General features: G+C 39.8%; 1 protein-coding gene and 1 pseudogene across 1 annotated transcript; one reads left to right on the forward strand and one right to left on the reverse strand.

The window, feature by feature from the left end:
* Positions 1 to 22,724: 22,724 nt before the first annotated feature.
* On the reverse strand, positions 22,725 to 25,210 carry LOC119522231 (annotated as a pseudogene).
* Positions 25,211 to 27,478: 2,268 nt separating this feature from the next.
* Positions 27,479 to 56,268, forward strand: PGK1 (phosphoglycerate kinase 1). Its single transcript, XM_037821566.1, has 11 exons — positions 27,479 to 27,668; positions 37,607 to 37,657; positions 44,333 to 44,488; positions 44,603 to 44,747; positions 49,784 to 49,887; positions 50,519 to 50,638; positions 53,504 to 53,618; positions 53,877 to 54,056; positions 54,851 to 55,028; positions 55,267 to 55,365; positions 55,785 to 56,268. The coding sequence occupies exons 1-11, from the start codon at positions 27,604 to 27,606 to the stop codon at positions 55,823 to 55,825; spliced, it is 1,254 nt and encodes a 417-aa protein (XP_037677494.1). The 5' UTR covers positions 27,479 to 27,603; the 3' UTR covers positions 55,826 to 56,268.
* Positions 56,269 to 72,089: the final 15,821 nt, after the last annotated feature.

The raw sequence follows: 72,089 nt of genomic DNA on the forward strand, positions 1-72,089 counted from the left end.
TACATACCCTGAATAAAGATGACTGTGAGTATGGTTGAAAGAGGAAGGTTAGGACCATGTGGGACACCAGAACAAAAGACAAACGATAAAGACTGGGACTGTATAACTCAGTGAAACCTAGGGTGCTTAATGATTGTAATACAAGGTACAAATAAGTTTTTACATGAGGCAGAACAAATGAATGTCAACATTGCAAGTGTTAAAAATAGGGTGGGATTGGGGGGAAAACACAATCAATGCAAACTAGAGACTATAATTAACAGAAATTTTGTATTATGCTTCCTTTAATATAACAAAGGCAATATACCAAAGCTAAATGCATATGGGGGAGCATAGGGGAAAGGTATGGGACTCCTGGCATTGGTGATGTGTCTGACTCTTTATTCTATTTTAGTTTAATGCTATCTTTCCTTTTGTTGTTTTCTAGCTGTCATGTTTTTTTCTCTCTCTTTCTTTTTTCTTTTTCTTTTGTCTCTCTACGTTTTTTGACTCTTCCTTCTTCTTTGTGGAAAAAATGGAGATGTCCTCATATAGATAGTGGCAATGGTGCTGAATACATAAATACATGACTATACAGGGAACAAATTATTGTTTACTTAGGACAGAATGTATGGTGTGTGAACAAAACCATCTTAAAAGAAATGGGTTGATGAAGAAATGTTGAGGGCATTATATTGAGTGAAATAAGATGGACACATAAGGACAAATATTGCAGGGTCTCACTGATAGTTATAATATGCGAATTCATAGATATGAAATATAAATTACTAGGATATAGAATGAGGCTAAAGAATGCAGAGTGGTTGCTTATTATGAGCAGAATGTTCAATTAGGTTGGACGTAAACATTTGGACATGGACAGAGGTGATGGTAGCACATTGTGAGAATAACTAACATTGCTGAATGGGTTGTGAAGGTGGTGGAAAAGGTAAGCTCAGAGTCACATATGTCACCAGAAGGAAAGTTGGAGGCTAAAAGTTGGGAGTGTATAAAACAGTGAATCTTTTGGTGGACAGTGGCCATGATTAACTGTACAAATATTAGAAATCTCTCTCATGAACTAGAACAAATGTATGACACTGTAACTAGAAGGCAATAATAGAGGGGCATATAGGAAAAATATATACCTATTGCAAGCTGTATACTACAGTTAGTATTTTAACATTATTTCATCAACAGTAACAAATGTACTATATGAAAACTATGAATCAATAATGGAGGGTGGGTGGTTAGGGGTATGGGAAGATTTGAGTTTCCTTTTTTTGTCTTTATTTCTTTTCTGGAGTAATTAAAGTGTTCTAAAAATTGAAAAAAAATTCATTGTGGTGATGGATGCACAGCTGTATGATGGTACCATGTGCAATTGATTGTCCACTTTGGATCTTGGATAATTGCATGGTATGTGAACAATCTCAATAAAAAATTAAAAATAAAATAAAATAAATTAATATCAGTAAACAAGTATGGGGAAAATAGATTGAACAATAATACAATCTTGCAAACAAAAGCAATCTTGCAAATGAATCAGTAGGAGACTACTGGGAAAGATTAGAAAATATCTTCAGTCAACCTTCAAGACTTCAATATAAATGAAGATACAGGAACATTGCTTTCTAGCAATTTTCTTAATGGCCTAAAAGCCAAACTAATTGATCTAGTTAAAAAAACAAACTAGAATTGGAAATTACCACTAACTCAGAACTCCAACTCTACATTTTGAAAGACCATTAGAGCATAAACATGTTCATCATGCTGCAAAGCTGATGACTCTAAAGCATAAGCAATTAGTCATCACATGACAAAACCCATCCTGGACAAAAGAGAACCTTATTAGATAAAAATATCTGCCATATGTTGTAAACAAAATGACACTGGAAAAAAGACTTCCCCTTACTAAAACAGAGGGCACAGACACAGCCCACCTGCTGATGGGACTCCAAAGAGAGAGTTGATAGGTTGCTCCCTTTGCTTCTGTTGACCTTACAGGGAAAACCACCCTGCTAGTTAATGGAAAGCCCTGTTCTTTCCTAATTGACACTGGAGCTACCATGTCAACAATAAGTCCTACCATAACTTCACAACCTCTCCCTCAGTGTAATGAAATGATAGCAGTAGTAAATTTAACCAGTTGTGGTGGTTTGAAGCTGTATGTACCCCCAGGAAATTATGTTCTTAAAGTTAATCCATTACTGTAGGTGTGGACCCATTATAAGTATGACCTTTTGATGAGGCTACTTAAAGTGGACCCACCTCAGTCAGGGTGGGTGTTAATCCTCTAACTGGAGTCCTTTATAAAAGAGTGAAATTCTGAAACAGAGAGAAATCCACAGAAGCAAGAAGCTGAAAGCAACAAATCTCAGAATAGGGGGGAGAGACCAGCAGATGTCACCATGTGCCTTGCCATGTGACAGAGGAGTCCAGGATTGCTAGCCACCAGTTTTCAGGATTTGGAAATTTTCATAGCTTCAAAACTTTAAGCTTGTAAGCTACTAAATTTCCATTGTTAAAGCCCACACATTTCATGGTAACTGCTTTGAGCAGTGTAGCAAACTAAAACACCAATCAAATCCAAAAGGGCCCTATTATTCCAACCTCTAAGCCCCACAATGAGGCCACTAAGAGACTAGCACTCCTTTCTATTTTGTCAGATGTCTCCAGGAAATCTCTTGCGGAGAGATCACCTCATAAAATGGAATTGTAAATTGGATTTTACACTGGAGAGAATAATGCTAGAAATTCCAGATCACATAGTACATACATGCATGGCATAAGCCCAGTTGGAATTCCCTTCTGAAAGACTGTTAGTTAATTCATATTTTTCTGATTGACTACTTTTAGAGTTATCAAATTGTATCTGGGCAGTATATGCTACTGATTTCCTCATTTACTGTCAAAAGTGCTGACCCTTCAAAGATAAAAATTGACCCTTCCAAGCCTTTACCTAATTTGTCTCAATATACTACTCCATTCTCTGGTTGCTGCTGAGAAAGGAAGGTGTACGGAGGAGCTGAGGATTGAAACCAGGACCCTGTACATGTGAAGCATGGACTCTACCACTGAGCTACACCCCTGTTATGCATGTCCCAATACACTATTAAGGAAAAAGCAATAGATGGGTTGACTCCAATTGTTGAGGAATTAATATATGTGCCTCATTATTCTTTGCACTAGCCCCTGCAACACCCCCATACTCCCTGTCAAAAAACCCAATGGATGAGGCTACCATTTTGTGCAAGATCTCAGAGCAATTAATAATATAGTCATTCCCCAACACTGTGTTGTTCCTAACCCTAATATATTGCTAGTCCAGATTACAACAAATACCAGGGATTATACAGTTATTGATCTTTTTTCCACCTTTTTTAGCATGCCTGTTCATTCAGATAACCAATACCTGTTTACGTTCACCTGGCTAGACCAATAGTATACTTGAAAAATCATGCCTCAAGGGTTCACTGAGTCTTTTCCTATTTCTCACAGATACTTCAGCAAGATTTAAGAGAATTAGAATTCCCTATGGTTCTACAATCCTCCAATATGTTTATGACCTACTGCTCTGTTCAGATCAAGAATTGCTTGACAGTGGATTTACTTATATTGACTTACCCAATTTGCATTAAAAGGATGCAAAGCACCTGTGATGTTTAGGTTCATGTGTCAACTTGGCCAGGTACACAGGTGTCTGGTAAAGCAAGCACTGGCCTAACCATTACTGCAAGGACATTTGTGGCTGGTTAGTAAACCAGAAGGCTGGCTTATTAAATCATCAGTCAATTGGCTGCAGCTGTGACTGATTACATCCACAAAGGGCATGTCTTCCACAGTGAGAGAATGCAGTCAGCTGGGTTTAATCCAATCAGTTGAAGACTTTTGGGACAGATAGAGGACCTTCACTTCTTTGGCTCACCAATGAAGTGTTTCCTGAAGTTGCCAGTTCATTCCTGAGGAGTTCATCAAATACATTCATCAAAGTTGCCAGTTCACTTCCTGAGGAGTTCATTGAACATCTTCATTGGAGTTGCCAGTTTCCTGGCTGTCCTATGGAATTTGGACTCATGCATACCAGCAGTTGCATGAGATACTTTTAGAAAATGTTATATTTATAGATATCTCTTGATTCTGTTTCCCTAGAGAACCCTAACTAATACAGCACCCAAAGACAAATTACAATTTATTAAACAAAAGATCCTTTATTTAGGCCATGATTTAACCCTTGAAGGATTATCATTATCCCCTCACTGTTTCAAAACCATCTGGAGTGTTCCCCAACCTGTAACTGAAAGACAACTTAGAGGATTTGGATGCCTTGCCAGCTACTGCTGCTAATGGTCCCAGATTTCTCTCAGTTAGTTGCTCCTCTCTATGAATTAACTAAAACCTCGGCTCCTGAAATATTGCAATTGGAAAAACAACATAAATTGGCTTTTACCCAATTAAAAGAAGTGTAATACACCCTCCAACCTTAGGGTTGCCTAATTACCACCTGCTTTTTTCACTGTTTGTCCATGAAAACCAAAATTTGGAAGTTCTCACTCAATGGCATGGAGGTGAACAGAGACCCATAGGTTATTACAGTCTTCAATTAGATTTGGTAGCAAGGTCATTCCCAGTGTGTCTTGGAGCAGAAGCCAAATTGATTAAGGCATCTGCTGATTTAGTTCAAGGGCACACCTTACAACTAGAAGTGCCACATGCTGTCCATCAGGTTTTAAGTTCAGGGACAACTCAATGTATGGCAGCTATCAGATTGACTTCTTATGAAATATTATTGCTTTCCCCTTCAAATATCCACATGCTCTGCTGTTATGTTTTAAACCCTGCAACACCTTTGCCCTTACCAGAAGAAGGGGAAACTCATGATTGAGAAATGGTAGTTTCTCAATTATTTTCCCCATGACCAGTTTTACAAGAAACACCTTTGACTAACTCAGACAATTTTTTTTGTAGACAGGTCTTATCTCAAGACATAAACAGGAAATATCAGGCATGTTATGCAGTTACTACTACAGAATTAAATGTCAGTCAAGTCTACACTTCAGCTCAGCAATCTGAGTTAAAAACCTTAACTAGTGTATGTCATCTAGCAAAAGGGAAAACTGTTTCAATATCCATACTGATAGTAGATACACATTTGGAGTAGCTCATGATTTTGGTATGTTATGGAACCAGTGGGTTTCCTGATATTATCAGCAACCCCAATATAAAATGGTAAACAAGTAGCTGAACTATTAGATGAGTATTATTATGTAAAAGTAGCCATAATAAAAATAGAGGCTCACACTCATAAAATCAAGCCAAAATACAAGGGAAATGCATTATCTGATCATCATGCTAGCAAGCAGCTCAACAAGTTAAGCCAGCAGCAAAATTTTGTATCATAAATAAAGTTACCCATAAGACTGATCAAAAAGAATTGGCAAAAAACAAAGCCACTGTAAAAGAATTAGCTGGATATCAATTGTCAGCTTCTAAAATTGTAGAAGATGATTGGTGACAGCAGGAATAAAAAATAAACACCAATAATGGATTATGGGAAGTTACAAATGTAACTCTCTTTCACTAACCAGTAACTCTCTTTAAGGTGGAATGTTTCCCCATGCTGCAAATGCCAAAGCAACTAATGGCTTTCTTGGAGTTGTTAGGGTATTGGAGACCTTTGTTCCTCACTTAGCCCAAATGTTAAAACCTTTGTATGTCTTTATTAGGAAAGGCTATCCCTGGGAATGGAACACCTTCCAACAGGCTGCATTTAAAAAGGCAAAAAGGGCAATAGCATGGGCACAAGCACAAACACTGGGTGGGGGGGGGGGGCGGTGGAGTGTAATCCAGACCTGCCCTGTGAATTGGTGTAGCCAGCACTAATATTAGCTTTGGGTGGGGTCTGTGGCAGAGGGAAAATTCTAAACAAATACCCCTTGGCTTTTGGTCACAATTATGGAAAGGGGCAGAACTGAGATACAGCTCCTAAAAAAATCAATTTTGTGCTGCATATAATGCCTTTTGAAAGTGGAGGGACTGATGCAAAGATGCCCAGTTATGTTAAAAATAGCCATCCCTATTCAGGGGTGGATAACTGATGCAGCTACTAAGCCATGCTCTGGCAGTTCCCAACTAAGCACACTAACCAAATGGAAAGCCTACCTGCTACAGTGCAGCATTTTCAATACCAGCCCTCTGATGACACAAATGCATGAGATTCTTGGACCATTGTCCTATATAGAGGATTCAACAGCTAAAGTTGCTGTACCTCAGGTAGCTGTTGAAATGACAAGAATTGTGGAAAGACATCTGGGATGCCTGCCAACAATGAAAGGTAACTGTTGCTAGCAGCTAGTGGACATCACTAAAGAATGTCCTTCATACTGTTGCTGCAAAGGAGAGGCTAGGCCTCCCTATAATTGTGCCTAAGGGCCTCCTCCCAAGTGCCTCTTTGTTGCTCAGATGTGGCCCTCTCTCTCTAGCTAAGCCAACTTGGCAGGTGAAATCACTGCCCTCCCCCCTACGTGGGATCAGACACCCAGGAGAGTGAATCTCCCTGGCAACGTGGAATATGACTCCCGGGGAGGAATGTAGACCCGGCATTTTGGGATGGAGAAAATCTTCTTGACCAAAAGGGGGATGTGAATGGAAATGAGATAAACTTCAGTGGCAGAGAGATTCCAAAAGGAGCTGAGAGGTCACTCTGGTGAGCACTCTTACGCACAATATAGACAACCCTTTTTAGGTTCTAATGAATTGGGGTAGCTGGTGGTAGATACCTGAAACTATCAAACTACAACCCAGAACCCATGAATCTTGAAGACAAGTGTATAAAAATGTAGCTTATGAGGGGTGACAATGGGATTGGAAAAGCCATAAGGACCACACTCCCCTTTGTCTAGTCTATGGATGGATGAGTAGAAAAATAGGGGATGGAAACAAACAAACAGACAAGGGCACCCAGTGTTCTTTTTTACTTTAATTGCTCTTTTTCACTTTAATTATTATTCTTGTTATTTTTGTGTGTGGTAATGAAGGTGTCAGGGATTGATTTTGGTGATGAATGTACAAGTATGTAATGGTACTGTGAACAATTGAATGTATGATTTGTTTTGTATGACTGCGTGGTATGTGAATATATCTCAATAAAATGAATATATAAAAAAAGAATGCCCTTCATGCTCCATGCATTGACAATGTAGGCTACCACACCAGATGGGACATATGGACTGCATTGGTCCCCTTCGGTTCTTGAAGCATGCTTTTACTGCCATGGACATGGCTACAGTACTTTTCTTAGTTTTCCCAGTGGGGAAGGTGAACCATTGGGCCACCATCAGCTGCTTGGAAAAGGTGTGTGCTCTGTATGGCATACCTATACAAATAGACAGTGATTGGGGGACCCCTTTCACTGAACAAATTAAACAAGCATGGGTTATGGACTATAAAATCTCTACAGCAAAAAGTTTTCATTAGGCCCTGTATTAGTTAGGGTTCTCTAGGGAAACAGAATCAATGAGAGGTATCTATGACTATAAAATTTATAAAAGTGACTCATGCAACTGTGGGTATGCATGAGTCCAAATTCTGTAGGGCAATCAGCAAACTGTCAACTCCAAGGAAGATGTCCAGTGAACTCCTTGGGAAATGAACTGGCAACTTCGACGAACTCCTCAGGAAATGAACTGGGAACTTTGATGAACGTGTTTGATGAACCCCTCAGGAAACAAACTGGCAACTTCAATGAACTCCTCAGGAAATGCTTTACTGGGCAGCCAAAGAAGTGAAGGTCCTCTGTCTGTCTCACTTATAAGTCTTCAACTGATTAATTGGATTAAATCCAGCCAATTGCATTCTCTCATTGCGGAAGACACACCCTTCCGTGAGTCATCAGTCACAGCTGCAGCCAATTGACTGATGATTTCATAAACCAGCCTTCTCCTTATTAATCAGCCACAAAAGTCCTTGCAGTAAAAGGCCAGTGCTTGCTTGACCAGACACCTGGCAAAATTGACACATGAACCTAATCCTCACATTCTACCCCTTGCCCTTGTCAACTTGGCAGTTATACACATCACATTAAACCATAATTTATCTCTAAGTAGAGAACAATAACAGATATATATTTTGCCTAACAATACTCCGCTGTGCAGTGTACAACTGGAAATGCACTAAATCTCTCCAGAATAGGGTGCAAGTCCTTGGGTGACATTAGCTCTTAAAATTGATTTCCTTTAGCTTAAATACAGCAAAATGAACAGTACAGCTTATGCCATATGATAAGTGGATAAGACAGAGAAGAAAGCAAAGACATTTGCTTTATAGACAAATACAAACATACTCATAACAAAACAAGGAGGAAATATGCCATCATAGTCCTCATTTCTGTAACTGGTTATGTGGCCATAGTTCATATTTATCATTACCTTCTTCCACTACCCATTCCATGTTCCCTTTACCCTCAGCAAGCATTTCAGCTGGCTGTGGTTCTTTGCCTGGTGGGGTGAACCAAACCTTCATTCCTGAAGTTTCTTAGCCATTGGTAGTCCTGCCTGGATTGGGTTGTTGTAGTTTTCCATTGACTTTAATCACAGGGCATGGTAGTACTAAGAGACGCCCTAGGAGATCTCCTGTATTCCAGGAAAACTCTTCTTTACTTCCACTGTGTAGTTGCAGTGCTATTTCCCCTTGATAGTCAGGATCAATCACCCCAGCCAGTACAGTAATCCCATTCCTTGCCTGTTGATTCAGAGGCATAAGAAGCCCAAAGTGGCCAGGTGGCAGTCTTAACTTCCAGTTCAATGGGATTATTGTTGTGTTTCCTGGTGGAAGCACTCCTCCTTTTGGAACAAAGACTTGTAGACCAGCAGAGCTTAAGCTTGTAGGGACAGGAAGCAAAAATTTACCTAGCGGATCACTAGGAGTGATAGTGAGTGATGCCACTCCTGTTTCCACCCCTTGATTCCTGGACCCATGAATCCTGGCTATGGGAGAAACAGCACCATGGAGTGGACACTGGTTCAGAGCATACACAGACTCCTGGAGAACACTGCCCCCACCCTGCAAGGTATTGCCACCTAGTTGGCACCATAATTGAGTATTCAACAGGCCATTCCACCATTCTATCAACCCAGCTGCCTCTGCATGATGGAGAACATGGTAAGACCACAGAATTCTATGAGCATGTGCCCATTCCCTCACTTCATTTGCTGTGAAGTGGGTTCCTTGGTCTGAAGCAATGCTGTGTGGAATACCATGATGGTGGATAAGGCATTCTGTAAGTCCACGGATGATAGTTTTGGAAGAAGCATTTTGTGCAGGGAAGGCAAAACCATATCTGGAGTATGTGTCTATTCCATTAAGAACAAATCACTGCCCCTTCCACGATGGAAGTGGTCCAATGTAATCAACCAGCCGCCAGGTAGCAGGCTTATCACCTCAGGGAATGGTGCCATATTGGGGACTGAGTGTGTGGGTCTCTGCTGCTGACAGATTGGACACTCAGCAGTGGCTGTGGCCAGGTGAGCCTTGGTGAGTGGAAGTCCATGTTGCTGAGCCCATGCATAACCTGCATCCCTACCACCATGACCACTTTGTTCATGAGCCCATTGGGCAATGACAGGAGTTGCTGGGGAAAGAGGCTGATTGTTATCCACCAAACAGGTCATTTTATCCACTTGGTTATTAAAATCTTCTGCTGAAATCACCTTCTGGTGAGCATTCACATGGGACACAAATATCTCATGTTTTTTGCCCACTCAGAAAGGTCTACCACATACCCCTTCCCCAGACTTCTTTGTCACCAATCTTCCAATCATGTTCCTTCCATGTCCCTGAACATCCAGCCAAACCATTAGCAACAGCCCGTGAATCAGTATACAAACACACCTCTGGCCAGTTCTCCTTCCAAGCAAAGTGAACAACCAGGTGCACTGCTCAAAATTCTGCCCACTGGGAGGATTTCCCCTCACCACTGTCCTTCAGGGACATCCCAGAAAGGGGCTGCAGTGATGCAACTGTCCACTTTTGGGTGGTGACTGCATATTGTGCAGAACCGTCTGTAAACCAGGCCCGAGTTTTCTCTTCCTCAGTCAACTGATTGTAAGGAACTCCCCAAGATGCCATAGCTGTGGGATAGGAAAGAGAAGGTAAGGTGGAAGGAGTGGGGGCCATGTGCATTTGGGCCACTTCCTCATGTAATTTACTTGTACCTTCAGGACCTGCCCAAGCTCTATCTCGTATATACCATTTCCATTTTATGATGGATTGCTGCTGTGCATGACCAACTTTATGGCTTGGTGGGTCAGACAACACCCAGCTCATGATAGGTAACTCAGGTCTCATGGTAACTTGGTGGCACATGGTTAAGCATTCTTTCTCTACTAAGGCCCAGTAGCAGGCCAACAGCTGTTTCTCAAATGGAGAGTAGTTATCTGCAGAGGACGGTAAAGCTTTACTGCAAAATCCTATGGGCCTGCATTGTGATTCTCCTTTGGGAGCCTGCCAAAGGCTCCAAACAGCCTCTATATTTGTCACTGACACTTCCAGCACCATTGGGTCAGCTGGATCATATGGTCCAAGTGGCAGAGCAGCTTGCACGGCAGCCTGGACCACTCAAAACTAGAAGTTTTTCTGGTCATTTGGTAAATGGGCTAGAGTAACACACCTAAATGAGGAATATGTTGTCTCCAGTATCCAAAGAGGCCAACTAAGTGTTGTGCTTCTTTTCTTTTTTGGTCATAGGAGGGGCCAGATGCAACAGCTTATCCTTCACCTTAGAAGGAATATCTCAACAGGCCCCACAGCACTGGATACCTAGAAATTTTACTGAGGTGGAAGTCCCCTGTATTTTTGTTGGATTTGTCTCCCATCCTCTGCCACACAAATACCTTACCAACAAATCTAAAGTAGTTGCTATTTCATGCTCACTAGGTCCAATCAACATGGTATCATCAATATAATGGACCAGTGTGATGTCTTGTGGGAGGGAGAAATGATCAAGATCCCTGTGGGCAATATTATGATATAGAGCTGGAGAGTTGCTATAACTCTGAGGTAGCCCAGTGAATGTAAACTGCTGACCTTGCCGGCTGAATGCAAACTGTTTCTGGTGGTCCTGACTAACAGCAATTGAGAAAAAAGCATTTGCCAGATCAATAGCTGCATACCAGGCACCAGGGGATGTGTTGATTTGCTCAAGCAATGTTACCACATCTGGAACAGCAGCTGCAATTGGAGTCACCACCTGGTTAAGCTTATGATAATCCACAGTCATCCTCCAAGACCCATCTGTTTTCTGCACAGGCCAAATATGAGAGTTGAATGGGGATGTGGTGGGAATCACCACCCCTGCATCCTTCAAGTTCTTAAGAGTGGCATTAATCTTTGCAATCCCTCCAGGAATCCGGTATTGCTTCTAGTTTACTATTTTGCTAGGCAGGGGCAGTTCTAGTGGCTTCCACTTGGCCTTTCCCACCATAATATCTCTCACTCCACAAGTCAGGGAACCAATGTGAGGATTCTGCCAGTTGCTGAGTATGTCTATTCCAATTATGCATTCCGGCACTGGGGAAATAACCACAGAATGGGTCCAGGGACCCACTGGACTCACTGTGAGACAGACCTGAGCTAAAACTCCATCAATCACCTGACCTCCATAAGCCCCAACTCTGACTGGTGGACCAGAGTGACATTTTGGGTCTCCGGGAATTAATGTCACTTCTGAACCGGTGTCTAGTAATCCACGAAATATCTGATCATTTCCTTTTCCCCAATGCACAGTTACCATGGTAAAAGGCCATAGGTCCACTTGAGGAAGGCTGGGAGGAAGATTAACAGTATAAATTTTTGGCACTGTAACAGGGTCCTTCCCCAAGGGTATCTGGCCTTCCCTTCATTCAAGGGGCTCTGGATCTGTAAACTGTCTCAAGTCTGGGAATTGATTAAGGGGCTGTGACTCTCTGTTTTTGTAATTCAAGGGAGACTTCACATGACCTAGAATTCTTCTGCCCATATAGTTCAAACAAGAATTTAGTTGATTGCCAATCTATTTTACTACTTGGTACTCCATGATCCACTAGCCTATGCCATAAGTCTCTGTGAGTCATATTATTTTGATTGCTGCTTTGAGCCTGTTTTCCATTATGGTAGCCATGCCCACCTTGTCTGTGGCGATTAACTGCAGCCACTTGGCTTCTGCAGTCTCAGGACCTGATTATCCCCATTGTGTTTAAGGATTCCAGCTCAGTGACAGCAGTTCCTACAGTAATATCTGACCTACACGGAAGGGCAACTACAGAGCTCCTCAGGGATGATGGAGCTAGTCTCACAAATTTATTCCTCACAGTCCTGGTAAAAGGTGTGTCCTCTGGACATTCCAGGGGTGTGTGAGCATGTCTTCCACTCTAACATTCCAATCTCTCTAAGCCTTTGAATCCCCTCCTCCACATTGTACCAGGGCAGTTCTGGCATTTCAACCTCCAAGTAATGCCAGCCATCTTTTGATCCATGTTTCAGCCAACCACCCAAACAGACTGTTAACGCCCTGTCTAACCGCTTGAGCTACAACACTGAATGCAGAATCTCTTCTTAGTGGGCCTATATCAGTAAATTCAGCCTGATCCAACCTTATATTCCTTCCACCATTATTCCACACCCTTAGTATCCATTCCCACACATATTCCCCTGATTTCTGTCATATAAGTTGGAAAACTCATACAGTTCTTTTGGAGTATAGCATACTTCTTCATGGGTCACTCTTTGTACCTCACCTTTCAGGGCCTTTTGGGACTTTAGTCTAGTTATAGGTCTTGAAGCAAAGACTGGTGGTGGGTGTGGGTCATGAAAAGAGTTAGAATTATCCCTCAAGCCATTTACCTCAGGACATTCTGTTGCATTTTCATCTCTTAAAACAGGATTAGCAGGCCCTGAAAGGTTAATCTCTTTAGGTGGTGGTTGGATAGCAGGCTCCTTAGGGCAGACTGGAGGTGGGGATGCTGTTTCCTCAGGACAGCCCTCTACAGGTAAATCTGACAATGACTCAGAGAATCCAGGGTTCCAATGTCCTCACTGCCATTATTATCAGTCCATATGTCCCCATCCCAAATTTTGTGATCCCATTCTTTTCCAGTCAATGCCTTTACTTTAACAGCAGACACCCTGAGAGGTTGAGATTTTAGTTTATGTTGTAAATCTGCTACTCACACAATGAGAGTCTGTGTCTGGTTTTCAGAAACCTCAAGTCTGTGGGCACAGGAAATAAGATTTTCTTTCAGGGCACACATAGAAACCTTTACATCTGTCATACAGCATTTAAGTTTTGAATTTGAAGCCTTTAGCTCATCCCTTTCTCTTACAACTTTATCCAATGTATCCAAGAGCAGCCAGCCATCACTATACCTCTTAATTTTGCAAAACTCTGTGAAGGTGTCTAAAACACTGTCACCCGGGGCCTTGCTTCGTACAAGAGTATGATTAGGAGAATCAAACGGTACTATTTTGCGTATCTCCTTTGCAACTCATGCCATAGACTGTCAGTGCCTTCTTGATTATTGGAAATAGAGTCATAAGTGCCTTTGAATCTAATCAGAGTAGAAAACAAATTGTAAAAGCCCATTTTAAGATTCTGTTTCTCAAGAACCACTCCTGGTACCAAGTTGTATTAGTAGGGTTCTCTAGGGAAACAGAATCAATGAGAGGTATCTATGACTATAAAATTCATAAAAGCGACTCACACAACTGTGGGTATGCACGACTCCAAATTCTGTAGGGCAGTCAGCAAACTGTCAACTCCAAGGAAGATGTCCAATGAACTTCTCAGGAAATGAACTGGCAACTTTGACAAACTCTTCAGTAAATGAACTGGGATCTTCAATGAACGTGTTCAATGAACTCCTCAGGAAATGAACTGGCAACTTTGACGAACTCCTCAGGAAATGCTTTGCTGGGCGGCTAAGAAGAAGTGAAGGTCCTCTATCTGTCTCACTTATAAGTCTTCAACTGATTAATTGGATCAAATCCAGCCAATTGCATTTTCTCATTGCAGAAGACACGCCCTTCCATGAGTCATCAGTTACAGCTGCAGCCAATTGACTGATAATTTAACAAACCAGCCTGTTGGTTTATTAACCAGCCACAAATGCCCTCACAGCAATTGTTAGGCTAGTGCTTTCTTAACCAAACAGCTGGGTACTATTGCCTGGCCAAGTTGACACATGAACCTAACCATCACAGGCCCTAACCTGCCTGAACTCCACCTGGAGAGTTGCAGCCCCACCTCCTACTGAAATGCTAACAGCTGGATCAAGGCAAGCATTGAGAATTCAAGTTAAAGGGCCAGCCACTTCACAGCCCAAATGGGGGAAAGAGTAATAATTTGTTGCTGCCTGCACCTCAGAACATACAAAATGGGGAAAACAAAGTCAATTGGCCTTGATACTGGCCTATGCAGCTGCATTGGTTAGGAATCCTAAATCCCTAGGGAATAGGAGTTACCCAAAATACTGTAATAAGACCTAAATGCCTGTTAAAATTTTTATCACCAACCCAGGGCCTCCTATTCCAATGGTAACCTTATACATAACTCTGTGGACCCTTCTTACACCCAGATTAACAATTAATGTCATGGTAGAAATCTCTCAAGATTTTCAGAGGGAGAATATCTGATATTTAAAACCTCCCCATAATGTTCCTCTGCCTGTACCTTGTGGTCAACTAATGAAATTCTAACATGTACATTGGTAGATAAGCAGGAATTGCCCTCTATTGTTCCCCATAAACATCTTTCTTTTTGTCTAGCAAACACCTTTGTACAGTGGGCTTCAGTAACTCATGCCCACAATCGAACCCAATGTTAGGTTTGCACGGATTTGCCATCTTCAGGCACTACCAGCCTTCCTTGGACTCTGATCTCTGCAAATTGTTCTGCATGGGATACCCTGCTGGCTTGGCAGAATTCAGCAATTATCAGTAGACCCATTGTCTAAGTGGTTTAATTCCCTTTCTTGGCCATAGTGGCATCTTTTTATGAATTTGTTATCTCTGTGAGGGGGAGACTTCTAGTTTTCTGTTTTCTATGGATGCAATGTCTGTCCTCTGGTCAATGTAGTCTACTACATGGGAGTGGATTGTGGGACCCAGGCTGGGTCCCCTCCCCTCCATAGTGATTTCACGTAACCACCTACTTGACCTGGACAGACCTTAAAAGTCATCAGACCTCCCCAGGGGAGGAAAAATATATTGTAAATGGAGAATTGAAACTCCCCTCCCCTGATCACTGTTGATAACAAATCTCCACACCCTTGTGTCCCAAGACCCTCTGAAACTCTGTTCTCATACACCTCCTTGTCCTAACCCTTATAAACCACACCCTGGCAGCCCCTGCTTTTGCAGAGCACTAACGTTCATCTTTCCCAGCCAGCTGCCATCGTGTAACCATATCTCCTATAAGTAACTCCTATTACACTCATGTCTAACTCCGTGCCTGGCATGTTCTTTGGTCTGGGGACTAAGCTGGGTTGTAACAGGCATGTCATCTGAATGAGATTGTTTTACATCTTCCTTGCCACAGTTTGTTATACTTGAATACTAGACATTGTATAAGAAAAATATACTGATAATTTGAGGCTCACCATAATGTTCTTCCTCTGGAAGGGATGTACATTTGTTTCTGGCCAGTAGGCTACTAGCCTAGGGATATTAGAAATTTCAGATCACTTTACTGCAATCATGTACTGAGATGATAATAAGCTGATGTCAGTCCTTGAGGTGGCTGATCTATTTCCTATTCACTGTTATTACTAAAGTGTTGCCTTTTATAGCTGTAACCCAAAGGTTATGGGGTTTATCAGAGACCCTTCTCCTTGGTGGGCCCTGACCTCCAATTTTTCACTAGCCCTGTTTTGGTTTGCTAAAGCTGCCAGAATGCAATATACTAGAAATGGGTTGGCTTTTACAATGGGGATTTATTAACTTAAAATTTACAGTTCTATAAAAGTAGGGCAAGATGGTGGTGTAGGAAAGTGTGGAATTTAGTTAGTTCTCTATAGCAAATAGTAAATAGCCATGAACAACTAGTAAAAGGTCTGGAACAATGGTTTGAAGGACATCTGTGACTGGACACACATTATACACCAGTCTGGAATGGGTGGAAGGGCCGAGACTGCAGCATAGAGCTGTTAGTAAAGCCCCCAAACTGAGGAGCTGGTGCCCCTCCCCCAATGGCATGGCAGGCTGAGTTGGAACACTCTCCTGTGGGAAAAAGAAGCAGTGTCTACCAGGATAAAGGGAAGGTAACTCAACCAAGCTCCAATTGCAGTTTTTTCCTTTCTTTTTTTTATTGTGATTGTTCACATACCATACAATTATCCAAAGATCCAAAGTGTACAATCAATTGCCCCCGGTACCCTCATACAGCTGTGCACCCATCACCACAATTAATTTTTGTTCAATTTTTAGAACATTTTCATTACTCCAGATAAGAAATAAAGACAAAAGAAGGAAACTCAAATCCTCCCATATCCCTAACCACCCCCCCCATTTTTGACTCATAGTATTGGTACAGTACATTTGTTACTGTTTATGAAAGAACATTGAAGTACTATTAACTGTAGTATATAGCTTGCAATAGGTATATATTTTCCCCTATATGCCCCTCTATTATTAACTTTTAGTTGTATTGTCATACATTTGTTCTGGTTCATGAAAGAGATTTCTAATATTTGTACAGTTAATCACAGACATTGCCCACGACAGGATTTAATTTTATACATTCTCATCTTTTAACCTCCAACTTTCCTTCTGGTGACATACATGGCTCTGAGCTTCCCCTTTCCACCAAATTCATGCACCATTCAGCACTGTTAGTTATTCTCACAACATACTACCATCAGCTCTGTTCATTTCCAAACATTTAAGTTCATCCTAGTTGAAAATTCTGCTCATACTAAGCAACTGCTTCCCATTCTTTAGCCTCATTCTATATCTTGGTAACTTATATTTCATGTCTATGGGTTTACATATTATAATTACTTCCTATCAGTGAGACTCTGCAATATTTGTCCTTATAATTCTGGCTTATTTCACTCAGTATATTGCCCTCAAGGTTTCATCATCAACCCGTTTTTTTAAAAGATGGTTTTGTTCACATGCCATACATTCCATCCTAAGTAAACAATTGATGGTTCCCTGTATAGTCACATATTTATGTGTTCACTACCCTCACCACTATCTATATAAGGATATCTACATTTTTTCCACAAAGCAGGAGGAAGAGTCAAAGAAGGTAGACAGGCAAAAGAAAAAGAAAGAGGAAAAAAAACATGACAGCTAGGAAGCAGCAAAAAGACAGATAACCTTAAATCAAAGTAGAATAAGGAGTCAGACAACACCACTAATGCCAAGTGTCTCACACCCCTCCCCTATGCCCCCCCTTTTATCTGCATTTACCTTGGTATATTGCCTTTGTTACATTAAAGGAAGCATGATACAATGATTCTGTTAATTATAGTCTCTAGTTTACGTTGATTGTATTTTTCCCCCAATGCCTCCCTATTTTTAACACCTTGCAAGGTTGACATTCATTTGCTCTCCCTTGTGAAAAAACATATTTGTACATTTTATCACAATTGTTGAACACTCTAGGTTTCATTGAGTTATACAGTCCCAGTCTTTATCTTTCCTCTTTTATTCTGGTGTCCCACATGCTCCTAACCTTCCTCTTTCAACTGTATTCATACTTATCTTTGTTCAGTGTACTTACATTGCTGTGCTACCATCACCCAAAATTGTTTTCCAAACATCTCACTCCTGTCTTCTCCTATCAGTCTGTAGAGCTCCCTTTAGTATTTCCTGTAGGGCAGGTGTCTTGTTCACAAAGTCTCTCATTGTCTATTTGTCAGAAAATATTTTGAACTCTCCCTAATATTTGAAGGATAGTTTTCCTGGATATAGGATTCTTGGTTGGTGGTTTTTCTTTTTCAGTACCTTAAATATATCACACCACTTCCTTCTTGCCTCCATGGTTGCTGCTGAGAAATCGGCACATAGTCTTATCAAGCTTCCTTTGTATGTGATGGATTGCTTTTCTCTTGCTGCTTTCAGGATTCTCTCTTTGCCTTCGACATTTGATAATCTGATTATTAAGTGTCTTGGTGTAGGTCTATTCAGATCTATTCTGTTTGGAGTACGCTACACTTCTTGGATCTGTAGTTTTATGTCTTTCATAAGAGATGGGAAATTTTCATTATTTCCTCTATTATTGCTTCTGCCCCTTTTCCCTTCTCTTCTCCTTCTGGGACACCAATGATACCTACATTCTTGTATTTTGTTTTGTCCTTGGTTCCCGGAGACGTTGCTCATATTTTTCCATTCTTTTCTCTATCTGTTTTTTGTGTATAGGCTTTCAGGTGTTTTGTTCTCCAGTTCCTAAGTGTCTTCTTCTGCCTCTTGAGATCTGCTGTTGTATGCTTCCATTGTGTCTTTCATCTGTTGTGTTGTGCCTTTCATTTCCATAAATTCTGCTAGTTGTTTTTTTTTTTTTTTTGAACTTTTGGTTTCTGCCTTATGTATGCCCAGTGTTTTATTTATAGCCTTTATCTCTCTTGCCATATCTTCTCTAAAGTTTTTGAATTGATTTAGCATTAGTTGTTTAAATTCCTGTATCTCAGTTGAAGTGTAAGTTTGTTCTTTTGGGCCATAACTTCATTTTTCTTAGTGTAGGTTATAGTTTTCTGTTGTCTAGGCATCTGACCTCCTTGGCCACCCCAATCAGGTCTTCCCAGATGAGAACAAGCTCAGGTCCCAGAAGGAGGAAATATTCAGTATCCTATTTCCCTGATACCAATTGCAGTTTTAATTAACAAATTTGGACAACTGAGTACAAGCTACAAGCACAGATAAACCTGAAGCAAGCAGGAAAGGAAACCTGGGGTTTCTCCTGGCAAAAAGGAAGTGGGGATGATGGAAAATAAGTAAACAAAAACAGAGGATTTTGGAGTTAGCTGAGCTCAGAATACCGGAAAAGGGCTGTGTGCCAAGGAAAGGGGCACATAGAACTGGGTACCAACTCTGGCTCTTGACTGGCAAAACTGGGGGCTGGGGACTGGCTCTGAAAAGTGAACTTTTTTTTTGTTTTTTTCTTTCATTCTAAGTAGCTCATTAGAGAAAGCCTCAGGCACTTTTGATTGTCAGCACTGACTCAGACAAGGGTGGAGTTAAGATAGTCAGAGAGACAAAGGAAGAAGTCAAGTGAAGAAGATAATTCCCTAAAGAGTGTATGTACCCTAAGAAAAGGGGGGTGGGGCCCATCTCAAGTGGCTGAGCTCCCTTAGAGAATTCAGACCCCGGGGCCTTGGGGAAAAAAAAACAGAAACAGCTTAAATTTGGCTTCTGATTCACTCTTGGTCTCTGGCAGGACAGGGCCTGCTGAGAATTAAAGGCCATGCACCTCTTTATGCTGGTAGGAAGTGGTGGGCTGACAAGTGCCACCTGTTGGGCAGGATAGGAAAAGCACAGAGTCTAGAGGACTCACAGTTAAGACTGATAATCTTCTGGGTCTCATCCTCAGGGAAACTTGATATGGACTAAACCCTCCTCCTGAGACTGGGGCCCATCTGGTCTGGGAAAATCTGATTTGGGGTAATCAAGGAAACTGGATGCCTAGACAACAAAAATTATGAGTCACACTAGGCGAAATGAAGATACGGCCCAGTCAAAGGAACAAAGTTAACTTCAAATGAGATACAGGAGTTGAAACAACTAATTAACAACTAATTAAAGATGTTCAAACAAATATGCTAAATACGAGCGTAAGTACGGTTGAAAGAGGAATGACACCAGAATGAAAGATGGAAGATAAAGACTGGGATTGTATAACTTAGTGAAGCCTAGAGTGGTTAATGATGGTAATTTAATTTACAGCATAAGAATTTTTTTACATGAGGGAGAACAAATGAATGTCAATACTCCAAGGTGTTGAAAATTGGATGGTATATGGGAAAATTCAATCAATAGTTTACAGTAACATTGTAATATGCTTCTGTTAATTATAACAAAGGCAATATACCAAAGCTAGATGTCTATAAGAGGGGGATATAAGGGAGTTGCATGGGATTCTTGGTGTTATTGCTGTTGTCTGAACTTTTCGTTTTCTTTTATTTTATTTTTTCTTCCATCTTTCATTTTTTTATTCTTCATTTTTTCCCTCCTCTTCCACTTTACAGAAGAAATGGAAATGTCATCATATAGATTGCAGTGGTGAGTGCATAACTATGTGACTATACCAGGAATCATTGATTGTTTACTTAGGATGTATTGTATGGCATGTGACATGACTCCCAGGGGAGTAAACCTCCTGGCAACATGGGACATGACTCCCAGGGATGAGCCTGGACCTGGCATTGTAGGATTGAGAAAGACTTCTGGACCAAAAGGGGGAGGAAAAATGAAACAAAATAAAGTTTCAGTGGCTGAAAGATTTCAAATGGAGTTGAGGGGTCATTCCGGAGGTTATTCTTTTGCATTATATAGATATCCCTTTTAGTTTTTAGTGTATTAGAATAGCTATATGGAAATACCTGAAACTGTTGAACTGAATTGCAGTGTCTTTGATTCTTGAAGACGATCCTATAACTATGTAGCTTATACAGTGTGACTGTGTGATTGTGAAAACCTTGTGGCTCACACTCCCTTTATCCAGTGTATGGACAGATTAGTAGAAAAATGGGGACAAAAAGTAAATGAATAATGGGGGGGGACGGGTATGGGATGTTTTGAGTGTTCTTTTTTACTTTTATTTTTATTTTTATTTTTTTTGAGTAATTAAAATGTTCAAAATTGACTGTGTTGATGAATGCACAACTATATGATGATACTGTGAACAATGGATTGTACACTTTGATGTTTGTATGGTATGTGTATATATCTCAGTAAAATTGCATTAAAAATGTATAGTTCTAAGGCCATGAAAATGTCCTAATTAAGGTATCAACAGGATGATACCTGGACTCTGAAGACAGGGAGTCCCACTGTCACATTGGAAGGCACATGGCCGGCATCTGCTGGTCCTTTGCACCAAGTCTTGTTGATTTCAGCTTCTGGCTTCAGTGGCTGTCTCAGCTCCTCAGGGGGCTTTTATCTGTAAACTCTCTCCAAACTTCTCTGGGTGTTCCTCTCTCTGAGCTCTCTCCAGGTGTTTCTGTGTGAGCTTTCTTGTTTTTTTTCTATCTTTTATTCTCATAAAGGACTCCAGTAAAGGATTAAGACCCACCTTGAATGAGTGGGTCGCATCTCATTGAAACAACCTAATCAAAAGTTCCCACCCACAATAGTTCTGCACCCACGTGAATGGATTAAAAGAACTTGGCATTTTCTGGGGTACATAACAGCTTCAAACCAGCACAAGCCCCATGATTCTGACCAAAGGTATGCTCAACTTCTCAGCTTGTCAGCTTCCTCTTCTGGATTGGCAGATGCCCTGTGGGAAAAGTAACCCCAAATATCAGCTTACTTTTCTTGGTTTTATTTTCCCCTTGAATGTAGGCTTCATAATTCTTACTGATCTTGGTAGTTCTCTAATACCTCAGTCAGATGCTTTTAAAATTTTGTCCAGATTTTCTACTATTTCTTAATGGGAGAATTAGTCCCAATTACCAAGGTAATAAAATTATTGTATTAGCAGAAGTGCAAGTCCCCCATGAATAAACTGTTAAAAATGTAAAATTGACCATACCACTCCCTTGCTTTAATCCCTTCAGTTGGGTAGCAGGGTGTTTTCGGCTGCAAACAACAGTGTAGTCAATGAAATCTGGCTTAAATTATAGGATTTGTTAATCTCACATGACAAGAAATTGGGTGGTAGGATAGTGCTAAGGTTGGGTAAATCAGTAGATCCCTATGTCATCTAGGACCCAGGCTTGTTCTATAGTTCCACTCTGCCATCCTTAATGTGTTGGTGATTATTTACCTTTATCATGGTAAAATTATTGCTGGAAATTTGAATTAGCTATCTATTGCTGAGTAACAAATACTCCCCAAATTAGCAATTCAATACAACAAACATTATGTCACAGTTGGAAACAGCTAAGCTGGGTGGTTCTAGCTCAGAGTCTCTCTGAGATTGCAGTCAAGATGTTGGCCAGGGTTACAGGCATCTGAAGGCTTGACTAAGGTTGGATCCACTTTCAAGATGGCTAACTCACATTGCTATTGGCAGGAGGCCTCCGTTATTGGCAGGCTGTTGACAGGAGACCTTAGTTCCTCAGTACATGGGACTTTCCATAGAATTGTTTGAGCATTCTCATTATAGGGAAGCTGGCTTCCCACAGAGTGAATGATCCAAGAGAGAGTGCAAGGAGGAACCCATGATCCCTTTTTTTGGCCTAGTTTTGGAAATCTCCCATAGTTAATTTTGCCACATTCTACTCATCAGAAATGAGTCACTAAGTACAACCCATACTTAGGGGAGGAGTACTAGGGTGCACTTTTTCTTTTTAGTAGAATCTTTTTTATTCATAAAAAAAATTAAAAACCCAAACAAAAAAGTATTTCAATCACACATAGGAGGGGCATGGGTAGGAGGAGGTGTCTTTTCAGTCTTTCCACCTGCCCTGGACCCCACTCCCTGTGGTTTTGACAGCAATAACCGATGTGGGGTAATGGCCCCCAAAATAAAAAGAGTATGTGTGTGTATCAGAAAGGGTGGGGTGCAAAAGCACTGGGGAGTGGCGGGGGTGAAGGTAAAGACGTGGTCAGTACTGGGAACACCGCAGGGGGGAGGCCATTTCATAACATTTCTTATTGATCAAACCACCGTGGACACCTTCTTTGCTCATTAGCAGGACTGGCGTATTGGCAGTCATGGCGACAGTGAAGTTGAAGGTATGAAGAAGATCCATGAGAAATTCTCTGCCAATGAGCCTCTATCACAGAACATTTCTGGCCTCTCAAGTGTCAGCCTATTCACGGAAAAACTTGATGGGTCTTTGCCAACCAGGACACTACTCTCAGCTGGCGGGATGTTGACTAAGATTTTCTAGGAGATGGCGGCCCAGACGGAGGGCGAGGCCTTATAGCTCACAAAGGTAGCGTCCTGACAGGTCCCATCCGTGATGAGGTTGATGTAGGCGTTCCACCAGGTCCTGAAGCTGCTACGGGGGCCCCGGGCCGGGAGCAGTTTACCTCCGACCAGTAGGCGGCGTGGTGGCAGGGAGGCGGGGAGGGAAGCTTGAAGAAACCGGAAACCGCAGCCGTCCAACGTCCAACCGTGGCTCTGCTAGTTGGGCGGTAGCCCTCCCACCTCCACTTCCTGCTCCTCTCCCCCGACCTAGATTTTTCTTTGTAAAGGGCTGTAGGGGCGGGGCCTGCTCCCCTGCTCCCCTGCTCCCCATTCCCTCCCTCTCCTTTTCGCCCGCCCAGAGGCGAACTTCGCAAATGCAATTTAAAAAATTCCTCCCCCTATTGTAAAAAAGAGTTCCTTGGAAAGCAAAGTAAAGGGATAGGGGATGGGGGGTGGGGGGGGTGAAAGAGGGGACGAGGCAGAGGTTAGGGTTAGGGCTCCACTAATACATAATTGAATGTAACTAGATTTTGGTATAGGGGTAAGGGAGCAACAAAAGTAAGGAGGAGAGGGGAGGCATGTTAGACACTTGACATTAGTGGTATTGTCTGATTCTTTATTCTACTTTGATTTAAGGTTATTTTTCCTTTTGCTGCTTCCTAGCTGTCATTTTTTTTTTCCTCTTTCTTTTGCCTCTCTACCTTCTTTGACTCTCCCTCCTGCCTTGTGGAAGAAATGTAGATGCCCTTATATAGATAGTGGTGAAGGTGGTGAACACATAAATGTATGACCATGCAGAGAACCATCGATTATTTACTTGGGATGGAATGTATGGTGAGTGAACAAAACCATATTAAAAAAAAAATGGGTTGATGACAAAACCTCGAGGGAAATATACTGAGTGAAATAAGCCAGACACATAAGGACAATTATTGCAGGGTCTCACTGATAGGAATTAATTATAATATGTAAACTCATAGACATGAAATATAAGGTACCAAGATATAGGACGAGGCTTAAGAATGGGGAGTGGTTGCTTAGTATGAGCAGAATGTTCAACTAGGATGAACTTAAATGTTTGGAAATGATGTGAGAATAACTAACAGCGCCGAATGGTGTGTGAATGAGGTGGAAAGGGGAAGCTCAGAGTCATATATGTCACCAGAAGGAAAGTTGGAGGTCAAAAGATGGGAATGTATAAAACTGAATCCTATGGTGGGCAATGTCCATGATCAACTGTACAAATACTAGAAGTCGCTTCCATGAACCAGAACAAATGTATGACAATACAATTAGAAGTTAATAATAGAGGGGCATATAGGGAAGAACTATATACCTATTACAAACTATATACTACAGTTAGTAGTATTTCAACATTTTTTCATAAACAGCAACAAATGTACTATATCAATACTATGAGTCAACAATTGAGGGGGGTTGGTTAGGGATAGGGGAGGATTAGAGTTTCCTTTTCTTTTTTTCCTTTTTTCATCTTTCACTTTATTTCTTGTCTGGAGTAATGAAAAGTTTCTAAAAATTGAACAAAAATTAAGTGTGATGGATGCACAGCTGTATGAGGGTACTCAGGGGCAAGCGATTGTACACTTTGGATCTTTGGATAATTGTATGGTATCTGAACAATCTCAATAAAAGTGAAAAAAAAAAAAGTAAGGAGGAGAAAGGAGAAGAATTAGCAAACTGCAAATTTAGCAAATTAAAGAGGGTTGGGGAACACAGGGTTAAAAGGAAAAAAAGCCAGTAGCTTTTTTGTTGTTGTTCAGAATTCCTTCAACTTTAATTGTGAGGGTTTAGATCGGAAGGGAAAATCAGGCAGCCACTGAGGATAAAAATACAGTTCCTGGGTGCAATCACAGTGCTGTTTTTTTTTTTTTGAAAGTGGACATGATAAGAATTATTTTTTATTAGCACAAGTGGTAAAAGACTCCAAATTGTCTTCATTTCTCGATGGCCTCTTTTTTACCAGTCTCTTGCCCTTCAAACAGGATATCTGGCCTCCACATCGGCCCACATGATGCTGCCACTGGCCAGATCGCGGACTACACTGGGCAGTTCACAGACCTTTGCTCTTATCTGCCGTGTGGAATCTCTGTCCCTCAGAGTTGCAGTGTGAGAGGTCTTGTTCACTGTATCAAAGTCAATGGTGATGCCAAAAGCCATTGGCCCAAACTGGGCCAATACCCATTCCTAGATCAATTCATGACAAAGGGGAATGGGATTACAATGGTTAGGTCACTCATAATTCATTCCTTCTGCCAGAGGGAAGGGGCAGAGGAAGGAACAGCCCTGGTGGTGAGTGTGCCCTCCTAGGTTGCCTATTTTGAAAAGAAGCATATCAAATAATTTGTGGACATATTTTTAAAACCACCACAAACTCCAAACATAATGTTCTTCCAGGACAGCATCCCAAGCAAGAAGGTAGCTGGTAAGGGGCAAAGGAACAAAAAGCCTTGTTCATTTATTTGTTTTCTCTTTTATCTGAGAGTCTTTCCTAGAAAGTGTCAGCAGACATCCCTTTACATCTCATTGGCCCAAACCGATCAATGCCCATTTCTAGACCAATTCATGACAAAGGGAAAATGAGATTACAATGGTTAGTTTAGGTCACTCATGATACATTCCTTGGGGCTGGGAGATGGGTTCTACCTTGCCTGAGCACTTGTCACTGGTCTAATAATCAAATCAGGTTTCTGTAAGCAGGGAAGGTGGGGAATGACTGTTGGTAGGCAACAGTGACTGCAACAAATGGCTTCCCGTGGCTCTTAGGACAAAAAATAAAATCTTTAAAAATGGTTATAAGGCCTAAAGGATCTGGTCTCTGCTTACCTTGCCTCACCAGCAAGATTTCAGATCTCTTTTCCCCTCACTCTATTTTCCAGCAACACTGTTTTTTTGGGAGTTGTCCCAGGCTCCTTTTCAACTTAGGATCTTTGCATCTTTGCTGCTGCTTGACTAACTACCATTTATCCTTTAGGTCTGTAGTGTATAAAGCTTCCTTATCTTTCTGAGCTTCAATGTTCTCATCTGTAAAACAGAGATAATAGTACTTACTTCACAAAGCTATTGTGAGGAGTAAATGAGTCATGTATGTCAGCACAGTGACATACAGTAAGTGCTCAGTAATTGGCAACTATTGTTAAATCCAGACTATCATATTGTATGCTTGCTCTGGTTTCCTTGCTGACACCCTTAGTTACTAATTTTTAAAATAACATTTCCCCTGATTAAAAAATTAATACATTGTTATTCTATCTTATCCAGAAGGTATTACTTTCCACTACCACAGGAACCAAGCAGAATGAAGTAAGGTCTAAATATTTGGACGTGTATGCAGAGCTGACAATGGGGAGGCCAGGAGGCCCATTTGGGCCTCAAATGTAGATTCATTTGTAAGTAACTCTAAAGAATTAGTTCCCAATGAGGTTTCCCATAAGATACAGCAAGAGAATTAAAAGAAACTGATGTTTATCTTATAACTTTAAACTTACATCTCATTATCATACTTGTGTCTCAATAACAGAGCATTATGAATTAATGTTTTCCTACATCTTAAAAGGCAGTTGAGTATAGTAGTTAAGTGTATGGATTGTAGATCACATTACCTCAGTTTGAATCTACCACTTACAAGCACTGAGACCCTGAACAGGTCACTAAACTTCTTTGTGCATCAGTTACCTCCTCTGTAAAAGGAGGATGACAGTACCTATTTCCGGGTTTGGGAAGCATTAAATTAGTTAATAGAGACAGAGGGATCTATATGTGTCTGCCATTAGCATTTGATTTGGTAATAACTAGAAAAGTTTTATTGTATTTTTTATTTTTAAAAAAGATGGGGAGCAGAGGGTATATGGGCCTTTCTCGACTTTTGTGAGGTCTCCATTAAGTAAGATCACGTAGCAATGCAACAGGAGAAAGAATTCCATGTTGGTGAGCTGGGGAACCAGGGAGGGTTTCCAAAAGGAGGGTTTCCAAAAGGAGGTGGCATTTGCACTGCTCTTGGTAGGGCTGCCGGGAATTCCATGGGGTGGGGCATGGCGATTTTCCTTAAGGCGGTGTTCTGCTTCTTTTTCTGCACTGAAAGTCATTTTGCGCGGCCCTGCAGCAGCTCTAGACGAGACTCCAGGAATACCGCGGAGGCTGCTGCCTTCTGGCTCACATACTCTGTCCAAGTCCGTATCACCACACCACCCCGCCCCTTTTCTCCCACCTGCAGTCTCCGCGGCTCCGCCTCTCCGCACCCGCCTCTAGTCACGAGGGTTCCCTGCGGCTTGATGCGTGCGGGACGTGACTATTGGAAAGTGCACGTCTCACCAGTCCCACCAGACAGACATTGCCTCAAAGCAATCGCAAGGCTCCGATCCCTTTGCTTCCTGTCCAATGGTGGCTGCTCTTTTATGGGCCAGGAAAGGGCGGAGCCAAAGGAGGAGCGTCAGGAGGCACTGCAATTTCCTGGTTCGCGTGCTGTGCTCCATACTCTGCTCGCGTGGTGAGTGCATAACGGCCGCTTTCGTTGCCCCCTGAGCCGAGCCACTCGCCCCCGCTGTTTTTTCAAGATGTCTCTTTCCAACAAGCTGACGCTGGACAAACTGGACGTGAAGGGGAAGCGGGTCGTCATGAGGTAATGCTGCATGCCTGCGTGCGCGCCCTTGGGGGTCTGTCGCAGCCTCTCCTGGCTGGGCAGAGTTAGTTGCCTGTGTACCCAAAGTTGCTTTAGTCTACGGCTCAGCCCCAGGGGTCCTAGGCTTGCAGGGTGAGGCTGCCCAACGTTGTGGCTGAGGCTGTGCTAGGGTTTGCCTGCTGCTAGTCGCATTTCCCCTATCCCAGAAAGAGAACCATAGTCGCCCTTTGAGGTTGGGATCCTATTGAAGAAGAACTCAGATTGCCGGGACCCATTTTGCCCTCTTTCCTATTCCCGAAATGCAGTTCTGTCGCTTGCAGCTCCCAGTCGGCAAGCTGGGACCTAATGATTATGGTACAAAATCCTAGGCCCCAAGGAAGGGACCTTGAGAGGTCATTCGGTTGATATTTTGTTTCTCACATTTCAGTGGCCTGCATTTCAACAGTCCCTTCACAAAAGGAAGTCCTTCCTGGAGGATGTTGATATAAATGTTCAGGAGTAGAACCCCCCCCCCCCCCAAAGAGTTGGGGTGGAATGGGTGAGGTGGGGCAGGGCACGCCGGTGGATGCCCTGGCAGACCTTATGTAACAGGCCTCTGCTGCACTACCAACCATATTGTTGGACTCCAGGCCATGGTTGCATCAGGATTGTGACACATGCTGGGTAGTGGTAGAGCAGGGTGTGGCTGCTCAATCTTACTGTCCTCTATTCTCACCCCCCCAACCCCCCTGGGGTCAAAAAAACAGTGTATTAGAAGTGGGGTTGGCTCTCCGTGCACTTTGGGGTGGCCTACTCTGCACATGTGAAGCCCTGGTCAATTACCAAACATGGCTTTGCCCTTTTCTGCCAGAATTACTAGTATGGTGTATATGTAGTTATATGTGGTACATGAGTGCATGCCAGGAACAAAATTCAGGAGGACAGTTAGATATGTAACTGATGGACTTGACTGTTAGTATAGCTTTTCAGGATCCAAGGGCATTGATTTGGGCGCAGTGGGGACATAAGTGCCTGTACAGTGCAGTGCAGTCTTGTCCTTTTGGGGAAGTGATTGATTGATGGGCAAGAATGTGAGTGATGTGATCCAGCCCCTTTCCCAATTTGGGCAGGTTCAAGTGAGGGCATCTTTTGGATATTAACAGTCAGATAAGGCAGTAAGGGATCTCCCTTGACCCTAGCCTTAAACATATTAGGGCACATATGAGTTAGAGAACTGTATGTGCACCTTAAGTGTGCATGTAGCTCTCTGCTTGCCTATAATTTCATTATGGCCAATATTAGGTCACAGTTGGCCTTCTCTGCCTTGCTATGGCCATGGAGAAACACGCAGTGTCTACATTTTCCCAAATGACATGGGCCTTTGAAATCTGGACAAGGTAGGAATCAGAGCCATCCTAGTATTAGATAAAGGCCCCTTCTGGCCTGAAGGAAGGGGGTGGGCCCTATGAAAAACAAAGGACCAAGTGGACAATGGCATGCAACCAGCTCTCAGGCTTTAATTATTTACTCCCATCACCACTATGCTCAAAAGTCACTTCTGACCTTTCTAGTTTTATGCACCAGCTGAAAGACAGATGGGGCATCACATCATGCTGGTCACTTTATAATCACAGTCTTGGCCTTTTTCTCTTCCTCTTTAGGGAAACTGGCTTGAGGAATTAACTAGGCTGGGGACGGGTCCTCTGGACCTAATACCATGAACTATCTTTCTGTCAATGTTTCTTTAATAAAGATTAATGCTGAGCCTTGATGATTGGCTAATCCTCTTTTGCTGATGGAAAATGACCGGTCCAAGGTCACTGAACTGGCAAGTTGGTGGCAGAGCCAAGACTAGGACTTGAGTCTCCTGGCAACCAACCAGATCCTCTAAATATATGGACATAGTGACCAAGGACAGGTTGAAAATAGACACTTTGCCGAAGGTTGCAATCAGTAATTGTAATCTGTGGATAAATTCTATTTACTTGGGCTGAGGACAGGATATTACTTTGTTTCTTTATTATTAATATATGTCTTTTGGACAGAGTCACATTATAGGACTACCTTTTGGAAGAGCCTAGGTAGCCATGTGTTGTTTGCTTAATTCCTTTTTGTTTCAGTGCCCTTATGTGGTGGTGGTTTGCAGTGCTTTCAGAATTTGGGCTTCCTGAGTAGTGGCTGCTTCGCTTGCCTCCTCTGTCCTGTAAAAGAGAACTCTGATGTTAGCTGAGTTTTCTGGTCCCCTGGTTTTCATTGCCAAGGAAAAGTGACTGATTTGTTGAGGGAACTTTAGATAGCCAGAAACCTCTGAATGGTTAATTGCTAGGTTCCACCTCTGTTTTTTTAGGACTCCAGTTGATTTTACAGCCCTTTAAGTAAACTTCCTTCTTATTTTTGCCATGTCATTTCCTTTCATCCTCTCACAGGTTGCCAAGTCATACCACTTTACTGACTTGTAAAGCACTTCCCTTTTGCTTATTCCTTCCCACCTCCAACACCCCCCCCCCCCTTTTTTTTTTAACTTCACTCTAACTTGTTGTAACCTGTTAAGTCTTGATGTACTGGAAAGAAACAAAGAGGAAAAACCAAGAGTAGAGAAAAAAAATCTGTCAGACAAGCATAATACCCCTATTTCCCACTCAGGGACAGTGAAGCGCAGTGGTGGCCGGGGCTCCTGAGGGAGCTTTTAATGGAACTGGGCCAGGACTCCTGAGATTTCAGGTGCTAGAGACTCACTATTCTTATTCCAATGAAATCAATGTTTTTTTAAAAACTCTTTATTTTGAAATAATTATGGATTCACAGGAGGTTGCAAAGATAGTGCAGAAAGATCCTGTGTACCATTTACCCAATTTTCCCCAATAGATACATCTTACATAACTGTAGCACAATACAAAACCAGGAAATTGATATTGGCACAGTGTGTATGTACAGTTGTGTGCCATTTTATCACACGTGTAGATTTGTGTAACTACCACTACAATCAACATAGAGAACTGTTCTATCACCACAAAGATCTCCCTCATGCAACCCTTTTATAGCTGTACTCCCTTTCCTTAGTCCTCCCTCCTCTTGGTCCCTAATCCTTGGCAGCTACTAATCTGTCCTCTGTTTCTAAAATTTTGTCATTTAAAAAATGTTATATAAATGGAATCATATATTATGCATGTAACCTTTTGGGATTGGCATAATTCCCTTGAGATTCATTCCAGTTGTTACATGTATCAGTAATTCATTCTTTTTTTAATTGCTGAGTTGTATTCTGTGACATGAATCTACCACAGTTTGTTTAACCATTCACCCATGGAAGGACATTTCATTTGGGTTTTCAGGTTTTGGCTATTACAAGTAAAGCTGCTGTGAACATTCGTGTACTACTTTTGGTGTGGGCATATGCTTTCATTTCTTTTGGGTAAACACCTAGGAGTGGATTTGCAGGACTGTATGGTAAGTCTGTGTTTAACCCTTTAAGGAATTGCCAGGCTGTTTTCCAAAGTGGCTGTACCATTTTACATTCCCACCAGCAATGTATGAGTGATCAGTTTCTCTGCATCCTTGCCAGCATTTAGTGTTGTCATTATTCTTTATTTTAGCCATTTTGATAGGTGTATAGTGATATCTGATATTGTGCCTGAGACAGAGCTCAGGAGTATTTCAGGGTAGTGGAAAAGGAAGGTATATGGATTTGAGATAAAAGTGGAAAAGGTGGAATGTGTGGGCAAGAGAAGTTCTTGTGGTGTAGATCTCACAGAGAAGCTAAAAGCAGAGCTATTGAGAGTCTAGGAGGTGATGAGGGAAAGTAATCCAGAGGTAATCAGAGAAGAGTACAATCCCGTTTTCTTGGTAAACTGAAGCTATGGCAGCTTGGATATATGAGGCGGTTCTTGAATATTTCTGTCCAAAGAAATTCCATTCTGTAAGAGAGATTGGGGGTAGGGAGCAGCTCTGCATAAGGTGGCTTGTGTTCACCCTCTTGCCATTAGCCTTTTTGATCATGGGCCTTCTGGGAAGCTGCATGTGGGAAAATGACACATGGTAATGGGATATTCTGTCTTCTTTGGAATGCAGTTTAAGACTGGCAAAGGCCTTGTTCAGTATATTTAAAGATGCTTAGAACCAGAAGTAAGTGGCCTGAAACTTCCTGTTGTAGAGCACGTCTTCCGAGGTGTACTGCGTTTATTTTTGAAGACCTTCTTTAATTAAAATGTTTAGATACAGATTTTTTTTCCTTCAATCCACCTTGAAATGACTGCTCTTCAGCCAAGTAGATTGGAAGCTGGCCTAGGAAGATAGGATGTTTGGTGATATTTTCTTTATAGGTTTGTAGGTTTTTGTGTCTGCCAGGCCTCACCTTTAATGAGAGGAAGGACTAGTGAAGATGACAGGAAAGATGGAACTTTATGATCAAGGACAGTAGCAGTCTGGCTTTTTTTCTTCTTAAAACTTATTATTTTGAAATAATTTCAAACTTACCGAACAGTTGCAATGATAACAAAAACAAAAAACAACAAAACAAAAAAAACAAAGGTATACCAAGAACTCTGAGAACTCTAACATATACCAACCACCCAGATCCACCAAATTTAACATTTTGCTACAGAGCAGCAGTATTCTTCATGAGGTCATATCTTCCCATATGCCCTTTGTGATTGGTGCTAGATATTTTTAATACTTGTAGATCTACCTTTGAATCACAAAATTTTATTTTGGAGAGGCAACGTATTTAGTAAAAGCTAACACTTATATGGAACTTACTGTGTGCCAGGTAGTCTTCCAAGGACTTTATAAATTAATCTCATTCTCACAATAACTATGAGGTAGATACTATTATTTCCATTCTACAGATGAGAAAATATCAGTTAGAGATGATTATCTTGGCATGCAAAACTTAGGCCTTAAAAATAGCTACCTTTAATCAGATTGAAGTATGCTGAGGTTCCAAGGGTTTCAGAGAAATAGGGAAGGAATTACTGGTTCTTAAAAATGGTAAAGCTGTAATCTGTTGGGTAAGAAATGAAAGACTTTAGTAAGTTACTTGCTTGTGTCAACTTGATTACTTCCCTTTGAATTGGTTGTAATTTGGACAGGGTCATATGCCCCAATCTTTCCTGTCAGGCTAACTTATTTTTATTGTCTATATTTTGCTTGAAGGGTATTGTGTGAATTTGTTACTGGACACTGGGTTTCTTTCTAATCTCAAGGCCCCAGGCTTTCTCCAAAAAGAATGATATTCCTTTGTGTGTTTTATTTTTTCCAGTTCAATTTTTTCCTTTCTTTTTTTAATCAAATTCTTTTTATTAGTGAAATTTTAGGTTTTCAGAAGAATCATGCAGAAAATAGAGTTCCCATCTACCCACCCTTTTAACATCTTGCATTAATGTGGTACCATTGTTAAAATTGATGAGACAATATTACTATGATTGTACTATTAACTATAGTCCTAATTTACATTAGGTCTCACTGTTTGTATTGTATAGTTCTCTGGTTTTTAAAAAATTTTTATTCTCTTAACATATATACAACTTAAAATTTCCCTTTTCAACCCACATTCAAATTTACAATTCAGTGCTGTTAATTACACTCCCAATGTTGTGCTACCATCACCACCATTACCAAAGCTTTTCCTTCATCACAAACAGAAATTCTATAACAATTAAGCATTAACTCCCCTTTCCCTATCCATACCCTAGGCCCTGGTAACCTGTATTCTAATTTCTGACTCTGAATATCCTTATTCTAATTATTTCATCAGTGAGATCAAACAATATCATTTTGTATCAGGCTTACTTCACTCTACATGATGTCTTCAAGGTTCATTCATGTTGTCACATGTATCAGAATTTTGTTCCTTTTCACACTGCATAATATTCCATTGTATGTATATATTTCATTTTGCTTATCCATTCATTTGTTAATGGATGCTTGGGTTGTTTCCATCTTTTTGCAATTGTGAATATTGCCACTAAGAACATTGGTGTGCAAATATCTGTTCAAGTACTGGCTTTCAATTCTTTTGACTATATACCTGAAGTGGGATTGCTGGGTCATATGGTAATTCTATACTTAACTTTCTGAAGAACTGCCGAATGTTTTCCACAGGGGCTGCACCATTTTACATTCCCACCAACAATGAATGAGTGTTCCTATTTCTCTACATCCTCTCCAAAACATGTTATTTGTCATTTTTTAAATAGCCATTCTAGTGGGTGTGAAATGTGGTTTTGATTTGATTTGCATTGTGGTTTTGCTTTGCATTTCCCTAATGGCTACTGATGTTGCGCATCCTTTCATGTGCTTACTGGCCATTTGTATATCTTTGGAGAAATGTCTGTTCAAGTCTTTTGCGCATTTCTTTATTTGTCTTTTTGTTGTTCAGTTGTAGGATTTCTTTATATATTCTGGGTATTAAAGACTTATTAGATATGTGGTTTCCAAATATTTTCTCCTGTTCTGTAGGTTGTCTTGTTACTTTCATGATGAAGTCCTTTGATGCACACAAGTTTCTAATTTTGATCAGGTCTCATTTATGTTTTTTCTTTTGTTGCCCATGCATTTGTACTTTTGGTGTAAAGTCTAAGAAATCCCTGCCTAACACAGGTCCTGAAGCTACTCCCCAATGTTTTCATATAGGGATTTTATAGTTTGAGTTCTTATATTTAGGTCTTTGATCCATTTTGAGTTGATTTTCTGTATATGTGAAGTGGCGGGGGGTGGGGGGGTGTCTGCCTTCATTCTTTTGCATAGGGATATCCAGTTTTCCCAGCACCATTTTTTTTTTTTATTTCTTATGAGCTTTTTTTTAATTAGGTTTATTTTTTCAAATTAATTTTGTACATTCTTTTTTTATTGAGATATAGTCACACACCATGCAGTCATACAAAGTGTACAGTCAGTTGTTCACAGTACCATTATATAGTTGTGCGTTCATCACCAGAATTAATTTTTGAACATTTTCATTACCACACACGCAAAAATAATAATAATAAAAATTAAAGTGAAAAAGAACAATTAAAGTAAGAAAGAACACTGGGTGCCTTTTTTTTTTGCCCCCGTTTTTCTACTCATTCATCCATACACTGGACAAAGGGGAGTGTGGTCCATATGGCTTTCCCAATCACATTGTCACCCCTCATAAGCTACATTTTTATACAATCGTCTTCGGGATTCATGAGTTCTGGGTTGTAGTTTGACAGTTTCAGGTATTTACTACTAGCTATTCCAATTCATTAGAACCTAAAAAGAGTTGTCTATATTGTGTGTAAGAGTGCCACCCGAGTGATCTCTCGGCTACTTTTGGAATCTCTCACCACTGAAACTTATTTCATTTCCTTTCACATCGCCCTTTTCGTCAAGAAGATGTTCTCCATCCCATGATGCCAGGTCTAGATTCCTCCCTGGGAGTCATATTCCACATTGCCAGGGTGATTCACTCCCCTGGATGTCAGATCCCATGTAGGGGGGGAGGGCAGTGATTTCACCTGCCAAGTTGGCTTAGCTACAGAGAGAGGGCCACATCTGAGCAACAAAGAGGAACCCGGGAGGAGGCTCTTAGGCACAATTATAGGCAGGCCTAGCCTCCTTTGCAGCAACAGTCTTGCCAAGGGCAAGTCCCGTGGTAGAGGGCTCAGCCCATCAAACCACCAGTCCCCTATGTCTGTGAGCATATCAGCAACCATTGAGGTGGGGAAGCCCAACACCCCTGCATTCTCCACCAGCTCTTCAAGGGGGCTCTGCATATTTTTTTCATTGTTTTTTTTTAATTAACTCTTTTTTAAAAAAAATTAACTCTATCAAAAAAAAATGAAAAGAACATAAAGTAAAAAAACATTTCAAACAAACAAAAACTAACAAGGGAGTAAGAAAAAGACAACTAACCTAAAATACCTACTTTACTTCCTACATGTTCCTCCTCTACCCCAAGAAAATAACCTAATATAGCAACATTTCTGTGAACTTGTTCCTACCATACCCATCAGAAATTAACAAACCATAGTCATTTTTGGGCATTCCCAGAACGTTAAATTTGCCCACAGTAGATTATCTGTTCTGATTGGGTTATCATTCCCCCTCCATTAATTGCTCTCTATCTCTAGTTCCCCTACATTCTACATTATAAACCATTTATGTTACATTTTTCAATGTTCACATTAGTCGTAGCATATAATATTTCTCTTTTTGTGCCTGGCTTATTTCACTCAGCATTATGTCTTCAAGGTTCATGCCTGTTGTCATGTTTCACGACATCATTCCTTCTTACTGCTGCGTAGTATTCCATCATGTGTATGCACCACATTTTATTTATCCACTCATCTGTTGAAGGACATTTGGGTTGTTTCCATCTCTTGGCAATTGTGAATAATGCTGCTATGAACCTTGGCGCCAGCACCATTTTTTGAAGAGACTGTTCTCTCCCAATTGAGTGGACTCCGTACCCTTGTTGAAAATCAGTTGGCCGCAGATCTGAAAGGGTCTATTTCTGAACTCTGAATCTGATTCCATGTCTGTCCTTGTGTCAGTACCATACTGTTTCGATTACCGTGGCTTTGTAAAAAGTTTTAAAATCGGGACATGTACATCCTCCAGCTTCGTTCTTTTTCAAGATGTCTTGGGCTATTCAGGGCCCCTTTCCCTTCCATATAAATTTGATGACTGTGTTTAAACTTAGTCTTCCAATGCACGAATGTGGAATGTCCTTTCATTTATTTAGGTCTTTGATTTTATTTAGCAATGTTTTGTAGCTTGCCGTGTACACGTACTTTATATTCATGATTAGTTTTATTTCTAGGTATTTGATTTCTTTTAGTTGCTATTATAAATGGATTTTTTTTCTTGATTTCCTCTTCAGATTGTTCATTACTAGTGTTTAGAACATAACCAATACCTGTCACTTTGCTGAATTCCTTTATTAGCTCTAGTAGCTTTGTTGTGTATATTTCAGGATTCTCTGTATATAGGATCATGTCATCTGCAAAAAGGGAATTTTTACTTCTTCCTTTCCAATTTGGATGCCTTTTATTTCTTTATCTTGTCTAATTACTCTGGCTAGAACTTCCAGCAGTGTTGAATAACAGTGGTGACAGTGGGCATCCTTGTCTTGTTCCTGTTCTTAGGAGGAAAGTTTTCAGTGTTTTAACGTCGAGTATGATGTTAGTGGTTGGTTTCTCATATGTGCACGTTATCATGTTGAGAAAGTTTCCTTCTATTTCCAGTTTCTAAGTGCTTTTATTAAGAAGGGGTGCTGGATTTTTCCGTGCCTTTTCTGTGTTAATTGAGATGATCATGTGGTTTTTATTTTTCTTTTGAGTGATCTTAGCTTTATAAGGGCCCAGAAATAGTATCAAAGGAATAAGAATGGAGATGTATTCCTTATTACTCTGTGTCGCCCAGCTATTATTCTTAGATACTATCATGCCAGGACTAGATAGAAATCTTTTATGGAACTGACTTTAACTTCCAAGGCCTTCAGGGCTAGTTCCTGTGATTCAAATCATAAGCTCAGTGTGTTCTTACAAAAGGAGCACATTTGTGTAATCATCCAGGTGAAGAACCAAAGAACACCAGAAACCTAGACACTTCTGACCTTATCCAAGGCATCATTCCTACCCTCCTCCCCGTGGCTAACCACTATCTTGAGTTATAACACCACCGACTATTTTTCAGGTGAATTTTTTTGTTTATTTATTGAGGTAAAATTCACATAACAAATAATTAACCATTTTAAAGTGAACAATTCAGTGGCATTTAGTATATTTACAATATTCTACAGTCAGTACCTCTGTCTCGTTCTAAAATATTTTCATCACCAGATAAGGAAACCCCATGCCCTTTAAGCAGTTACTCCCTTAAGGTGAGTTTTGAACTTCCCATTTATTTAACTGTTTCATTAAAACCTCTCCTGCTCTTTGAGGGAACAGCAAGTTGTTCGTGCCCTTTAATCTGAAACTTTGTTTCTTTTTTAGAGTGGACTTCAATGTTCCTATGAAGAACAACCAGATAACAAACAACCAAAGGTAAAGCCCCTGCTGACTCCTGGACTGGGTTTAAGATGCATGTGGGTGTGGCTGTATAGGATTAAATGGTTTTCCATGTACGGTAACTTAAGCCATATGATCTTGGGTTTCCACCAACCCACCGTCTGGTCTGCTTTTTTATGAGAACATAGAAATTGAAAAAAAAAATCATAAGAGTGATTTTTTCTTTCCCGTTTTTTTGAAAATTTGAAGAATTTGGAGTTATGCATTTTTTAGAATATCAAAGCTTAAGGTTACTTAGCTTCCCTTGCAAAATGAAAAACTATGCAAAGAAGGACTGTTTAATACCAATAATAATTAAACTTACATGTAGTTTTTTTAATACACTTTTGTTGAGATATATTCACATACCCTACAATCATCCACAGTGTACAATCAACCATTCACAGTAACATCATATAGTTGTGCGTTCATCACCAGAATCAACTTTTGAACATTTTTCTTACTCCAAAAAAATAAAAATAAAATAAAAATAAAAGTAAAAAAAGAACACCCAAAACATTCCATCACTGCCCATATCCCAACCTGTTTTTCATTTAGTTTTTGTCCCCATTTTTCTACTTGTCTGTCCATATGCTGGACAAAGGGAATGTGAACCACGAACTTTTCATAATCACAAAGTTGCACCATGTAATCTACATAGTTATGCAGTCATCTTCAAGAATCAAGGCTACTGGGTTGCAGTTTGACAGTTTCAGGTATTTCCTTCTAGCTATTCCAATACACTAAAAACTAAAAAGGGACATCTATATAGTGCATAAGTATGCCCTCCAGAGTGACCTCTCAACTCCATTTGAAATCTCTCAGCCACTGAAACTGTGCTCTGTTTAATTTCATGCCCCCCTTTTGATCAAGAAGATTTTCTCAATCCCATGATGCTGGCCAGGTCCAGACTCATCTTCGGGAGTCATGTCCCATGTTGCCAGGGAGATTTAAACCCCTGAGAGTCAAGTCCCACATAGGGGTGAGGGCAGTGAGTTCACCTGTCTTGTGGGCTTAGAGAGAGAGAGAGAGAGGCCACATCTGAGCAACAAAGAAGTTCTCTGTGGGTGACTCTTGGGCACAATTATAAGTAGGCTCAGCCTCTCCTTTGCAGCAACAAGCTTCACTAGGGCATGCCCCAAGATGGAGGGCTCATCCTACCAAACTGTCAGTCCTCAGCATTTGTGAGAACACCAGTAACAACACAAGTTGGGAAGTCCAAAATTTCTGCATTCTTCCCCAGTTCCCCAGGGTCCCTGCAAATATATCCTCATTCTCTGCCCAGATTACTTTGGGATGTATCTGAATTTCACACTAACCCGAACAAACCTACCAGATCACACTTCCTATTCAAATTCCATGTAATTACGGTGTTTGAATAAACTGACTGTACAAGTTAAAAATTATTTAGTGTGCTACAGAAAATATAGATCCTTCGCCAAATAAACATCTCTTCCCTTGGTCTCACACAAAAATTGAAGTTTTAAAACACAGTCAATATCGTCTTTTACCCTTTGGCCTGATTTGCCTTAGTCCTAACCAGATCTGCTTCATTCATATCTCTAATTGAAGTCTTTGGTCTGATTTGCCTTAGTCCTAAGCAGATCCTATTCATTCATATCTCTAATTGAGGTCTGAACTCTTATTCAGCTTTTTTAACAGTTGCTCTATGAGGTAATACTGACATTTATAGCTGCTAAGTTCTAGCTCTGTGTTTTAGGTGTCACACAGATACCCAAAGTTCCAGAGACAGACCAAGTTATACACAAGAGCTCAGCATCTCAGAATTTAGAGATAACCATTACAACTCAGGAATAGATGTGACTGCTGTAAGAGCTTACAATCTAGGTACCATTATGATAAGTGTTCCCGTGATAAGCTGTGCTCTCAGATTCATTTCTCAGAGTTTACACATTGTTATTAGTCCATATTAGTGAGGTATTATAATGTTTGTCTTTTCGTTTCTGGTGTACTCCACTCAAAATGCTGTCCTCAAGATCCATTCACCTAGTTGCATGTCTCACAGCTTCATTCCTTCTTGCAGCTGCTGAATATTGTATGCCTACACCACAGTTCACCATTCAGTTCATCAGTGTACCCCTAGTACACCTTCATCCATTGCAAATCGTGGATACTCCCACTATAAACACCATTGTGCAAATGTCCATTTGTTTCCCTGCTCCCAGATCTTTCAAGTATATATCCCATAATGAGGTTGCAGGACTTTATGGCACCCACATGCTTAGCTTCTTGTGGAACCACCACACTGTCCTCCAGATAGGCTACTCCATTCTGCTTCCCCACCAACAGTAAGTAGGTGTATCCCTCTCTCTGTGTTGTCTCCAGCACTTGTAGCCCACTGTTTATATTTTTCCCTGCAATTTTATGGAGATATATTCACATGCCATGCAGTCATTGACAGTGTACAATCAGTTATTCACAGTACCATCATATAGTTGTGCCTTCATCACCACAATCAGCACTTGAACATATTCATTACTTCAAAAAAATTTTTTAAAAAGAATAATACAAAAGGTAAAAAAGTTGAAATACCATACAATACAATATAATAATAATGTCACACAACACCACCGCTACCAAGAATCCCATATCCCTCCCTTATATCCCCCTCTCATAGACATTTAGCTTTGGTATATTGCCTTTGTTACATTTAGTAGAAGCATATTACAATATTACTGTTAACTATAGACTCCAGTTTGCTTTGATTATATTTTTCCCTGGTACGATCCCTTTTTCAACACCTTTCAAGGTTGACATTCATTTCTTCTCCCACATGTAACAACATTTTTATATTTGTACATTTAGTCATCATCATTGACCACTCTAGGTTTCACTAAGTTATAAAGTCCCTGTCTTTATCGCCTGTCTTTCCTTCTGGTGTCATACTTGCCCCTAGCACTCCTCTTTCAGCTTTACTCACAGACATCTTTGTTCAGTGTACTTACAATTTTGTGCTACCATCACACAGTATTATGCTATCCATTTCTGGATCTACACAATCAATCCTGTTGAACATTATATACTCCTTCAGCATCAAATCCTGATCTCTATCCTCTTTCTGTCTGCTGATAACCTGTGCTCAGCTTTTGACTCTCAAAGTTTGCTCATTAATGTTAGTTCATATTAGTGAGACCACACAGTATTTGTCCTTTTGTTTCTGGCTAACTTTGCTCAAAATAATGTCCTCAAGGTTCATCCATGTTATTCTATGTTCCGTGACTTTGTTCTGTCTTACAGTTGCATAATATTCCATTGTGTGCATATACCACAGTTTGTTTATCCACTCATCTGTTGATGGACATTTGGGCTGTTTCCATCTCCTGGCAATCGTGAATAATGTTGCTATAAACATCAGTTTACAAATGTCCATTCGTATCTTAGCTTTCAGTTCCTCTGAGTATATGCTTAGTAATGGAATTGCTGGATCATATGGCAATTTTATACTTAACCTTTCTGTGGAACTGCCACGCTACCTTCCAGAGTGGCTACACCATTCTACATTCTCACCAACAATTAATAAGTGTGCCCCTTTCTCTACATCCTCTCCAGCACTTACAGTTTTCTGTGTTTTTGGATAATGGCTATTCTGATAGGTGTGAGATGATATCTCATTGTGGTTTTGATTTGCATTTCCCTAATAGCCAGTGAAATTGAGTATCTTTTCATATGTTTTTGAGCCATTTGTATTTCCTCTGAAGAAAAGTGTCTATCCATGTCTTTTGCCCATTTTTTAATTGGGTTGTTTGTCTTTCTGTGGTTGAGTTGTAAGATCTCTTCATATATTCTAGACATTAAACCCTTATCTGATATGTGGTTTCCAAATACAGTCTCCCATTGCGTAGGCTGCCTTTTTACTTTTCTGACAAAGTCCTTTGATGTACAAAAGTGTTTAATTTTGAGGAGATCCCGTTTATCTATTTTTTCTTTTATTGCTCGCGCTTTGGGTGTAAAGTCTAGGAAACCACCTCCTATCACAAGAATTTTAAGATATTGCCCTACATTTTCTTCTAAGAGCCTTATCGTCTCAGTGCTTATGTTTAGGTCTTTGATCAATTTTGAGTTAATTTTTGTATAAGGTGTGAGAAAGGAGTCATCTTTCATTATTTTGGATATGGATTTCTAGTTCTCCAAACACCATTTATTGAAGAGGTTGCTCTGTTCCAGTTCCTTTGGCTCAACTGCCTTATCAAAGATCAATTGTCTGTAGGTGAGAGGTATGTTTCTGAACACTCAATTCGATTCCATTGGTCAGTATATCTATTTTTATTCCAGTATCATGCTGTTTTGACCACTGTAGCTTTGTAGTATGTTTCAAAGGCAGGCACTGTGAGACTTCTCACTTTGTCCTTTTTCTCAAGATGTTTTTGGCTATTCCAGATACCCTGCCCTTCCAAATAAATTTGGTTATTTGTTTTTCTATTTCTGCAAATAAGTTGTTGGGATTTTAATTGGTATTGCGTTGAATCTATAAATCAGTTTAGGTAAAATTGCCATCTTAACTATATTTAGTCTTCCAGTTCATGAACACAGTATGTTCTTCCATTTATTTTGGTTTTGGTTGATATCTTTTAGCAATTTTTTGTAGTTTTTGGTGTATAGGTCTTTTATGTGAATCTGTGACTATAATAAAACCATTGACTTGTACACTTTAAAAACATTAATTACAATGGAACGTATAGTAGTCTGCCATGTATTCTTTTTTAATACATTTTTTTATTGTGAAACTTAATATATATACAGAAAAGAGATAACTTTCAAAGTACAATTTAACAAGGAGTTATAGAGCAAATTTCAAAGAATGTTTTGGGATACAATTCCACAGTTTCAGTTATTTTCTTATTGTGAAATATGATATATACAAAAGGGTGATAACTTTCAAAGTACAATTTAATGATTAACTATAGAGCAAATTTAAAAGAATGTTATGGGTTACAGTTCCACCATTTCTGTTTTTCCTTCTAGCGATCTAGTTTTCTGAGGAACTGCCAGACTGTCCTCCAGATTGGCTGTACCAATATAGAGTCCCACCAACAATGAATAAGAGTTCTAATTTCTCCACATCCTCTCCAGCATTTGTAGTTTCCTGTTTGTTTAATGGCAGCCATTCTAACTGGTGTGAGATGATACTTCACTGTGGTCTTAATTTGCATCTCCCTAATAGCTAGTGAAGATGAACATTTTTTTCATGTGTTTTTAGCCAAGATAAATGAGTTTTTATATTTGCTAAATAGTATAAGATATTTTAGAAATGTATGGCTTGGTTTTTTATCATTCTATTCTGTGCTCAAATGTCACTTTAGAGAGATTTTCCTGGCCACCCTATCTATCTAAAATATACTACCCCACCACTGTGCCCTGATCATTCTCTTTCCCCTACCTTGCTTTATTTTCTCTGCAGCTCTTATCGTGATATATATTTGTTTATTGTCTTTCCTTCCATCAGAATTTCACCTTCATGAAAGCAGAGACTATTTGCTGTTGTATTCTCACAACCTGGAATGGTGCTTGGCACAAAAGTAGCATTCAGTAAATATTTGTTGAATAAGTAAATGATTTCTCTGTTATCAATTTTAATTCCTTATAAACTGGCAAGAAAATGAAGGTTAGCAACAAAAATTTTACATGTTTAAAGGAAGCTTATTTTTTGACTAAACTATAATGTAATAAACATACATTATGTAAACCATGTTCTGTATAATGCATTTATTTTTTTCTAAATAAGAAAGTGACTTAGGGTCTATAATGGATACAGAAAAGTTACTATACATTCAATTTTTTTTCCGAGATTTCCTTTGATAGTTTCAAAATTTTGGAATTTTATATATTTTCCAGTCATATTAGAGGGTTATTTTGGGGTTCCCCAAGACCACTAACATGTTCGGTGATTCTCTCTAGGAAGATTCTCAGGATTCAGCATAGCTGTACTTGTGGCTAAAGTTTATTATAGTGAAAGTAGATACGACAGGATCAGCAAGGGGAAAAGACACCATCGAAGTCAGGAGAAATCCATGTAAGGGCTTTTGATGTTCTCTTCCTCCTGTGAGGGTACATACCGAGTGTGCTCCTTTCTTCAGCAGTGAAAATTACAGCAGCATGTGTGCAGTGTTTTTGCCCAGAGAAACCCATGAGACTCAGCTCCCCAAATTTTATTGTGGGCTCATCACATAGGCATCCTCTGCCTAGCAAGTACCAAAATTCCAGACGTCTCGACACCTAGAAGGAAGCAGGTGTTCAATATAAATCACATTGTGTGTACAGAACAGTCTAGGAACAGTAATGGCCCTTATCAGTTAGAGAACTGAGGAACCACTTGGAAAGCAAAGTTCCCAGACACCAGCCAAGGGCTAACCTTACATGCAGATCCTTCTAAAGATAACAGCCTCAAGCCTGCTATTCTAACTCTTTAACGCATAAAGGAAAAATACATGATGTACCATTTTAGGTGCAAGATTGGCCATCATATTTAAGTTCTTCCCCTGAAGATGAATCTGAGACTGAGACTCACCATTGAGTTGCTGACAATAGATTTCAAGGAATTTTGAGAAAAGGGGGGCTTTATGTTTAAAGTAGTTCTCCCTGAATAAAATAGATTCCCACTACAGTAATTCCTAGGAATAGCCTTGCTCTGTCTGCTGTGTCCTTTGGTTGCAGGATCAAAGCTGCTGTCCCAAGCATCAAATTCTGCTTGGACAGTGGAGCCAAGTCAGTTGTTCTTATGAGCCACCTGGGCCGGCCTGATGGTGTCCCCATGCCTGAGAAATACTCCTTGGAGCCAGTTGCCGTAGAACTCAGATCTCTGCTGGGCAAGTAAGTGCCAAGCTCTGATGCTGGTGGATGCTGATAAGAGATGTTGTCAAACATGCTGTTACTGGTTGTTAACTTTCAGACTTCTCAAGGCTTTCTATCTCTTGCTCTCCCCAGGGATGTTCTGTTTTTGAAAGACTGCATGGGCCCAGAAGTGGAGAAAGTCTGTGCTGACCCAGCTGCTGGTTCTGTGATCCTGCTGGAGAACCTCCGCTTTCATGTGGAGGAAGAAGGAAAGGGAAAAGATGCTTCTGGCAACAAGGTAGGACCTATGATTTTGATATTATTATTGGGAGTGAAGGGGTGAGACTGTAAGAGACTGTGATTGAAGAATAGAAACAGCTCATTTTTCTACCTTAAAAGACCTTTTTAGTTGAAGTGTAACATATATATATATAAATGTACAAATTATAAGTATACAGCTCAATAAATTATACAAAGTAAACACATCTGTGTAACCACCACTGAGGTCAAGGAATAGAATATTACCAGCACCCCAGAAGCTCTCCTCATGCTCAACTACCTTTGGAAAATATGTGAATACCATTTGGGTGTAAGACTATTCAGTGAGTAGGCTGCTTTTTGATTATCCCTTTGTTATATACCTGGCCTAAGATACATGAGGATTTTTTTCTGACAGTATGATATAATCACATCAGAAGGGTAAGCTGTGATTCCCAAGTGCTGAGTGCAGACATTCAGTGTGGTTGTGGGGGTAAGTGTCCATGTTACATAACGCGTTCATCCAGCAGATCCCAAATAGTTTCATATTCTTTTATTTGTTTGTAACTCAGGGTTGGAAGAATTTTTCTAAGTAATAGGCCATGGTTTGTTATGGAAGGACAGTCTGTATTCTTATTTGGAAGAGGAATTGGCTTGTAGCTTGAGCTTTGTACTTTTAAAACAATACACTAAATTTGGTATGATTGGGAGTTTTTTTTTTTTTTTTTTTTTTTTTTTTTGGGAGTTTCTTGTAAAAGAATTATCTCAGCAGAAAATATTGTACTTTCCTAAGTCAGGTGGAAAGGGACTACATGGAACATTGATTGTACTTAGGAAAACAATAGTCTTGATGATATTGCCTTAGATTTAAGGCATTTTTCTTAAGACATGTAAACCATTTTCCTTTGAATCTTCTTTAAGATGAGGTTCAGGTATCATTCTCATTTTATAGATAATCAAACTTAAGTCTCAGAAAGGCAGTTAACTTGACTAAATTTAGAGGGAGTGGTGCTGGTGCTGGGCTTTATAAGAAGGCTCAGTCCATTAATTCAGCAGTTTTTTTCTGTAAAGGGCCACATGGTAAATACTTTAGGCTTTGAGGGCCATAGAGTCTTGGTGCAATAGTGTATAGTCTCTGTTGGGACTACTCAACTCTGCCCTTTTAGTGCAAAAGCAGCCATAGACAACCCACAATACATTACTATGACCTGGCAACCAGAATTCAAATATTAAATGATAAAGCTGGTTCTTTGAGCATGATTCTGAGTTTGATTTTGAGTTTGCCAAATGGCTAGAAGGGAAGCTGAAGACACTTTTTAGTACTTTCAACTCTTAAGGGCTTTACTATCTTGGGGAACAGGATGCTGTGAGGCTATTATCTCAATCTCCTGCTGTACTTCTGACATTTCTTAAGGTCATTGGGAGTGCCTGCTTTCAAGCGATTTCTTTTCTTAGCACCACAGGCCCTGGTCTTGCTATGGTAGTAGGAGTAAAATGCTGACCTAAAGTTTGGTGCCCTTTTAAGCTGAAATTCAAGATGCACAAACTTTAGAGCTTAGAAATAGCAAGAGGCAAATGACAAACTGAGGCAGAAATGATGAACTGACCATGCTAGTCTGTCTTCTTAGTTAATTAACATTACATTTAGTGCCCAAATGGCTTTCAATAACTGAAATTACAGGAGCCAGTCATAAGTTCAAACTAAGGACATAAATTTTTCCTTTATCCAGAGTCTCGCATTGGTCTTCTGGTAGCATTCTCTTCCTTCTAGTTATTGGCAGATTATAAATAAGAAACAAGTTCTGATTATTGTTATTTTTATAGTATCCTTTTCATAAAAAGTTTTCAATTTACCCCATGTTTCTCTCAAAGAATTCTTAAATAGCAGGGTTATCATGTCTTTTTGGTAGATGGGAAAATTTCAGGGACAGAGAGACTTGCCAAACTATCAGAGCTGGGCCTAGAATCTGGGTCTCTGACATTTGTGCAATGTTGTCATTACTACAGGTGTCATCTTCCAGTGACCAGTGGCAGATGATATTCCATTCTAGAGAAATTATAGGGGCTCTATAGTTCTGTAGGTCATGTTTGATTTCTTTTAGCAGTTTCTTGTAGTTTTCTCTGTATAGGTCTTTTGTGGCCTTGGTTAAGTTTGTTCTTAAATACTTGATTCTTTTGGTTGCTATTGTAAATGGAATTTTTTTTATTTCCTCCTGTTGCTCATTACTTGTGCACAGAAACACTACTAATTTTTGGTTGTTGATCTTGTAGCCTGCCACTTTGCTGTATTCATTGATTAGCTCTAGTAGCTTTGCTGTAGATTTTTTTGGATTTTCCACATATAGAACCATGTCATCTGCATGTCATCTGCAAACAGTGAAAATTTTACTTCTTCCTTTCCAATTTGGATACCTTTTATTTCTTTTTCTTTAGCTAGCACTTCCAGCACAATGTGGAATAACAATGGTGATAGTGGGCATCCCTGTCTTGTTCCTGATCTTAGAGGGAAAGCTTTCAATATCTCCCCATTGAGTACAATGTTAGCTCTGTGTTTTTCATATATTGCCTTTATCATATTGAGAAAATTCCCTTCTATTCCTGTCTTTGAATTGTTTTCATCAAGAAAGGATGTTGAGTTTTGTCAAATGCCTTTTCTGCATTGATTGACATGATCATGTGGTTCTTCTGCTTTGATTTATTGCTGTGCTATATTACATTAATTGGTTTTCTTGTGTTGAACCAGCCTTGCATACCTGGAATAAACCCCACCTGACTGTGGTGTATAATTCTTTTAATGTGCTGCTGGTTTCGATATTCAAGTATTTTTTTTTTTCAGGATTTTGCATCTATATTCATTAAATAGATTGATCTATAATTTTCTTTTTTTGTAGTATCTTTGTCTGATTTTGGTATTAGGGTGATGTTGGCTTAATAGAATGAGTTGGATAGCTTTCCCTCCTCTTCATTTTTTTGAAGAGTTTGAGCCGAATTGGTTATAATTAATTCTTGAATGCTTGGTAGAATTCACATATGAAGCCACCTGGCCCTGGGCTTTTCTTTTTTTGGAGCTTTTTGATGACTGACTCAATCTCTTTACATTTGTTTGTTTTGTTGAGGTCGTCTATTTCTTCGTGGGTAAATGTTGGTTGTTTATGCTTTCCTTCAAAATTGTCCATTTCTTCTTAGTTTTCTGCTTTATTAGCATATAGTTGCTCATGGTATCTTCTCATATCTCCTATATTTCTGCAGGGTCTGCAGTTATGTTTCCTTTCCTGATCCTTATTTATTTACGTCTGCTCTCTCTTTTTTTATTTATTAGCTAGCTCGGGGTCCATTAATTTTGATGATTTTCTCAAAGAATCAACCTCTGGTTTTTTTATTCTCTCTATTGTTTTCCTGTTCTCAATTTCATTTATTTCTGCTCTAACCTTTATTTATTTCCTTCTGTTTGCTTTGGGGTTAGTTTACTGTTCTTTCTCTAGTTCCTCCAGGTGAGCAGTTTATGCCTCAATTTTTTCTCTTCTCTTTTAATATAGGCATTTAGGGCAATAAATTTCCGTCGCAGCACCACTTTTGCTGCATCCCATACTTTTTGATATGTTGTATTTTCATTTGCCTCGAGGTATTTTCTAATTTCTCTTGTAATTTCTTCCTTTACTCACTGGTTGTCTAAGAGGGTGTTATTTAATCTCCATATATCTGTGAATTTTCCGACTTTCTGCCTGTCACTGATTTCCAACTTCATTCCATTGTGATCTGAGAAGGTGTTTTGTATAACATCAGTTTTTTTAAATTTGTTGAGACTTGCTTTGTGACCCAACTTCTGGTTTATCTTAGAGAATGATCCATGAGCACTTGAGGACAATGTGTATCCTGCTGTTGTGGGGTGTAGTGTTCTGTAAATGTCAAGTATAGATCATTTATCATACAATTCAACATCTCTGTTTCCTTATTGATGCTCTGTCTAGATGTTCTGTCCATTGATGAGAATGGTGTATTGAAGTCTCCAACTATTATTGTAGAGGTATCCACTTCTCCATTCAGTGTTGTCAGTGTTTGCCTCATGTATTTCGGGGCACTCTAATTTGTGAATAGATATTTATGATTGTTATATTTAATTGATTGCAGTCTTTAATTTTAGCATTACTGTCTGTGCATTCTTTGGGTCATTAATTAGAGGAAAGCCTAATTCACCTCCTTGGTACATAGGAGGATGGCAGTGTGTAGTGACTAAAATGAGCATCTGTTCTGTGCTGTGTACTTTTCTGTTCCATGTCTCCCTTCATTTGGCTTGCTTCCTGCGCATCTTTTCTTAGTCTCCTGCCAGAGATTCTGCTTTGTTCACCCTTGCCAACCTCCTTTATGTTCTCTTTGGGGGATCCCTAGATGGTGAGCTGACATTTCAAAGCCTTATTTTCACTTCTACTTTTTTCTTCCTCTCTTTTTGACTATATTTTCTTGTTTTCTCAGTTTTTCCCTTCCAGGGAAGGCTATAAAATACTCCCTTTTAACCAATATAAAATCTTTCTGAAGTCCTTAAATTGAGTAGGAGCCTTTTCTGTTCTCATGTTTCCATTTGCCTCCTCTGTGCTAGCCTCCCTTGTTGCTTTTATGAGGAATGTGTTTGAGGACCTCTTTTCCCCTTGAAGAAAGGCCTTGGTAGCCTCCAGCTTGTGAGTCAAGAAATACTAACTTTTACAAGGAGCATATGTTAAATTGAGGAAATGAGTCAAGATAAGGAAAGGTAGGTGTAATCAGAATCTTGTCCTAGGAGATGGTTGAGGCCAGTGGGATGTGGTTAGAGGTTAAGCCATGGCTCAGGAGTCTTAGGTTTCCAATTTGAGGAAAGATGTAGGAGAGTAGAAACATGCAGAAACAATTAAAAAAAAAACCTAAAGCATTTTGAAGCAAGAACAGATCCTGTTAGTTGTAAAAATTGCTGTCCTATGAACTTTGGATCTTTAGAGATATTCAAAAGGACTCCTGGTGATACGAAAAGATTTTACAATTGTTTTTAGAACCATCAACATTTCCTGTGTTTTTTTTTTCTTTTTCATTTTTTGTTTTTCTCTGCAGGTTAAAGCAGAGCCAGCCAAAATAGAAGCTTTCCGGGCTTCTCTTTCCAAGTTAGGGGATGTCTATGTCAATGATGCATTTGGCACTGCTCACCGAGCCCACAGGTACCGAGAGTGCTGTCCACCGTTTGGCGGAGAGCAGTATATTCGTCTGTTGACTTGAACAGCCCAAACTCTGGTTTGCTTTTGGAGATCTGTAATGTATTGAGATCCTTTGAGCTTCTATCTCTAATTGGGGCTACTACTGTGGCTCTTGTTGAGTATCCCTAATCTGAAGAGGAAATAAAAGTAAAAAATTTTAGGAATTGTGGAGCTGTTCAGTAGGGCATGCTAGTCTTCAAGAAAAGGTTGTGCTTTCTCACTTTGGATATTTTGTGTAGAGTTATCCCTTTACAAATGTTATAAGATCAGAATCTTACACTAACAGTAGGAAGCACATACAGGAATGGAATTCTCTCCTTTTGTTATCAACTGGCTGTTTACTTACTGTAATTAAACACAGCCTGCTGAAACTATTAATTAGGCTTCTTAAAGTCTACCTGAGGTCATTGCTTTTTAGTTGTTCCCTTGACCCTGCACTATTAGTCAACAACTTGATCTTGTACCTAAGTGTTTTCCTGGAGTCTCAGTGGTTTCCTGGAGTCTCAGAAGTCTTTCAGGGATAAGGAGTTGGCCTCTAGGACTCAGAGAGATGATAAGGATTGATTGGAATCTGAATGTCTTTGGTCTTTTCTAGCTCCATGGTGGGAGTGAATCTGCCTCAGAAAGCGGGTGGTTTCTTGATGAAGAAGGAGCTGAATTACTTTGCCAAGGCCTTGGAGAATCCCGAGCGACCCTTCTTGGCCATCCTGGGCGGGTATGAAAAACTTTTAAAATAATGCTTTTAAGTAGCATGTTTGCCTGATAGTAGGCCATAACTTGGGTTGTTTATCACCAGCAAAATCAAACTGGGTAATGGAGGAAAATTTAATAAAGTGATTATTTACAAAGGTGTTGGTAGGATTTAGGGAAACAAAAAGGGACAGGACAATAATCTGGGGCTAGCATTAGCCATCACCACCCCTAGGCCTGAAGGGTAAGAGGAAGGGAATAGTTACCAGAATCCAGAGAGGGTAGTTGTGTGGAGAGGGTCCTCTGGCAGGAACTAGCCTTTGGTCAAGGGACCTAGCCAAGGCATGGTTTTCTAGTAGGGAGGGAGCCAGGGAAGTAAATACTCTGAACTCCCTCTGATCTCTTACTGATGTACCCCTCTATCTCCAATTGGCTGAAACCCAACCTGAAGCCAGAAGGCAAAGGGATCCTGTTAATGTAGTCCATGCAGGTCAGCCTCCTGGGATGAGAACAGGGTGGATGAAGGGTAGAAAATGGTTCTTGAGGGAAGAATGGAAAAGATCCACCACAGGTGGTCATTTAACAGTTTTGAAGAGCTGGATCCTTTCACATACATACAGTGTGACAAAGTATAACTATAAAAAACCTCCTCAGCTTAAAATATCATTTAAACCTCATTTTTCTAGATCATACATCCATTTTATTTATTTTTTCTTTTCTCCCATGGGGAAAGGTACCATGTGTGTGATGGTATTGTAAGAGCTTGGTTAAAACTAGAAATTTCAGATTTGTGAGTTGAGAGGCTAGCAGATAAATCTTAGAGACAGGGAGCTGGAAATGCTTAGAAGAGTGAGCTACTTCCTGTAACCTGGCATGGCTATATAGGTGGCAGCATCTATGGCTGGAGGTCCCTGACTCTTCTATGAGAAGGTTTCTGTTCCATGGAACTGAACACACTCAGCATTTCCCTATGAAAATTGATTCTGAAGTTGGGTGTCAATCTCGGGTAACATAGTTGCCCTCCAGGCTTTGTGAGCCCAGTTTCAGGGCCCTAAAAAAAATTCTGGTGGGTACAGGTTGTTATTTGTGTCTCATTCTTGTAAAATGGTATGTTCCCAGAAGCATTTCTCTCCCCAGTGCACTGTGTTATAAAAGATCAGACTGATCTTTGCTTCCCTTGAGACTAGGATTTGAGCTATCTGGCTTTGTTCTCCAACCTTCTGTAGGCCTGGAATATGGGAGTGAGTGCCACTTAGTGGTTATGGTTTAGTTTTAGACACATCCTGAAATAGTTGTTTGGGGGATGTTGGTGTGGAGATTTTTTGCCACCTTCCTGCAGTGTAGTCTCCCTAGCCCAATAACAAATTTTTGAAAATTTTACATTAAAAATACTTTATTGTGGAAATATTCAACCATGAACAGAAGTCAAGAGAATAGTATAGTAAATTCCCAGGTACCCATTACCTTGTTTCAACGATTATTGATGCTTTTGCCAATCTTGTTTCATCTGTACCCCTAACCTTTTATTGTCAGTAATATTTTAAAGCAAGCCTTGGACATCATATAATTTCACTCCTATTACTAGTGTGTGCATCTCTTTACTGATAAAGGAGATTTCTTTGAAATAACCACCATGTTACACCTAACCTAATTCAACAGTTTTGTTAATATCATCTAATACCCATATTCAGTCATTCTCGATTGTCATAAAAATATCTTTATTTAGTGGGTTGGTTTGAATCAGGATCCAGACAAAGTACACGCATTGCATTTAGTTGTTACATATCTTTTATTCTATAATAGTCCCATCTTCCTTATTATTTTCATTCCATTTTTTTGTTGAAGGAATTGGGGCATTTGAGCTGTAGAATATCCCACATTCTTTAGGAGAGGCTTCCCTTTCTTCCTTTTAATATATCTCTATATCTTTTTTTTAAACGGATTATCCATTCTTATCCTTAGTGTGGTTATCAGTCTTTACAAGTGAAATAAACGGACTCTTGCCATCCATTCTCCCAAATCACTGTTACTTCATACCTCCATTTCACATATTAGCATAGGACCTCTCACAGGATGGGCACGATATTGTTTATTGAATAAAATGGTAAATTGACAGTCCCAAGGTGATTTGTCCATTTAAGTAGGATTTCAATATATGGGAAAGTTTATGGAAGACAAGCTATTACTTATGTGAGGGGCTTAAAGGTTGGGCTTCAAGTAAATTAGTTTAGTTTGGATATTTTTCTCTCACAGCAAGGTGAAAGGTATATCTATATTTATAGTTTTATTCCCCTCTACTGGAATATAAAATCCAAAAGGATAGGATCTTTGTTTTGCCCAACCTGAACAGTGCTTTGTACAGAGTAGGTACTCAATAAATGTGTCAAATTAAATGGTCCAACAGAATAATAAAATAAATGTCCCCATAAAGCAAATGTCCCAGCAATGTGAGCTTAGTCCTAAGGGTCTGAATGTAAACTGGGAATATCTGTCTATTCTAGCTCAGTGTATACCCATTTGGTATATAGTCTGAACCCTGTTCTAGGGTTAGGACAATTATAAGTGGGCTCAGGGATCCTGGGCACAGTTGGCAATCTTGGCCCTCTGAATTTTGGGGAGACAAAACAGATCTTTTTGGAATCCATAGTTTTTTTACACAAGAGTAGATCTTAAAAGCCCTTCTTGGTCTGGAGCTACACCTTAAAAGGATTTCTTAGAATTGCTTGACCTTTTAGGTTGGAGGAACAGAGCAAAGCTAGCCAGTACTTTTGCCACTTTGTGAGACATTTCTCTGTACCTGTGCCTTGATAGAAAGACTCAGGCTCTATGTAATATCACTTTTGTAGTCTATTGTTTGTCCTTTTGATGATGATTCTGCTTTCCCTTCTAGAGCTAAAGTTGCAGACAAGATTCAGCTGATCAGTAATATGCTGGACAAAGTCAATGAAATGATTATTGGTGGTGGAATGGCTTTTACCTTCCTCAAGGTGCTCAACAACATGGAGGTAGGAAACCAATGACAAGTGAGTGTGAAATAGCTCTTCATGATAAATAGCAGGTTGTGTAATTTTAAAAAGAAAACCGTCTTCCGACATGAGCCCTAAAAACTCCCCATACTTTAATTTTGGTGAGTTTTCTTTTGTTTTTGTTTTGTTATTTTTCTTTTGTCTTTGCATTGTCCTTTTCCATTCTGTTCCGTTCCTTTCTGCTTTCCTGTTCTTAGTATAGAGGCTTACCTTCTTTATCTTGGCTCCTCTGTGTAGATTGGCACTTCTCTGTTTGATGAAGAGGGAGCCAAGATTGTCAAAGACCTAATGTCCAAAGCTGAGAAGAATGGTGTGAAGATTACCTTGCCTGTTGACTTTGTCACTGCTGACAAGTTTGATGAGAATGCCAAAACTGGCCAGGCGACTGTGACCTCTGGCATACCTGCTGGCTGGATGGTGAGTTAGTTGGGTGGTTTGTATTGTGAGGAAACAGAAATTTACATTCATTCATTCAACCAGTAAGCATTTTTAAAAAATACTCTCTAATTTTTGGAGAGGGCTCCAAATATTAAAGTGAGGGTCCTCCTTGTGGGAGAATCCACAGGAGAAAAGCAGTAGTATCAGATGGCTGCTGTCTTCACCAGTAATGAGGGTCAAAACCATTTTTTTTTTTGTTTCTTCATCCATAATGTTTATTAACTACTTACTATATGCTGGGTTATAAGTACTTTCATGGCTTGAGCTGCGCTGGATTATGTTGCTACCTAGAAATATATATAAGAAATCCTTCTTATATGAAAACATTAAAATAGTAGAAGTATACTGATTGTGACCAGGGGAAAATGTATATGTATATATTAAACAGTAAATAGTTGATTTTAGTGTTCAACAAAAGCTACATATTATCATTTAATAGCTGTATAAATTGTATCCTGCTGATACACTTGTTTGCTTACTCATTTTCCTTTAGTTAGGCATTTGGATTTTATTTAATTCAGTGTTTTTCAAAGTATTATCCCAAGATCTGCAGCATCAGCATCATTTTGAAATTTGTTAAAATGCAAGTTCTTGGACCTACTGAATCAGAAACTTTGGGCGTGACTTGTGTTAAAGACTAAAGGGTATCTTTTGGTTCTAATAGAAACTCTAATATTTACCCTTGAGTTCTATTCTTGGTGGAGGTGGTGGTATGTGCTCCTCCCAAGTAGTTTTTCAAGGTAGCTCATCTTTCTTTTAACTTTACCCCTTAGGGCTTGGACTGTGGTCCTGAGAGCAGCAAGAAGTATGCCGAGGCTGTCACAAGGGCTAAGCAGATTGTGTGGAATGGACCTGTGGGGGTATTTGAATGGGAAGCTTTTGCCCGAGGAACCAAAGCCCTCATGGATGAGGTGGTAAAAGCCACTTCCAGGGGCTGCATCACCATCATAGGTAAGGGACATGTATGAAGAGCTGGCAGAATTCTGATAAGAGGAAAGTAGAAAGGAAATGGTTAACTTCTCCCGAGGTAAATCTTGAGAGATAAACAGGCGTGTAATTCATGGAGGAGCCTCTTGGGATGGAGTTGAGGGTTCATCAGCTACTTTTTGGACTTGAGAACACACTACCTCATAATCTTTTATGTCTTTCTCACTTTCCTTTCCTTTTTTACCTGGCCTTCATCCACCAGGTGGTGGAGACACTGCCACTTGCTGTGCCAAATGGAACACAGAGGATAAAGTCAGCCATGTCAGCACTGGGGGTGGTGCCAGTCTAGAGCTCCTGGAAGGTGAGGTTCTACCCTTTCTTTTGTCCTGCTTGTTTGGGGGTGGGAGAGGAGTGTGCAGTGAGAGTGATAGATGGGTAGAAAGGAGTGGAAAAAGTTATGTAGATTTTTCAAAGAAGTTTGGTAGTTTTTTCAGTAGTAGTCATTATTAGCGGGATAGTGCAAATGGAGAGACTTGAAATAAAGTTCTTGGCATCCATTGAAGGTGGGGAGGGGCAGATAGGAAAATTATTCTCAAGGCACTCTAATTATTCACACTTTAGTAGACCTGGGATCCAAAATGCAAAATGCAAAAGTTACCCAACTCCTGGCCATGCATCCTAAAGAAGAGCTGTCATGTTATTGGGAAGATAGAAGGGGGCAAATTTGGCTTGGTGGGCCCTGTAGTAATTCTGTCTCCATGTGTGTTCTCTCAAAAACAGGTAAAGTCCTTCCTGGAGTGGATGCTCTCAGCAGTGTTTAGTGCTTTCCTGCCTTTTGGTTCCTGTGTATAGCCCCGAAGTCAACTTAGTGCTTTCTGCATTGCCACTTGGCATTAGCTAACATCTTCCCTTACATCAAGATTCAGCTAGTGGCCAAAAGACACAGCACCAGGAACCCTTAAACAGCTGCACAGCATCTCAGATCGTCTTTACTGCACCCTGGATTTGCCTGCATTCTTTACAATCCCATTTGAATTTCTTAGTGACTAAACCATTGTGGCTTTCTAGAGTGTGTATATTTATATTTTGCCTGCTAAAAGAAAGTTATGTTAGCCTGGTTCTCTTTTTGAAGTAGTTTAGTTTGATTAGCTTTGTCACCATTTCTGTAACTGTGCATGGAAACAAGATGAAATTCCAGTTGCAGGTAGGGAGGGGACAAAGTTGATGATCTATAAATAAATAAAAGTAACCATTTAAACTGGGATTTTTCCTGTCATGTTTTGTTAGGAAGGGTGAGAACAGAATCTTGAAGGGATCTAATCATCTACATTTCTGAATGCAAGAAATGGGACAGCAGTTAGTGGGGGTGGGGTGGAGAGATTAGATAAATGATATTCTTTATTGAGGGCCTACTTTATGTCAGACATTATGCTAGGTACTTTATTTTTTTGAAATTCAATTTTATTGAGATATATTCACATACCATACAGTCATCCACAGTACAATCAACTGTTCACAGTCCCATCATATAGTTTTTTGCATTCATCACCAAAATCAATTTTTGAACATTTTCCTTACTCCAAAAAAAGAATAAAAATCAAAGTAAAAAAGAACACCCAAAACATTCCATCCCCCTCATCCCACCCTATTTTTCATTTAGTTTTTGTCCCCATTTTTCTACTCGTCTGTCCATACAGTATATAAAATGAGTGGGAGCCACAAAGTTTTCACTAGCACATAGTCACACCCTGTAAGCTACATAGTTATACAATCGTCTTCAAGAATCAAGGCTACTGGGTTGCAGTTCAACATTTTCAGGTATTTCCTTCTAGCTATTCCAGTACACTAAAAACTAAAAAGGGATATCTATATAGCACATAAGAATGCCCTCCAGAGTGACTTCTTGACTCCATTTGAAATCTCTCAGCCACTGAAACTTGATTTTGTTTCACTTCTTTTGTCCCTTTTGGTCAAGAAGATTTTCTCAATCCCACGATACTGGGTCTAGGCTCATCCCGGGGAGTCATGTCCCATGTTGTCAGGGAGATTTATACCCCTGGGAGTTAGGTCCCACATAGGGGGGAGGGCAGTGAGATCACCTTCTGAGTGGACTTAGAGAGGCCACATCTGAGCAACAAAGAGGTTCTCTGGGGGTGACTCTTAGGCACAATTATAAGTAGGCCTAGTCTCTCTTTTGCAGTAACAAGCTTCACAAGGACACACCCCAAGATTGAGGGCTCAGCCCACTAAATTGGTAGTTTTCAGTTTGTGAGAATACCAGTAATAACCCAGAAACATGGAGGTAAATACCAGAATACAGGCTTATAACAACCCATTCCTCAGTCATAAATTCCCACTCCCCAGAAGTGACCACTTTCAACTCTTTATTCTGGTGTTTACCTTCATGTTTCTAAGTAATATGCTTATTCTGTTAACTTTTTTTTTCTTTTAAGGTATCTACTACTTTCCTACCACGGAAGATTTAGCTTTCTTACAATCTCCATTGCACATATACTTCCCCTTCCTCATTCTCTCATTATAGTTGTGTCATTATTAAATTATAGACTAGATTAACAGTCTGTTATGATTATAAATATTATTCACAGCTTTGTTATATAGTATACTATGATTATATTTGTAAATTTTTAATTTTCTTTGGAGTTAAGTTTTTTTTAAATAATTTTCTTATTTTCTGTGTACCTGTTACTGATTTATTCCTATACCTGCCAGAAGTCTAAATGTCTTAATATATTCAAACGTCAGGCAATCTCTTTTTATTGAAGACTTCCCTCTGAGTCCTCTGCACTCCTCCAATTTGTACTGGCTGCCCTCTAGGTTTGCTGTACAGCTGTTGCTCTGGGATTTTCTGTATCCCATATGGGGTTCCTTTCATGTGTGTCAGACCCACATTTTCCTGGATCCCTTTTTTCCCTCTTGGTTTATTCTCATTTTTGTGGAACACAAACCTCTGCTAGCTTCCTAAGAAAGGGAGGTGAATTTTTCAAAACCTTTTGTGTTCAAAAATGTCTGTATTAAACTCTTATCCTTGATAGCTATTTTGACTAGAATTTTAGCCTGGATATCACTTTCTCAGACTTGAAGATATTACATCGTTGTCACAATTGAGAATCTAATGCCATTCTGATTCTTTTATTGTCCTTTCCATTTTTCCCTTTCAATCTCTTTCCTGTCATTTTAATGGGGTTTGGGAGATAGCAGAGGTAAGCATGGGATTTTGAAACACTGTGTTTAACTAGAAATTCTGTGCTGGGCATTTATTTTATATGCAAAATATGTATTTCACTTTTATGGATGAAGAAATAGTTGGACCAGATCACTGCTCTAGTAAGTAACAGTTGAGATTCAAGTCCAGGTTTGTCTAACTCCAAAGGTTGGTGCTTGTTGTTCCTCACGTCTTAAAATCATGGTTCTAGATTATTTACTTAACTCTAGCGAGAACAGCAAAAGAATATTTTAATGGCTGCTTTAAACAAAAGAAAAGTTTGAAGGCTCATATTCTTCTTTAAAAATTCATTTGTATTTATACTTAACATTGTACCCATATTTGTAGTTAATTTTAAAATGTTTCTATTTGGTTGAATAACTAAATTGAATAACTAGGCAGATGTACCACTAAGGATACTCTATCCTGGATTAAGAAGCAGGAATTCTAGTCCAGTCTTTATAGATGAGGCCCAGAGATGTTACCTGTAGATCCCAGCAAATTAATGTCGTCACTAGCCTAGAACTTGGGCAAACTAATGACCTTTTTTCCCCATACTAATTAACCTTTTCCTCATTTTATTATGAAAATTCCAAATGTCTTTATAGAGGAATTCAAAGAACTGTAAGCACCCATAAACCCAGTACCTAGACTACAGTTGTCAAACGTCATCCATCCGTTAATTCCTGATTACCTTTTTTTTATTATTCATGTTATTGAGATATGTTCACAGTACCATTACGTAGTTGTACATTCATTACCAAAATCAATCCCCGACACCCTCGTTACCACACACACAAAAATAACCAGAATAATAAAGTGAAAAGGAGCAACTAAAGTAAAAAAGAACACTGGGCGCCCTTGTCTGTTTGTTTGTTTGTTTGTTTCCTTCCCCCACCTTTCCACTCATCCATCCACAAACTAGACAAATGGGAGTGTGATCCCTATGGCCCCCCCCAATCCCACTGTCCCCCCTCATAAGCCGCATTTTTATACAATTGTCTTCAAGATTCATGGGTTCTGGGTTGTAGTTTGATAGTTTCAGGTATCCACCACCAGCTACCCCAATTCATTAGAACCTAAAAAGGGTTGTCTATATTGTGCTTAAGAGTGCCCACCAGAGTGACCTCTCGGCTCCTTTTGGAATCTCTGCCACTGAAGCTTATTTCATTTCCTTTCACATCCCCCTTTTGGTCAAGAAGATGTTTTCCATCCCACGATGCCAAGTCTACATTCCTCCCCGGGAGTCATATTCCATGTTGCCAGGGAGATTCACTCCCCTAGGTGTCTGATCCCACGTAGGGGGGAGGGCAGTGATTTCACCTTTCAAGTTGGCTTAGCTAGAGAGGGCCACGTCTGAGCAGCAAAGAGGCATTCGGGAGGAGGCTCTTAGGCACAATTATAGGGAGGCCTAGCCTCTCCTTTGCAGCAACAGTCTTCCCAAGGGCAAATTCCGTGGTAGAGGGCTCAATCCATCAAACCACCAATCCCCTATGTCCGTGGGCATGGTAGCAACCATCGAGGTAGGGCAGGCCAATACCCCTGCATTCTCCACCAGCTCCTCAAGGGGCTCTGCATATTTTTTACCTTGTTTTTTTTTTTTTTTTAAACTTTTTTTTTTCTAAATCAACTGTATGAAAAATATTAAAAAATTAAAAAATTAAAAAAAAACATACAATAAAACAACATTTCAAAGAGACCATAACAAGGGAGTAAGAAAAAGACAACTAACCTAAAATAACTACTTTACTTCCAACGTTTTCTTACTCTACCCCAAGAAAGTAACCTAATATAGCAACATTTCTGTGAACTTGGTCCTACTATACCCATCAGAAATTAACAGACCATAGTCATTCCTGGGCATCCCCAGAACGTTAAATAGCTTATCTGTTCTTCTTGGATTATTGTTCCCCCTTCCTTAATTGCTCTCTATTGCTAGTTCCCCTACATTCTACATTATAAACCATTTGTTTTACATTTTTCAAAGTTCACATTAGTGGTAGCATATAATATTTCTCTTTTTGTGCCTGGCTTATTTCGCTCAGCATTATGTCTTCAAGGTTCATCCATGTTGTCATATGTTTCACGAGATCGTTCCTTCTTACTGCCGCGTAGTATTCCATCGTGTGTATATACCACATTTTATTTATCCACTCATCTGTTGAAGGACATTTGGGTTGTTTCCATCTCTTGGCAATTGTGAATAATGCTGCTATGAACATTGGCGTGCAGACATCTGTTCGTGTCACTGCTTTCCGACCTTCCGGGTATATACCGAGAAGTGCAATCGCTGGTTCGAATGGTAACTCTATATCTAGTTTTCTAAGGAACTGCCAGACTGCCTTCCAGAGTGGCTGAACCATTATACAGTTCCACCAACAATGAATAAGAGTTCCAATTTCTCCACATCCCCTCCAGCATTTGTAGTTTCCTGTTTGTTTAATGGCAACCATTCTAATTGTTGTGAGATGGTATCTCATTGTGATCTTAATTTGCATCTCTCTAATAGCTAGTGAAGCTGAACATTTTTTCATGTGTTTCTTGGCCATTTGTATTTCCTCTTCAGAGAACTGTCTTTTCATATCTTTTGCCCATTTTATAATTGGCCTGTCTGTACTATCATCATTGAGTTGTAGGATTTCTTTATATATGCAAGACATCAGTCTTTTGTCAGATACATGGTTTCCAAAAATTTTTTCCCATTGAGTTGGCTGCCTCTTTACCTTTTTGAGAAATTCCTTTGAGGTGCAGAAACTTCTAAGCTTGAGGAGTTCCCATTTATCTATTTTTTCTTTTGTTGCTTGTGCTTTGGGTGTAAAGTCTAGGAAGTGGCCACCTAATACAAGGTCTTGAAGATGTTTTCCTACATTATCTTTTAGGAATTTTATGGTGCTTTCTTTATATTGAGATTCTTGGTCCATTTTGAGTTAATTTTTGTGTAGGGTGTGAGGTAGGGGTCCTCTTTCATTCTTTTGGGTATGGATATCCAACTCTCCCAGCCCCATTTGTTGAAAAGACCTTTATGACCCAGTTCGGTGACTTTGGGGGCCTTATCAAAGATCAGTCAGCCATAGATCTGGGGGTCTATCTCTGAATTCTCAATTCGATTCCATTGATCTATATGTCTATCTTTGTGCCAGTACCATGCTGTTTTGACAACTGTGGCTTTATAATAAGCTTCAAATCAGGGAGTGTAAGTCCTCCCACTTCGTTCTTCTTTTTTAGAGTGTCTTTAGCAATTTGAGGCATCTTCCCTTTCCAAATAAATTGGATAACTAGCTTTTCCAAGTCTGCAAAGTAGGTTGATGGAATTTTGATTGGGATTGCATTGAATCTGTAGATGAGTTTGGGTAGAATTGACATCTTAATGACATTTAGCCTTCCTATCCATGAACATGGAATATTTTTCCATCCTTTAAGGTCCCCTTCTATTTCTTTTAATAGAGTTATGTAGTTTTCTTTGTATAGGTCTTTTACATCTTTGGTTAAGTTTATTCCTAGGTACTTGATTTTTTTAGTTGCTATTGAAAATGGTATCTTTTTCTTGAGTGTCTCTTCAGTTTGTTCATTTCTAGCATATAGAAACATTACTGACTTGTGTGCATTAATCTTGTATCCTGCTACTTTGCTAAATTTGTTTATTAGCTCTAGTAGCTGTATCATCGATTTCTCAGGGTTTTCCAGATATAAGATCATATCATCTGCAAACAATGACAGTTTTACTTCTTCCTTTCCAATTTGGATGCCTTTTATTTCTTTGTCTTGCCGGATTGCCCTGGCTAGCACTTCTAGCACAATGTTGAATAACAGTGGTGATAGCGGGCATCCTTGTCTTGTTCCTGATCTTAGGGGGAAGGCTTTCAGTCTCTCACCATTGAGTACTATGCTGGCTGTGGGTTTTTCATATATGCTCTTTATCATATTGAGGAAGTTTCCTTCAATTCCTACCTTTTGAAGTGTTTTTATCAAAAAGGGATGTTGGATTTTGTCAAATACTTTTTCAGCATCTATAGAGAGAATCATTTGATTTTTCCCTTTTGATTTGTTAATGTGTTGTAATACATTGATTTTCTTATGTTGAACCGTCCTTGCATGCCTGGAATGAACCCCACTTGGTCATGGTGTATGATTTTTTTAATGTGTCTTTGGATTCGATTTGCAAGTATTTTGTTGAGGATTTTTGCATCTATATTCATTAGGGAGATTGGCCAGTAGTTTTCCTTTTTTGTAGCATCTTTGCCTGGTTTTGGTATCAGATTGATGTTAGCTTCATAAAATGAGTTAGGTAGTGTTCCATTTTCTTCAATGTTTTGAAAGAGTTTAAGTAAGATTGGTGTTAGTTCTTTCTGGAAAGTTTGGTAGAATTCTCCTGTGAAGCCATCTGGCCCTGGGCATTTATTTGTGGGAAGCTTTTTGATGACTGATTGGATCTCTTTGATTGTGATTGGTTGGTTGAGGTCTTCTATTTCTTCTCTGGTGAGTCTAGGTTGTTCATATGTTTCCAGGAAATTGTCCATTTCCTCTATATTATCCAGTTTGTTGCCATACAGTTGTTCATAGTACCCTCTTATAATTTTTTTAATTTCCTCAGGATCTGCAGTAATGTCACCTTTCTCATTCATTATTTTGTTTATATGGGTCTTCTCTCTTTTTGATTTTGTCAGTCTAGCTAGGGGCTTGTCAATCTTGTTGATCTTCTCAAAGAACCAACTTTTGGTGTTATTTATCCTCTCTATTGTTTTTTTGTTCTCTATGTCATTTATTTCTGCTTTAATCCTTGTTATTTCTTTTCTTCTACTTGGTTTAGGATTGGTTTGCTGTTCATTTTCTAGCTTTTTCAGTTGATCCATTAGTTCTTTGATTTTGGCTCTTTCTTCCTTTGTAATATATGCGTTTAGTGCTATAAATTTCCCCCTCAGTACCGCTTTTGCTGCATCCCATAGGTTTTGGTATGTTGTGTTCTCATTTTCATTCGTCTCTATATATTTAGCAATTTCTCTTGCTATTTCTTCTTTAACCCACTGATTGTTTAGGAGTGTGTTGTTTAACCTCCAGGTATTTGTGAATTTTCTAAGTCTCTTAGGGTTATTGACTTCTAATTGTATCCCATTGTGTTCAGAGAATGTGCTTTGAATAATTTCTATCTTTTTAAATTTATTGAGGCTTGTTTAATGTCCCAGCATATGATCTATTCTGGAGAAAGTCCCATGAGCACTAGAGAAGTATGTGTATCCTGGTGATTTGGAATGTAATGTTCTATATATGTCTGTTAAATCCAATTCATTTATCAGATTGTTTAGGTTTTCAATTTCCTTATTGGTCCTCTGTCTGGTTGATCTATCTATAGGAGAGAGTGATGTGTTGACGTCTCCCACAATTATTGTGGAAACATCAATTGCTTCCTTTAGTTTTGCCAGTGTTTCTCTCATGTATTTTGTGGCACCTTGATTGGGTGCATAGACATTTACAATTGTTATTTCTTCTTGTTGAATTGCCCCTTTTATTAGTATGTAGTGGCCTTCTTTGTCTCTCAAAACATCCCTGCATTTGAAGTCTATTTTATCTGAGATTAATATTGCTACACCTGCTTTCTTTTGGCTGTAGGTGGCATGAAATATTTTTTTCCATCCTTTCACTTTCAATTTCTTTGTGTCCCTGTGTCTAAGATGAGTCTCTTGTATGCAGCATATTGATGGTTCATTTTTTTGATCCATTCTGCAAATCTATGCCTTTTAATTGGTGAGTTTAATCCATTTACATTCAACGTTATAACCGTACAAGTATTTCTTGAATCAGTCATCTTATCCTTTGGTTTATGTTTGTCGTATATATTTTTCCCTCTCTCTATTAATATCCTTTAATGTACCCATACCGAATCTCTTTAGTACTGAACCTTTCTCTATGTCTCTCTGTCCTTTCTTTGTTTCTCTGTCTGTAGGGCTCCCTTTAGTATCTCCAGTAGGGCAGGCCTCTTGTTAGCAAACTCTCTCAGCATTTGTTTGTCTGTGAAAAATTTAAGCTCTCCCTCAAATTTGAAGGAGAGCTTTGCTGGATGAAGTATTCTTGGTTGGAAATTTTTCTCACTCTGAATTTTAAATATATCGTGCCACTGCCTTCTCGCCTCCATGGTGGCTGCTGAGTAGTCACTACATAGTCTTATGCTGTTTCCTGTGTATGTGGTGAATTGCTTTTCTCTTGCTGCTTTCAGAACTTGCTCCTTCTCTTCCATATTTGACAGTGTCTCACAGTGGGTTTATTTGGATTTATTCTATTTGGAGTTCGCTGGGCATTTATGATTTGTATATTTATGGTGTTTAGAAGATTTGGGAAGTTTTCCCCAACAATTTCTTTGAATACTCTTCCTAGACCTTTACCCTTTTCTTCTCCTTCTGGAACACCAATAAGTCTTATATTTGGACGTTTTATATTATCTATCAAATCCCTGAGGTCCATTTCGATTTTTTCGATTTTTTTCCCCATTCTTTCTTTTGTGCTTTCATTTTCCGTTCTGTCATCTTCCAGGTCACTGATTCGTTGTTCAACTTCCTCTAGTCTTGTACTATGAGTATCCAGAATCTTTTTAATTTGGTCAACAGTTTCTTTAATTTCCATAAGATCATCTATGTTTTTATTTAGTCTTGCAATGTCTTCTTTATGCTTTTCTAGGGTCTTCTTGATGTCCTTTATATCCTGTTCCATGCTCTTTTTGATGTCCTTTATATCCCGTGCCATGGTCTCATCGTTCATCTTTAGTTCTTTAATTAGTTGCTCTAAGTACTGTATTTCTTCTGATCTTTTGATTTGGGTGCTTGGGCTTGGGTTATCCATATCTTCTGGTTTTTTCATATGCTTTAAATTTTTCTGTTGTTTTTGGCCTCTTGGCATTTGCTTAACTTGGTAGGGTTCTTTTATGATTTGTAGACCAATTGAAATCCTTATCTCTAATTTGTCAGGTCTACAGCTTTGTGGAGTACACTTTCTGTGACTAACCAGCAGGTGGCGTCCGCAAGCCACCTGTTCCCCTCAAGGCAGTTCTCCCCCACCTTGCCTCTGTGGTGAGTGGGGGAGTAAGTCTTGTGGGGTCCAGTTGGTGTACCAAGCTTGCGTGTGTAGTTGGTGTTGCCTGCCCTGTATAAGGGGCGTGTGTCTGGGCTGTCAGTGAGGGGGGCGGGTCTAACAACCAAATCTCCCTGGTGTTCCTGGAATTTTAAAGCTGCTGCAATAGTCTAATCCTTCAGTTCAGTCCTGCCACAGTTTGTCTCTGCCACTGCCCCACAAGTCCTTAATATTGGCATGTGGCCCCTGAGACTTGTGAATGGGTCCCTCTTCCAGGCCTTGCACCCCCTGGTCCTCTGTTGAGGGATGACTGTGCTATGTCACAGGTGAGTGCCATCCCCCCAGGGTAGTTCTGGGCTGCTGGTCTGTGTAGGGAGGCTCCCAGTCTGCTGAAATGATGTCTGAATGGGGCTTGTTAATTCCCGCTGCTCCACCTTCCCAAGTCTGGGACAACCAGCCGAGGGTGCAGGGAAGGCTAATTTCCATGCCCAATTTTGTGGTGTATGCATGTTATTTGCAACACTTCCATCACACTGGGTTGTCTGGGGCAGCTCTGGGCTATGGGGCCAGTGACGGGCAGGGGTGTTTCCTGTCCACCAGGATGATGGCTGTGAGAGGATGCCCCCCTTTTCTTGGGAAGTTGTGGTGTTTAGTGAATTTTCTCAGCCCCTGGATTATTGCCTTTTGTCTCAGAGCTCTCAGTTCTGCTCTTGTCTTGACCTGCCCAAATTGCAAGTCTTTGAGGCTTTCTGTATTGGGCTTCTTAGAGTAATTGTTTTAGAAAATGAAAAAAAGAGAAAAAAAAGAGAGAGAGAGAAAAAAAGGGCCCTCTGGGCAGATCTAATGTGTTATTGAAATGCTAAGAGACAAAGCTATTAGGGCTATTAAGGAAAGATCCAGGGGGCAGAGAGATCAGTATTTCTTTGGGTTTTGCAAATGAGCCTGCAGGGCCTGAGCTCTGCCCTTCCGCTTTCTATGTTCACCAGAACTTCAAAAAGCATCCGCTTTTATTTTTTAGTTTGTCTTGCTGTTTTTTTGCTATGCCTGTCTCCTCTCTGCTGGGCTGGCTGCTCTCAGATTCTCTGGTGTCTGGTCTCAGTCTATCTATGGTTGGAGTTTGGATCAGTAGAATGAGTTTCTGATAAGAGCCGCCACTGCAGTTCTCCCTTCTCCTTCCCGGGGCTGACAGCCCCTCCTCCCACGGGACTGAGCCTGGCAGGGAGGGGCGCGGGTCCCCTGGCCGCAAAAACTTACAGATTTCGCTGATCTCAGCAGTTCCACGTTTTCATGAGTGTTGTATGAAGTATGCCCAAAGTCAGATTGCTCTGCAGTGTCCAGTCCACGCAGTTCCTGGCTTTCCACCTACTTCCCTGGAGGAGTAACTAAAACATACACCTCACCAATCCACCATCTTGCCCTGCCTCACCTGATTACCTTTTAAGTACTTTCTACTGATCTCCATTTATTTGGGTTGTTAGTTCAGAGAATGAATGGGGAAACTCCTCTTATTTTAAATTTTTATTTTTTCATTATTACAGCTGAATTTTAATTATGTAATTAAGTCATTTTTTTGATAGTTTTTTTTTTGCAGTTTTATTGAGGTACATTCACATGCCATACACACCATCGGAAGTATACAATCACTGGCTCACAGTATCATCACATAGTCGTGCATACAATCCTATGATCAATTTTAGAACGTTTTCATTACCACAGAAAGAAATACAAATAAAAAAGAAAACCCCAATTCTCCCATACCCCTTATTACCCCCATTATTGACCCATACTACTGGTGTAGTACATTTGTTACTGTTGATGAAAGAGTATTAAAATATTACTGTTAACTATAATGCATAGTTTGCAATATGTACATTTTTTCCCATAATCCCCTCTATTATTAACTCCTATTAGTGTCATACATTTGTTCTAGTTCATGACTTTTTTTTATTTGTACAGTTAATCACAGTCATTGTCCACCACAAGATTCACTGTATTATACATTCCCATGTTTTAGCCTACAACTTTTCTTCTGGTGACACATGCTTCTAAATTTCCGCTTCCCATGACATTCACATACCATTCATCACTGTTAATTATTCCCACAATAACATGTTACTGTCACCTCTGTCCATTTCCAAACCTTTAAGTTCAACCTAGTTAAACACTGTGCATGTTAAGCAACTGCTCCCCATTCTTTAGCCTCATTCCATATCCTTGTAACCTGTATTCTTTATTTTATGTCTATGAGTTTATATAGTATAATTAGTTCTAATCAGTGAGATCATACTATATTTGTCCTTTTGTGTCTGATTTCACTTAACATAATGTCCTCAAAGTTCATCCATGTTGCCTGCTTCAAGATTTCATTCCTTCTTACTGCTGAACAATATTCCATCATGTGTACATATCACATTTTGTTTATCCATTCATCCATTGATAGACACTTGGGTTGTTTCCATTATTTGGCAATTGTGAATAATACTGCTATAAACTTCAGCGTGCAGATGTTTGTTTATGTCCCTGCTTTCAGATCTTCTGGGTATATCCCGAGTAGTAGGATTGCCAGGTCATAAGCAACTCTATACTTAGCTTCCTGTGAAACCACCAAACCGTCCTCCACAGCAGCTGTATTCCCACCAGCAGTGAATAAGTGTTCCAATTTCTCCCCATCCTCTCCAACACTTGTAGTTTCCTGTTTGTTTAATAGCAGCCACTGTAATAGGTATCAGATGATGTCTCGTGGTTTTGCTTTGCATTTCCCTAATAGCTAGTGAAGCTGAGCATCTTTTCATGTGCTTTTTAGCCATCTGTATTTCCTCTTCAGAAAAATGTTTTTTCATGTCTTTTGCCCATTTTTAAATTGGATTTTCTTTTTATTGTTGAGCTGTAGGATTTCTTTATATATTCTGGGTATCAAACACTTATCAAATACGTGGTTTCCAAATATTTTCTTCCATTGAGTCAGTTGCCTTTTCACCCTTTGGACAGAAACTCCAGTTTTTGAGCCAGCTCGACAATTAGCAAAATATGTGAGTAACTACTGTGTGCTTGGGACATGAGGGGGGACATATATAAGATTGTATTCATGTCCTGAAGGAATTTACAACTTAGTTGAGGAAGAGTACAAGGGTGTCCATCCTAATTTAATAGACAATTATTGAATTGTTTATAAAATAGTTCAGATTAAGTGGTAGATTCACCTTTTAATGCAATTTTATTGAAATGTATTCACATACCATAAAATCATCCAAAGTGTACAATTGTTCACAGTATCATCATATAGTTTTGCATTCATTACCAAATCAATTTTTGAGCATTTTCATTACTACAAAATTAAAATCAGAATAAAAATAAAAGTATAAAAGAACACCCAAAACATCTCATACCCCTCCTGCCCTGCTATTATTCATTTACTTTTTTTCCCATTTTTCTACTCATCTGTACATACACTGGATGAAGCGAGTGTGAGCCACAAGATTTTCACAATTGAACAGTCACACTGTGTAAGCTACATAATTATACAATCATCTTCAAGAATCAAGGCTACTGGGTTGCAGTTCAACAGTTTCAGGTATTTCCTTCTAGCTTTTCCAGTACACTAAAAACTAAAAAGGGATATCTATATAATGCATAAGAATAACCTCCAAAATGACCTCTTGGCTCTATTTGAGATTTCTCAGCCACTGAAACTTTATTTTGTTTCATTTCTCTTCCCACTTTTGGTCCAAGAAGGCTTTCTCAATCCTATGATGACAGTGCCAAGCTCATCCCTGGGAGTCATGTCCCACATTGGCAGGGAGATTTATACCCCTGGGAGTTATGTCCCACATAGCGGGGAGGGCAGTGAGTTTATCTACAGAGTTTGGTTAGAGAAGCCACATCTGAGCAACAAAAGTAGTTCTCTGTGGGTGATTCTTAGGCAAAATTTTAAGTAGGCTTAGCCTCTCCTTTGCAATAACAAAATTCATAAGGACTAGTCCCAAGATCAAGGGCTCGGCCTACTAAATTGGTAGCTCCCAATGCTTGTGAGAATATCATTAATTCCCCAGGTGGGGAAATTTCATATTTACACATTTCCCCCCAGTCCCTAAAGGGGGCTTTGCAATACATCTTTATTCTCTACCCAAATTATTCTGGGATGTATTGGGTCTTCACACTAACCTTTGCAAACCAGCCAGATTTCACTGCCTATTCAATGTTCCATGTAGTTATGGTGTTTTGATAAACTAACCATACAAGTTAAATTGTGTAGTGTGTTACAAAAAATAAAGATATTGCACCTAATAAACATCTCTTCCTTTGGTCTCACACAGAAGTTGAAGTTTTAAAAAGACCATCAATATCGTTCTTTACTCTTTAGTCTGACTTACCTTAGTCCTAACCAACTCCATTTCCTTCATATCTTTAATTGAAGTCTGATCTTTTTCAGACTCCTTAACTTGCTGTATGGGGTAATGCTGACATTCATAGCTGTCAGATTGTGGCTTAATCTCAGGTGTCACACAGATACTCAAAATTCCAGGGACTGACCAGGTTATACACAAGCAGCACCTCAATTTAGAAACAACCATTACAATTCAGGAATAGATGTAACTGCTATAAAAGCTTACGATCTAGGAAACTTTAGAATAAGGCTTCCCTTGATAACCTATGTTCTAAGACTCAATTCTCAGAGTTTACACATTATAGTTAGTCCATATTAGGGAGGCATTATGATGTTTTTCATTTCTGGTTTATTTCACTCAACATATTGTCCTCAATGTCCATTCACCTCACAATTTCACTCCTTGTAGCAGCTCAATATTCCATTGTATGTATATGTCACAGTTTGCCTTTCTGTTCATTAGTCAATGTACCCTTAGGCCACCTCCATCCACTGCAAATTGTGAATAGTGACACCATAAATGCCACTATGCAAATGTCTGTTCCTGCCCCTCTTTTTCAGTTCTCCCAAGTATATACCCAATAACTGAGTATTTTTCCCCAATACCACCCCATTTTTAACACCTTGCAAAGTTGACATTCATTTGTTCTCCCTCATGTGAAAACACATTTGTACATTTAATCACAATCTTTGACCACTCTAGGTTTCACTAAGTTGTACAGTTCCAGTCTTTATCTTTTGTCTTTCCTTCTGATGTCCCACATGACCCTAACCGTCCTCTTTCAACCCCTTTCACAGTCATCTTTGTTCAGTGTACTTACATTATTGTACTACCATAACCCAATATTGTACTCTAAACGTCTCTCTCCTGTCTTTTCCTCTCTGCTTGTAGTGCTCCCTTTAGTCTTTCCTGTATAGGAGCTATCTTTTTCACAAATGCTTTCAGTTTCTGTTTGTCTGGGAATATTTTACACTCGCCCTCATTTTTGAAGGACAGTTTTGCCAGATAGAATTCTTGGTTGGCAGTTTTTCTTCTTCAATATCTTAAATATAGCATGTCAGTGCCTTCTTGCCTCCATGGTTTCTACTGAGAAATCCACACATAGTCTCTTTTATTCTCAATGGACCCTCTCCTGGCCAGGGTCTGAGGATGTCAGAAGCCAAGCTTAAGTTGTTTCTGTTCACACTCCTCCCCAAGCCCTGGGGTCTGAATTCTCTGAGTGAGGGCAGCCACTTGAGCTGGGCCCCACCCCCTTTTCTTAGGGAAGATATGCCTTTTTGGGAGTTATCTTCTACACTTGAATTCCTTCTTTGTCTCTCTGACTCTGTTAACTCCATCCTTGCCTGGGTCAGTGCTGAAAATTGAAAATGCCCGAGGCTTTCTCTAGTGAGCTACTTAGAATGAGAGGGAAAAAAAGGAAAGAGAGAAAGCCCCTCTTCAGAGCTAGTCCCCAGCCTCCCAGTTTTGCCAGTTTACCGGTGTTGGTAACCAGTTCTCTGTGCCCCCTTTCTTGGGACACAGCCCTTTAACAGTATTCTGAACCCAGCTGTCTCCAAAAGCCTCTTTTTATTTATTCACATATTTTTTTCCACAGCCCTGCCTCCTCTCTCCCAGGAGGAACCTCAGGTTCCTTTCCTGCTTGCTCCGGGTTCATCTGTGATTATAGCTTGTATTCAGTAGTCCAAATTTGTTAATACTGCAATTGGAGCTTGGTTGAGTTACTTTATCTCACTCCAGATAACCTGCTTCTTTTTTTCAAAGGGAAGAGTTTCAGCTCAGCCTGCTGTACTGGTGGGGGAGGGGCACTGGCTCCTCAGTTTGAAGAGCTTTGCTTACCATTCTATGCTGCAATCTCAGTTGTTCCACCCATTCCTGGCTGGTGTACAATGTTTGTCTAGTCACGGATGTCCTCCAACATGTATTCCAGAGTATTTACTAGTTGTTCCTGGGTATTTACTAGTTGCTCTAGAGGACTAACTAAATTCCACACCTCTCCATGCTGCCATCTTGCCCCACCTCCCCCACCATCTTGCCCCACCTCTGGAAGCCAAAGATTTAAAACAAAGTCAATATCATCCTCTATCCTTTAGTCTGATCTACCCCAGTCTCAACCAAGTCCATTTCATTCGTATCTCCAATTGAAGTCTGATCTCTTTTTCAGCCTCTTTAATGGTTGCCTCATGGGGTAATGCCAACACACATAGATGCCAAACTCTGGCTCTGAGTCCCAGGTGCCAGACAGACACCTGAAGCTCCAGGGACTGACCAGGTCATACAAAAACATCTCAGCATCTCAGAGTTTAGAAATAACCATTACAACTAATGAATAGATGTGACTGCTGTAAGAGCTTACAATCTAGGACCTTTACAATAAGCTTTCACTGATAACCCATGCTCCCAGATCAATTCTCAGAGTTTGTA

The sequence above is a fragment of the Choloepus didactylus genome, chromosome X, assembly GCF_015220235.1.
Source record: "Choloepus didactylus isolate mChoDid1 chromosome X, mChoDid1.pri, whole genome shotgun sequence".
In the NCBI taxonomy this organism is placed as follows: domain Eukaryota; kingdom Metazoa; phylum Chordata; class Mammalia; order Pilosa; family Megalonychidae; genus Choloepus; species Choloepus didactylus.

Coding starts and splice junctions, on each gene's coding strand:
- PGK1 (XM_037821566.1), top strand. CDS start 27,604: ATGTCTCTTTCCAACAAGCTGACGCTGGACAAACTGGACGTGAAGGGG. Junction 55,029..55,266: donor GGGCTGCATCACCATCATAG/GTAAGGGACATG, acceptor TTCATCCACCAG/GTGGTGGAGACACTGCCACT. Junction 55,366..55,784: donor CAGTCTAGAGCTCCTGGAAG/GTGAGGTTCTAC, acceptor TCTCAAAAACAG/GTAAAGTCCTTCCTGGAGTG.